The 72,089-nt window shown below is 39.1% G+C and overlaps 1 protein-coding gene across 7 annotated transcripts; it reads left to right on the top strand.

Annotated features, from left to right (window-relative positions):
• The first annotated feature begins 19,314 nt into the window (after positions 1-19,314).
• On the top strand, positions 19,315-66,398 carry EMC2 (ER membrane protein complex subunit 2). 7 transcript variants are annotated; one of them, XM_075141271.1, is made up of 12 exons: positions 20,399-20,482; positions 21,163-21,229; positions 27,152-27,265; positions 30,681-30,745; positions 35,049-35,134; positions 38,025-38,082; positions 51,823-51,908; positions 52,078-52,137; positions 54,626-54,707; positions 55,861-55,971; positions 58,337-58,441; positions 59,328-59,737. In XM_075141271.1, exons 3-12 carry the CDS (start codon positions 27,154-27,156, stop codon positions 59,520-59,522), a joined length of 960 nt encoding a protein of 319 aa, XP_074997372.1. In that variant the 5' UTR covers positions 20,399-20,482; positions 21,163-21,229; positions 27,152-27,153; the 3' UTR covers positions 59,523-59,737. The 7 variants fall into 7 exon arrangements, with proteins under 7 accessions (XP_074997374.1, XP_074997376.1, XP_074997371.1 ...); XM_075141273.1 differs by lacking the exons at positions 21,163-21,229; positions 59,328-59,737 and adding an exon at positions 65,612-66,398 and having other exon boundaries at positions 19,315-20,482; XM_075141275.1 differs by lacking the exons at positions 21,163-21,229; positions 59,328-59,737 and adding an exon at positions 61,816-61,878 and having other exon boundaries at positions 19,315-20,482.
• Positions 66,399-72,089: the final 5,691 nt, after the last annotated feature.

Below are 72,089 nucleotides of genomic sequence, written 5' to 3'. Positions count from 1 at the left end.
GGGACTTACTGGTTGCATCACTGGCTAGTTAGTTTTGGAAACTGGAACTATTAAATGCACAGAGTAATGAATTTCTGTAGTAAATTAGTGGCCTGTAGAGTTCAAAATGAAACAAAAAATCTCACAAAAAGAAAAATACTGAGTAAATCTGTTCCCTACAAGTGAAATATTGCAAAAGTGCATTGTAAACATGGAGCCACTGAAACTGAAAACCAGGCATTACCACTCCCCCCTCCACTGCAGTGTTGGTTTTGTGGTATGTGTTTGTTCCCCTGTGTTCTGCACACATTGCTCTTGCAGAATACACAGGCAGAACAGAGGCCAAGGTGATATTGTAACCACACTGCTTCTTGTGCATACCGACCTTTTAAAATGTTCATTGTGTAGTCCAGCATCTGACTAACTGCATTTAGCTCCTGCAGGATTTTCCACCCTCTCCCTCAGGATAAGGCAACAATTTGGGGGAGAAATTTGTCCTGAACACAGCACCGAGGCATTTGCAGTCTTCTTTATACAATTGCTTTTTCAGTCTCAGCTTTATCAAACTCAGCAGATAAATAATATATGCCCTTCCCATTTCCTATGTGAGATCATGAGTGAGGAGGTGCTTCTTGACAGATGTCCAGTGAGTATTTTCAGAAGGGATTTTTCAGTCAAATGTAACCGTTATAGCTGTCTAGTCAATTTAGCAGTGGCATCTCAGTTTTCAAACTTCAGCCAAGTTTTCTCATAGCCGTGACTAAAGAAGTTCAGTTAGTTAGAACTTCCTAACAGGACAAAAGAGCTCTTTTTCTCTGCTTAAAATTACTTCAACACAATTTTTTCACCTTCAGAAAAACAAAAAGTGATGTCTCTCAAGAAGGAAGGAAAACAATCAAGATGTTTTGATAGTCTGAAGAGAGGAATGTAAAATGAAAGTAAGGATGGCACAAATTCTACGGTCTTTGGTTAGAATTATTACAGACATTTAGGTACAACTTCTTTTAGCATCCATGGGACTTCAGTACTTTTTTGGTTCTGCAAAGGATTTTGGGCAGATCCTCTCCTACAGAAACAAAAGGCATTCGTGTTATTGAATAAAGATGGAAAATGAGAACAGTAAAACGGCACTGGTAGAATATCAATGCATTCTGAGTTCGACCTAGATTATAAAAGTTTCAGTTATGTTTGCTAAGAACTCATATCATTAACTGTATGTAAAAATAGAAGCAGTAAATCCACACGTTACAAACTAAGAGTTACAAACAGCTCTCATACCATCTCTAGCACCCTAAGCTGTAATTTCTAAGGAATTTAGACATTCCTTGATTTTTACAGTTATGAAAATTTTAATTTTCTTGTTTACTAGCAGGAAGTATCGATACAGTAAAACACATTCTATCTAAAAATTGCCCACTTTAATACGGGTTGGACCATTTCATGTGAACGCCCGGCAAAAGCCTACATATACCATTCCATCAGTTTATCAGTACATAAACTGTGCTTGATGCATCAGGATCACAGCAGAACAAAATGTGACCCATAGGATGATCTAAGAAACTATTTGCACTGGTAATATACCATGTTCTCTCTTCATAACAAAAATATGGAATATAAATTGTCTGAGAAGTAAAAAGAGCACACTGTATAGCTGTAGATTACTTAATATTAACACTTTGGGCAGTATTAACATATTGCCTCTTGCTTCTGATCTACTGGAAAAATATATTGCAGTATATTGCAAACTCTCGCCATTTATAGAAATTAAATTTATTGGGTAGGATCAAGTCCAGTAAATTCAGGACCAAATAAATCCCACACATTATCTGTGGATCTCTTCAATACACTGGTGAACATCGAGTATTTCATGAGATCATACTTACTAGTTTGTCATCAGATTGTAAAACATTTTACCTAAATGTCAGTAAATGTAAATCAAAATAAATACTGAGAAAGATGATACTGAAGCTAACGATAAATTCCCTTTATCAGTAGAGACTTTTTTTTTCATTCTGATTTTCAGAAGTAAAATATTTTTTGAGCAACAGCCTGAACTACTCAGCCAAGAAGTGATCCAGTTACAACACTTTATGTATGGTGTGGTTCACAGTAGCCACTTTTTTGACAACTTTTGCACATTTTTAGTTCAGAAATAGTTTGCGGTTCATGTAGTGGAATAAGTTCTTGTTGCTTTCCACTTAATGACCCTGGGGTTTCTAGCAGTGATACCTTTGAGAAGAATGTTGTGGTTGAAACTTTCTATTGCTGTACTAATGCATCTCTGGTACTCATTGTAGAACTACTGTGCAGTTGAGGGGAAGACAGTAACAACTATTATTTTTAGCAGCCATCTATTTGCAGAGCAAAGTGCTGATGACTAAATAATTTGTTACACATGTACTGGTCCATATTCTGCTTGTCTTTTGCAATCAAAGCTCTCCTTGATGCATCTAGGAGAACTGAGAGTGCAAGCATAGCCAGTTCATTCCCCTAAACATTGAAGGACATGTTTTTCTACTTTTCTACCCATTGAGTATGAACATACCCTGGAATTAATATTTGTAGGATCAGTCACAGTAAAAAAAACATTTACTGAAAGTGAAAATTTTTCCCTCAGATTTATAACATGCTTGTACAGGCAGAAAAAATATTAGAACTATGAATACTCAAAAAAAATTACAATAACACAGTGACAATCCATATTATCTTTCTAAAAGCAAGGATGTCAAAAATCCACTGTCACTCACTGGTCAGTATCTGAGCTCACGTAACTGACTGTCATCCCTTTGATCTCCACCATATCTCTCAATTTACATGTGCCAGTGGTCTCATGCACTCTTCTAAATGGTATCCAATGGCTACATCTACGTTATTAAATCAAACAGTGTTCCCAGAAGCAGGAAATCAACTGTCTCTACTATTAAATTGCCAAAATAGTCCCTGGGATGGCTGTGTCCCAGGCCAGCTACCAATCTCCCAAGTAATTCCTGGGTGCAATTCAGGAAGAGGTATAGGCCAGAGACCATTGCAGTTTGGATGCGGCCACCATGTTTTGGAGGACAAGAGAGTTTAACAGTAGAGATGCAGACCGTTCAATGCCAGTTTGCTTCAGTTCCAAAGAATAGTCCTGCGCGCATGGATTTACTTGTATGAGCGTAGCCAGTGAGGACCACATCAGAGCACAGCCTCTGAGACCTCAGCCATGGTAAATGCAGTTGTTTCACCAGGAATTTCAGGATACAGAATATGACAGTCCGAACAGCATCGCCCACAAGCATGAGCTTTTTTGTATTACCAGAGAAGTACATTACGTTTCAATAACGCACTTAATTCTCACTACAAGGGGTCTTTCACCAGAAAGCTCTCACACCCTGGCATCCTGATTTGAGTTCAGGTCCTGTGATTCATTCACTCCACTGTAGGAGTATCATGGAGATTTTTCTCTCCTAACCTCCAGATGGTCGTTATTATAGTTAGGGGTGATCTAGCCATCAGCTCTCACTTCTGTTTCTATGATGCCAGTTCTTCAAGAGATGTTATGAGTGTAAATGACAACACAGGACAGTTTCTTATGCTTGAGAAAGGCTGTTAAAATGTATACATTCACCATTTTTTTCCTCTTGCCTGTGGAACTAAGCTAAAGACATATACACAGTTTCTTTGGGTTTCCACAATAAGCAATTTCAGCACATAAGCTGTGATCCTCTCTGGTCAAAGTTTCCATCTGCAGCTTACTTTCAGAAGCTGGAATACAAGCAGTTGTTTTGCAAGGAAGGGCTGTTGACGTCAAAGCTGTGTTTGAGGCAGGTCTGGAGTGCAGCTTGAGATTATAACTTCCCTTATACTTTAGTCCTTTTGAGAAAAGTTGTAGTTAGACAAAAGGCAGTTGATCATTTTATGTGGTCATAGAAGTGTTTGGGTTCTCTGGTAAGTCTGGATGCATAGCCACTCACAATCATCTGGAGGCATTAAGATTTAAGACCTGGAGATGAGCAAAGCAAAAATTAAAAAAAGGACTATATGCAATTCACTTTGGTGTCCTTCAAAGATATTAATTTTTACAGGTCCTACACCAGTGTTCTACTTATCCATCTCTAAGGACACATCAGGCATTCTTACATTCACTGCTGCCTTTTGCAAAAATTGCAGTTCCATGGAACAGCAAATGAGTAATAAAAAAGAAATGCAGAGGAAATATTTAGTTAAAAAAAGACAATAGAATGCATCATTGGACTTAGAGGAAAAATAATGCATTTTTAACTCACAGTTCCAGCACAATCTCATTAAAACCTAGGCGGGTCTTGGGTGTGTATTTGCTCAATCTTCTCACAATGGTATTAATGTAACTAATTTTTTATTACTTACAACACAAAACAAAAGTAGCAGATGTGTGAAAATATCTGGTCAGACAGTATGCCCTTAAATTTCCAAGAAAGTTGGATGTATGTTTATAGAGTTTTGGAAAGGCATAGTATTCACTTCAATTCCATGCTACTGGCCTTTACCAAAAGGCTAGCAAGATGTGACAAAAGATACAAGAAGAGCCTGCAGATGTATTTTAGAATAAAAAGTAGCTTGTTAGGGAATTTAGGAAACACTTTCTCATGCTTATCAGTCTCTATATGGAAAATGAAAAAAAAAAACCCACATCCATTTCTACAGTAGCTTGCAAAAAAGTATATACTAAAGTGCATTATATCAGCACCTCATACAATTTGTTATTATTGCGACTGGGCTGTTACAAAGCTGGGGCCACTTAAGCGTAGTGAGAAGTGTAAAGAGGGCAGATACCCCTCTGATTTCTGGCTGTTCACACATGGTAAGCAATGTAGAGGCTGATCAGGCCACATGTGGGAAGCATATATGATCTTCTCCATAGGTGCATAGGAATTCATCAACTGCCCTCAGGAGTTAATGCTGGCAAACTCTCTGTTGGACACTTGAGTGAACCTTGAAAGATGGAAGTCCCTTCTTTGTAATGACAGGGCCTCATCATAGAACACGCAGGAAATTTGGATTATCAGTGGTCCATTTTCATCCTTAATTGGTATGGATATCACTGTTAATGTTTCTGTGGAAGGAAAAGCTCTAGAACTTTTAGATTTGCCATTGTCAAATATTTTATTTCCAAAGTGAAACATTTCTTTTCAATCAAGGAAACTTGAAACTTAATTTGCCAATACCTGGAGTCCTTTAACTAAGGACAACAGCAGGCAGACAGCAGAAAGAGGGAAAGGTTTGGGGGGGCAGGTCTGGTTTTTGTGGTTGTTGTGGCGGTTTTTTTACTGGTAAAAGTAACACAGAGAAGAGAAGACAGTAACTGCTAGAGAAGTAGAGGAGATCTGGAAAATTGCAGAGATAATGAAGATTATCTGCACACAACAGTTGTGAGTTGAATGTTATCCTTGAGCATTCAACAGCTGTATGAGCCATATCAGGTCATCTGATAGATCCCAGGGAAGAGAAGATCCAGAAATGTGTCTGGAGTCCACAGTGAAGTCGAGAGAGGGAAGTAATGGAAAACAGGAGAGGAAAAACTTATTGATGAGAAGACCTGAAAAACTGATCTGTGAGTGGTAACAGTAAGCCATTATATGACGAGGAGGACAACACAAGAGAAAAAGGAGAATTATTGCGTATTCACTTCATGTGAGAATGGAAAAGAGAGAAAGGAAATGGAAGAGAAAGGACATTCTGTATCAGAAAGAAGAGAAGAAATATGGTAGAGATAGTCAACGGTCACAGCTTATGCAGAAATCATGATGATATTTAGGAGATCATCAGAAAGAAGGCTCAGATACTCAGAAAGTTGGGAGAATAGAAAAAATGGGACTTAAGATCCACGCTGAGAAAAGGCAGGTCTGCCTTACAGAGGAGCCCTTGTTAAAGATTAATAGATGTGCAATGACAGAGAGCAGAAGGGTAGAACAGAAAGGTATGTGCAGTGTTAGTTTCAAGCCTTGGAAGAGTAGGTCAGCAGGCAAAAGGATCCTTGTGGGACCAGAAAAAGTCCACAACCCATTCTTCACTTTGGGTTAAATGCCATGGCAAGGTTTCTGTTAAAATAGATGTGAAATGATTATATCATCTTAAAGAAAATATTCACAGAAGTGCTGTAAATCAAAGGAAAAAAACCACTCATATGGTATGAAGCAACAACCACAGATCCATCAGAAGAACTTCTTAGAACGTGAACCAAATGTTTGTGAGGCAGGCAGATGGTCAGAAAGAAGCTGAATGACTTTGGCAAATTTTCCAAGATGTTCAAGGCCAGAAGATCTGGAGCACAGTGACAAAACATGACAGATTTGGAAAACACATTGTCCCAAATGATCTCCTATCCCTCAGTCAACCTACAAAGTCTACCCATCACTCTACTATCAAAGCACACAAATAAGAGGGCTCATGCGAGCAGAAGATCATGACCTGAAAGCCACTCAAGACTAGCGTCTGTTCTTGAAAAACCCTTGCTCGTATTAATACAGATTTGTGATGCTATTTTAAAAGTTGTTAAACTCTGAGCGATAAACCTTGGAGTCTGGCTTTCAGAGAATGGGGCTTACAAACTGCACTAAGGTCATAGGTGGTACAAACATACTCAGTATTTGCCTTTTCACTAAAGGAACCAGTGAATAAGTGAACCTTAAGACATTCTTTAAGAGCCCTGAGGACCATAGAGCAAGCTTATGAGCACCAGCCTGGGAGGCATTGGCAAGATACGCAACATCTGTGTTTGGAGCAGGTAAGACACACAGTCCCTTGGACAAGCTGAGATCTTTATTCTCTCCCACTAATAACATTCTCAATAGGGTGCAGGTGCCTCCTGTTATTTTGAGGAATTCCATCTAGCTTCTCCTGCCAGGACTTAAGAAGCCAAATATACACAAAGTGCCTCCACCCAGTGCATACTCTTACAGCCTGTAATCGTTGCAGAATGGTGGTGGATTATTCACTGGGAAGGCTGGAGGCAAGAAGGCATGGTTTCCAGAGTCACTTGAATACCAATATTATAAAAGCTATACATATGATGATGACCTGCTTTACCTTTTTGCAACATATGGGAAACTGGAGGTAATTTTTTTTATTATTGGAATAATATCTGGATACTGATGAACTCATTAGCTGATCTGAAAATCTGGAAAGGGCTCCCAAAGGCAAGGCAGGTCCTAGTTCAAGAGGCTAGGGAAATTAGGAAAGTCACACTGGAACTTTAGTGTATAATAATTACAAATTTTTCAGGATCACTTTATGGTCAATAGCATTTTTATAGCACCTTTTGTTATTGAAATTCTTCACATTTTTTTCCTGCTTACTTTTTCTGCCTTCACAGAAAAGCATGAGAAGGACAAAAAGTGTTTTACAAAAAAGCAACAACACCTGTTTTATTATATGAAATGTAACACATATACGTCTTTCTCCTCTGCATATATACACCAAATAAATATAGCCCATATGGCACTCTGAGTATGTATGTGTTCACATTCATGCCACACATAGTTATCCTTTCAAGAAGTCACCTGCTAACTCATGTGCTGTTCCGCAGACTGGAAGTGCTCCTACTGTTGCAATACTGCACTGAAGAAGATGCTGATCTGTAGGGCAGATGTTATCCCTGATAAATTCTAAGTCTGGTAGTGTATAAAACACTGATTTTTCTGCTGAATTAAGTATTGATTTAATTGGAGCTTTTTCTGCCTGCAATTTTGAGATCATGGAACACTATTTCTGAGGCTTGTACATATTGCTTCGTGGTTTGTAATATTTCAGTAATGTCTTGAGGCTTTCTGTTTCATCGCAATTGCATTTACAGCAATAAATTGTTCAACAAACACTGAATTTTATTAAACTGGCAAAATATGTGATAAAGAAAGCTAAACAAGTCCACAGTTAGCTGTGCCAAAAGCAAACAAGTGTTTTCTTTTAAATGCTAAAATAATGTGCAAATGAGACTTGGCAAAACTAAAATACAGAATAATTCCAAAACTGAAGTGTGTATAAAATTAAATCTCAAGAGAAGAATGGTCACACCATCCAGCTGTAGTTCCACAACAGAAGGGATTCATCGTTCCACGTGTAAGGAAATCCTTAGCCATTTTTTCCTATGCTTGGCCACAGTGTATTGCTCTTTCAGTATGGTTAACTTAACTGAGAGACTAGATCCGTGGCCCTGAGCTGGAGCAAATGATCCTCCTTTTCGAAAGCTCTTTTTGGGTTAATTTTCACCCGCCTATATTTCCTGGTTGAGAACCAGCAGACAGTTGTACCGGCACAATTAAGGACATACTGTGTTCTCAGCGATGAGACAAGACCGGCAACTCTCTACACCAGCCTTGCTGCCTAATCTTACATATGGCGTAAGTATGGTCCCCCTAGAAGTGATGCCCTCTACCATCTTTTCCCCTTGCTTTCTACTTTCCCGTCCTATCTCTCCTCCAGTGAACAAGTGTGAAAGAAGACGGGACAGCCTTGGCCTCGCAGTTGCTGAGCTTCTTCAGCACCCATGGAATGACCACGCGGATTCATCCTCCGGCCATCGGCAGCAGCAGTGCCATATTCACGTTGATCGGCAGGCAGCTCACCCCACAAAACCCCAGGTGCTGTCAGTGTGAAATAAAAATAGTTCATTAAATTAAGTACATATAGTTTCTCCTCCTCTCCTCTTATATCCTGAGTGTTACAAAGCTGCAGTTTGCATTTTATGGTTTTATCATGCCTACACATATCCAAGATAGGTAATTAAGGGGTGAACGCTAGAAGGCAAAGCAACTGCAGTCATATCAGAAGGTAAGTCGTTTTCTTCTTTATCATACAAGTAATATAGAAAGTCATAGAAACATGAAACCCATCCCCTAATACGATCATTCCTATTTTGTCTGTTCTTAATACCCTTCAGTGACAAAGACTCCACAGTCTGCCCAAGCAGTCATTTACAGCACTTACTTAATTATCTTTACCAATTTTTTCCTTGGTGTCCTATCTTGGTGGATAGCAATTTCCCTGTAAGTGGGAATGGTTATGGCTGATATAAAAGATCTCTTTCACTAGTCAGGGCTGATGATATAAAAGATTTCTTTCACTAGCCACGGCTCCATTGCTCTCTTTCAAGCTGGTCATCTTGTTAGGAACATAAATATTTCACAGGTTCCTGGCTGGAAAAGCATGGTGGCACTTCACAAGAGTGAAGAACTTTCTTCAAAGACTCTCTTTTACAAGCCTTGTGACTGCAAAATACATACATGAACAAAGGGGAATTATGATTTCCTTAACTCACCAATTAGTAGATGTATAAAAACTTGCAAATGTCACTTCTTTACAATGGTGAGAGAAAGGAAGAACATCAGTGGAGAGAAGAAAGAAGACTCTCAGGAGCTTTGTGTTGAGAACTTTAATGACTCATTCCCTAAGAGAGAGAAAATTGCTAAAAGCATTGTTTTCTCTTTCCCATTTTCAGTGGCTGTAGCAAGGCTCAAGCAAAGACAGGAGATACTCCTCCAGGGAGAATTCATCTAAACATAGACATTGTCAGTGAAGAAATCTGCAGCTGAGCTAGTCCTCTCGATTCCCTTTACAGTTAATGGAAAGAAACAGTTGCCTGTAGGTTGTGATTTAGCTTACGCCTTGGACACCTACTTTAGGATGAGATGCACCCCACAAATGCATCATTTGCTCCACTGACTACAAAGTGAACCTGAGAAAAATAGCTTGTATATAGATATCTAGACTGCATTTAAAGTGAAGTGAGATGAACCCTTCTGCTGCTGACTTTTAACATGAACAGTTTCCATGTAAGGAGTTGTATTATTTGCAGGCAAATTCACAGCCTTGTTTTGATTAATTTTTTTTTTCTGAAGCTGCAGTCCATTAACACTCACTCATGCTGATTGTAATGATGTATTGTATATTCTTTCTCAAATCTTATGTAACAGCTCTAGTGTGTAACAATGTCATGGTAATTAGAATCACAGTTTAGGTTATTATGAGGCATTTTCGGCTTGGCTTGTGCTTTTAAAATGTTATTTCTCCCATTTGGCAGCCATACTGCCAAGGATGTGGCAAGGCAAGGGAGATGTGTAAATCATCCACTAAAGTTTCTAACCCAAATCAAAGCTAATGAGACCCCAGGAAAGTAAGAATCCTCCTTAACTCTGTTTTCATTATCAATCCATGAGAAAACTTCCTCCCCTCCTTGAAATTTTTCTTCCAAAATCAAGCAAAGAGGGCAGAAATTGAGATTGCCTGGTAACTTGGGGTGCAGCTGAGGCTGCACTACCAAAACCATCTGCAGAGAACCTCCCCAGGCCATCTCATGGGGCAAGTTCAGAGCTGTTGTGGTTTAACCCGGCAGGCAGCCAAACATCACACAGCTGCTCCCTCCCTCCCTCCCCCCCTGCAGTGAGATGGGGGAGAGAATCAGAAAAAAAAGTAAAATTTGTGGGTTGAGATAAAGACAGTTTAATAGAATAGAAAAGGAAGGGAAAATAATGATAATAATAATGATGATAGAATATACAAAATGAGTGATGCACAATGCAATTGCTCACCACCCGCGACTGGTGCCCAGCCAGTCCCCGAGCAGCAATCGCTACTTCCCGGACCACGCCTCCTAGTTTATATACTGAGCATGACGTCATATGGTATGGAATACCCCATTGGCCAGTTGGGTCAGCTGTCCTAGTTATGCTCCCTCCCAGCTTCTTGTGCACCTGGCAGAGCATGGGAAGCTGAGAAGTCCTTGACGAGTGTAAGCACTACTTAGCAACAACTAAAACATCCGTGTGTTATCAACATTATTCTCATACTGAATCCAAAACACAGCACTATACCAGCTACTAGGAAGAAAATTAACTCTATCCCAGCCAAAACCAGGACAAGAGCACATTGTTCTGCCCTTGCTGAGGGATGCCTGCTATTGCAGTACCCATGTTCTACCACTGCTTTTCTACAGTCTGCTTCTGCCTCCAAAAAGAAGCCCCAGGCTGAAGAAGAACTGGATGAAACAATCAGTAGATTAGTGTTCGAAGAACCAGCAAGTATCTAATTCAGGTTTTTGTAGCACGGTATGTAGCCAAGGCATTCTTGGCCCTTTAATGAATTTCTTTTGATCCCTAATTTAGCTGTTTTATATGTTTGGTGTGCTCATGGCTCTGGTAGAGTAAAAATGCAGCTGAGGAGGCTGCTGCCAATACTGATGTGCGTTACTACTGCAATGATGGTGTTCACTATAGCTCCACCTGACATGCTCCGTCCTTTAGATACAGACTCTACTTTTCTAACCAGCGACTTGGAGTGTGAGAGCAATTGGTTGGACTGGTAAAACAGCAGCTAGTTGGCCGTGTGGAAACCAAGCAGCCTGGAACAGTTTGTAAGGAAAATGAGGGGTTAAATGACAAATAACAAGGTATATATTGCACTAAGCTTCCAAGAAGTCAAGGCAGGAGAAGGGCTGGAATACTTAGAAAAATTAATATTGAAGTTTGACACCTCACAAACCTACCTTAATTGCAGCGGCACCTGGCAGTTACCTGGTGAGCAGCGCATAAAACAAATGTGTGTGAATACTGAATAGTGATTCGGTTAAAACCAAGAATAAGGACTTTCAAACTGGACAATTAGATTGTGCATGAATGGGGGGTAAGTCCTTTGTTTTCCTTTAGGAGTTTAGGTAAGTTACGTCAGCTCCCTGTATTTTGATTTTCTCATCTCTAATACTGAGAAGAGAAACACGTACACAGACACTTCTTATTTTCCTCAGTATGAGGAGACACCTTGCTCAAGGAACAGCATGGAAGTAATTTCTGTGTCTGCTGAAGCAAGAATGGATTAGCTACCACCGACAAGCTGCCACCATCATTTTGCCTTGGCAGGTATGATAACCAGTCCCTGTTTCCACTAGTTTACCTTTCTTTTTAAGGGAGAAACACAAGCCACTGTATCCATGAATAAAACATGCTGCCCTAGAAAGAGATGATTTCTCCTCCAAGTCTAGTGATTGTCCTGACAAAATCATCTCAGAAACATCGCAAAAATAATGAGATGTAGCTGAACACAAAGAGAGAACTCGGAAAAAGGAATAAAGTTAATAAATAAGGATTGGGGAAAGCACAGGAGAATTCTTTGAGAGACAGACACGAGGCTCAGAAATAAGAAGATTTTTAAATGGTCAGGATGTCAGGAGGGCGTTAAAAAAACATTCGGAGAGCAGACTTCAGCCCGGGGAGAACGCTGTAATTCCCTTAACTTCAGTACAATTTATTTCAAGTCAGTCAAAAAAGACCCCAAATGTATATGACACAGTACTGCAGCTATGAGGAGATGAGTAACCGGGCTGGGAGCTGGAGAGGTGAGTGCAGGAGGGAACATCCGACCCCTCTCGGCTGCAGGCCTACAGGCATTCAGCTGCCTGCGGTGGCCCCCACCACCCTTGAGGCAAGTCCATGGGACCTGCTCAGCTGCAGACTCCCGGCCCCGAGCCCTCCCTCTGGCTCTTCCCCTTCCACTTCCCCTACAGCCGATGGCTCGGGAGCGCTGGCACGTCTGCTGCCCCAGGAGAGGGGCTCTCTCCGGTCCCGCCGCTTCTCGTCCTCGTTTCTTGTGCAAGAGAGAAGTACTCGCCCTGGCAGGCACCTGGGCAAGTGTTGTGGTTTAACCCGGCAGGCAGCGAAACACCACACAGCCGCTTGCTCACTCCCCCGCAGTGGGATGGGGGAGAGAACTGGAAAAAAAAAAAGGTAAAACTCATGGGTTGAGATAAAGACAATTTAATAGGACAGAAAAGAAAGGGAAAAGAATAATAACGATAAAAGAATATATCAAACAAGCGATGCACAATGCAATTGCTCACCACCTGCTGACCAAGCCCAGCCAGTTCCCAAGCAGCAGACCCCCGGCCAGCTTTTCCCGGCCAGGGGTTTATGTGCTGAGCATGACGTCATATGGTGTGGAATGCCCCTTTGGTCAGTTGGGGTCAGCTGTCCAGCCATCTCCCCTCCCAACTCCTTGTGCCCCCCCAGCCTACTCGCTGGTGGGGTGGGGTGAGGAGCAGGACAGGCCTTGACTCTGTGTCAGCACTGCTCAGCAGTAACGAAAACATCCCTGTGTTATCAACACTGTTTCCAACACAAATCCAAAAGACAGCACTATACTAGCTACTAGGAAGAAAATTAACTCTACCCCAGCCGAAACCAGGACAGCCAGACATTTATTTCTTCCGCCCTGCCCTCAGAGGGGTATTGCTGCTTGCTGCGAGCAAGCACAGGACTGCCCAGCCCTGCGGGCCTGCTTAAGGAGCGCACCGCATCCACGCTGCCCGGGGAGCCGAAGAGAAATCAGATGAAAACCGTGGCATTAGCTCAGCCGGCAATTTGCACGCATTGCTCCCCCCGCGCCAGCACCGCTGTCAAGGAGGACCGGGGCGGCAGGGCCTGACGGTGCCCACCTCCCAGCCGGGCTAGCCCCGTCCCTGGCCTCCAGCAGGAGGAAGAGCAGGCCCAGCCTGGCGCCCCCGCCCCAGCTCCCCACCTGCCCCGGCCGAGGCTACGCCTTACTGCAAATTTGCTCACTTCAGCAATAGGAAATAACAGCTTCCAACACCAAATTTAAGCTTCTGCAACATATTGCTATTAATGGATTCTTACATTTAATTAACACCCACAGGATGTACTTAAGACTTTACAAAAATTCTTAATTAAGCATGCTGTCTTTGAGACAGCAGTTTCAAGCTTGTATATACTCAGCTGGTAAATGCTAAAAATGAAGCACATATTACCTTATCATATGAACTCAGAAACTTGGATCTGTGGTGTTTTTTCACTTCGCTGCCATTTTAAAATCAATCTCGGGAGGCTCTCAGGATACAGTTTAGAGTATCAAGCTGTAGAGGAAGTGCTGTTCGACTTGCTTAAGGATTGTTAATGTTGTCAATTCATCAAGTTGATTTATATTTCTTGTTTTCCCCAGCTTTCCGAAAGTGTCTCCTCTTTGCCTTTTTTCACGGCACGCTGAATGATGTAATTCTGGCATGTTCTCCATTTGTGAGTGTCAATAGCCAGGAAGATTTATGGCTTAAGGATAAAAAGCTCCTCCAGCTATGGTCTCCTCTTGTCCTTTGGTCTGGTAGTCAGAAAGTGGGAATTGATTTTAAATTGACTGTAAATACTAATGCTGAATTACAAATTCAAAATGTTACTGCTTTGCTACATATGTTCCAATATATAATAGTTTGTGCTAGTAAAAATGTTAAGGAAAAAACCTCCAAATTTTTCAAGATGAGTTACAAAATTTTTACTTGGTGTTTCTTATTTGTGGTGATGCTGGGATAAAATTGAAAACATGTTAAGATGTTCTCCTCTCTATATTACTTCTCATAGTAATCCCCTAAAGCAAATTTATTCATTTATTTTCTTACCTATTTTTCTTTCATGTTAGGAATTTTAAACTTGATGTAAAAAAATATCTAAAGTTCCAATGTTAATAAATGAATGCCGAGTAGGATCAGGCTCAAAGGCAGCTACATTAAAGCACAGAGTCCTTAAGTCACATGATTCAAATTTCTTGAATTTCCTGTATTTTTCATCCACTAATTTATCTTCTGGGACTGATCTTTACCATTGCTACAGAAGTTAGTAGTACCTGTAAACGCTCCATACATAAAATGAAGTTTGTCCATACTCTTGCACAGTGGGAAAGTGCGTCTTAACAAGCAAATGAACCATTTGGTTCACACAGAGACAAATTAGCACTTTATTCATTCACAGCGTACACAGAACCTACACGCGTACGTCATTCCTTGTGCCACGACTGTTCTGGAGTTGTTTTCTCCTATCTCCTACCCACCTGAAGGATGCCACCATTGTTACATTACTAAACTAACCCCAACATTACTGAACTAAAATAGGTTCTAGATCCTATTAGGTGATGAGCCCAAATATCTCTACATGCCCCACATCTCATGTACAGGAGACAGACTTCCATGCTTTGCTGTGTTGGTAAGCTGTAAATAGAATCATAGAATCATAGAATCATTAAGGTTGGAAAAGACCTTTAAGATCATCGAGTCCAACTGTCAACCCAACACCACCATGTCCACTACACCATGTCCCTAAGCGCCTCATAGAATCATAGAATCATACAGGTTGGAAAAGACCTCTAAGATCATCGTGTCCAACCGTCAACCCAACACCACCATGCCCACTACACCATGTCCCTAAGGGCCTCATCTACACGTCTTTTAAATACCTCCAGGGATGGTGACTCCACCACTTCCCTGGGCAGCCTGTTCCAAGGCCTGACCACTCTTTCAGTAAAGAAATTTCTCCTAATGTTCAATCTAAACCTCCCTTGGCGCAACTTGAGGCCATTTCCTCTTGTCCTATCGCTAGTTACTTGGCAGAAGAGACCAACACCCACCTCACTACAACCTCCTTTCAGGTAGTTGTAGAGCGCGATGAGGTCTCCCCTCAGCCTCCTCTTCTCCAGGCTAAACAACCCCAGTTCCCTCAGCCGCTCCTCATAAGGCTTGTGCTCCAGGCCCTTCACCAGCTTCGTTGCCCTCCTCTGGACACACTCCAGCACCTCCATGTCCTTCTTGTAGTGAGGGGCCCAAAACTGAACACAATATTCGAGGTGCGGCCTCACCAGTGCCGAGTACAGGGGCACGATCACCTCCCTACTCCTGCTGGCCACACTATTTCTGATACAGGCCAGGATGCCGTTGGCCTTCTTGGCCACCTGAGCACACTGCCGGCTCATGTTCAGCCGGCTGTCAACCAGTGTCCCCAGGTCCTTTTCCTCTGGGCAGCTTTCCAGCCACTCTTCCCCAAGCCTGTAGCGTTGCCTGGGGTTGTTGTGGCCGAAGTGCAGGACCCGTTGTTGAACCCAAGTTCAACAACTTGGCCTTGTTGAATCTCATACAGTTGGCCTCGGCCCATCGATCCAGCCTGTCCAGGTCCCTCTGCAGAGCCTTCCTACCCTCCAGCAGATCAACACTCCCTCACAACTTGGTGTCGTCTGCAAACTTACTGAGGGAGCACTCATCCCCTCGTCCAGATCATTGATGAAGATATTGAACAGGACTGGCCCCAGTACTGAGCCCTGGGGAACACCGCTCGTGACCGGCCGCCAACTGGATTTAACTCCGTTCACCACAACTCTCTGGGCTCGGCCGTCCAGCCAGTTTTTTACCCAGCGAAGAGTGCACCTGTCTAGGCCGTGAGCCGCCAGCTTCTCTAGGAGAATGCTGTGGGAGACAGTGCTAAAGGCTTTACTGAAGTCCAAGTAGACCACATCCACTGCCTTTCCCTCATCCACTAGGCGGGTCACCTGGTCATAGAAGGAGATCAGGTTGGTCAAGCAGGACCTGCCTTCCATGAACCCGTGCTGGCTGGGCCTGATCCCCTGGTTGTCCCGGACATGGCTCGTGAGCACCCTCAAAACCTCATCTACACGTCTTTTAAATACCTCCAGGGATGGTGACTCCACCACTTCCCTGGGCAGCCCGTTCCAAGGCCTGACCACTCTTTCAGTAAAGAAATTTCTCCTAATGTCCAATCTAAACCTCCCTTGGTGCAACTTGAGGCCATTTCCTCTCATCCTATCGCTTGTTACTTGGCGGAAGAGACCAACCCCCACCTTGCTACAACCTCCTTTCAGGTAGTTGTAGAGCGCGATGAAGTCTCCCCTCAGCCTCCTCTTCTCCAGACTAAACAGTCCCAGTTCCCTCAGCCGCTCCTCATAAGACTTGTGCTCCAGGCCCTTCACCAGCTTCATTGCCCTCCTCTGGACGCGCTCCAGCACCTCCATGTCCTTCTTGTAGTGAGGGGCCCAAAGCTGAACACAGGATTCGAGGTGCGGCCTCACCAGTGCCGAGTACAGGGGCACGATCACCTCCCTACTCCTGCTGGCCACACTATTTCTGATACAGGCCAGGATGCCGTTGGCCTTCTTGGCCACCTGGGCACACTGCCGGCTCATGTTCAGCTGGCTGTCAATCAGCACCCCCAGGTCCTTTTCCTCTGGGCAGCTTTCCAGCCACTCTTCCCCAAGCCTGTAGCGTTGCCTGGGGTTGTTGTGGCCGAAGTGCAGGACCCGGCACTTGGCCTTGTTGAACCTCATACAGTTGGCCTCGGCCCATTGATCCAGCCTGTCCAGGTCCCTCTGCAGAGCCTTCCTACCCTCCAGCAGATCAACACTCCCGCCCAGCTTGGTGTCGTCTGCAAACTTACTGAGGGAGCACTCGATCCCCTCATCCAGATCATTGATAAAGATATTGAACAGGACCGGCCCCAGTACTGAGCCCTGGGGAACACCGCTCGTGACCGGCCGCCAACTGGATTTAACTCCATTCACCACAACTCTCTGGGCTCGGCCGTCCAGCCAGTTTTTTACCCAGCGAAGAGTGCACCTGTCTAAGCTGTGAGCCACCAGCTTCTCTAGGAGAATGCTGTGGGAGACAGTGTCAAAGGCTTTACTGAAGTCCAGGTAGACCACATCCACAGCCTTTCCCTCATCCACGAGGCGGGTCACCTGGTCATAGAAGGAGATCAGGTTGGTCAAGCAGGACCTGCCTTCCATGAACCCGTGCTGGCTGGGCCTCATCCCCTGGTTGTCCCGCACATGGCTCGTGAGCGCCCTCAAAACGAACCGCTCCATGATCTTCCCCGGCACTGAGGTCAGGCTGACCGGCCTGTAGTTCCCCGGATCCTCCTTCCGGCCCTTCTTGTAGATGGGCATCACATTGGCAAGCATTATTATGTTCTTCTTCCTTGGTAAGCATCACTTCTCTGAACCGTAATTCTGAATTAATTATTATTGAACTGACTGATGGGTTTCATAATAAAAGAGAAAGGTCTTTTAACAGGAAACCGAGCGAAAAAGGATATTTGTTAATTTTTTTTCTTTTTCATTTTCATTTGGTAATATGTAAAACTAGCTGTGATACCTACAAAAAGCTTATAGTGAGTTGTCTGTATTTTTAAATAGTCCTCTCAAAACAGCTTGCATTTACCATTATTATGTGAGATTTGGATCACTACCTTTCTGGCTGATTCCTGCAGAAGTGGCACAAGAGCAAAACATGACGGATCCAGAAAAGTGATATGACACTTGCCTTTTTAGAGCATTTTAAGCTTTATTAGCAAAACACTTTCAACTCTGAATTAAGTGATGGAGCTCCTTGGTATTAGAAAACAGCTTTCAAAACCACTGTTTTAGTTTCCAAGAAGAAAAAGCTTAATACCAAAACCATTTCTGTTTCCAAATATAACAGTATCTGGCATAATGGGATATTGTAACAATAATTCCCAGCTCTTGGTGAGCATGGATGGTTTTCCGTTCCACGGTAAGAGCAGAGGAATGCAGTGGAAGGGTCAGTTTCGAGCTCGGCAGAAAGCGGTGTATGTGATTTTAGGCAAGTCGCTTAAGACTACATCCAAAAAAGGCAGCAGGCAACACTTACAGTGCATAACTTCAGGATCCAATCTCCTCTTACAGTGCAGGTGGAGGGCTGCATGTCTTAGGAAGCAATCCAACACAACCGGGGAGCTGTCTAAATCTAGCTAGCAGAGAGATCAGAATTATCGCTGAGAACAGTAACTGGACCGGCCTGTGAGGTACCGTCTCCTGCCTCCTGCTGAGACAGAAAGTTGTGGGCAGGTGCAGAAGCACAGAGTTAGACCTCTGGGGAACTGAAAGCCCAAACCCCTCCCAAACACCTCAAACACACTTTTCTCAAATTTCACTTCCTTCAGCATTAAGTGGCAGCTGACAGGGCTTTTAAAAGGGTCAAAATTTTGGATTTAAAGTTCTGTCTGCGTCCCACATTGGGCATTACAGCTAGCTCAGCAATCCAGCAGCACCAAACTCTCCAAGCTAATTTCTCACTTTACCTCAGCTATTTCAGTGTTATCCTGTAATGTGCAGAGCAGGTGTGTGCTCAGTCCTTTATGGATCTGGCACGTAACCATTCTGCAATCATTCCTGTACCTGTGAGACAGGAGTAATGGTTCCCTACCCATAGGAATACTACGAGAATAAATACGTAAATGTTTTTGAAGTGTCTAAATACAGACACTGGCATTGTAAAATTAGCTGGAAGTGCTATACAAGGTCTAAACAATTCAGTGACTTGGAAGATCAAAAACCGTTTTCGAGGGAAAAAAAATTAGGCATACAGTGTCTTTCTAGACCACCATTTGAATTCCAGTTGAGGCCTTTTAGCTGTCGAAGTCATTACATGTAATTACACTGTAGATTGTATTAAGAATTAGTAGTTTATTCTAGTTCAGAGGAAGCAACACAATAAATACAGGAACAGTTTTATTGATACTAGGGTACATTTGTTGATGGAGCTAGGGTATTAATTTTGAGTATGGAGTCTGAGGCACTTCCCAGAAGAGACCTTGTCAGAGTTGAATGTCAGACAAGTAAGTTTCTGGTGATATTTTCTGGAAACCAGTTCCTTTAGCATACATGAAGTTAAAAATCCATTGCCATTTTTTGAACATCTTCAGCCAAGATACATTTATTTTTTAACAACTACACAGTATTGAAACGGGGAGCCTTCTTTACTAAGAAATCCTTCATCTCTGTGACTGGTGGTCAGCAGAAGCCAGTGTTGGAAAATAAACGCTGGAGAGGAGAGAGAGGTGGGCACGGCCCGCGGGCGGGCCCCTGGCCCCACTCCTGGCTGTATGGCCCCTCAGGGCTTCTCCGACTCATCGCCAGAAATCTGTCGCTGTGGTGGTTCGCTGCACACGGGGTGGCTGGAGCAAACGCGGAGAAACGGATGGTTCATCCTTGATGGTTCATCCTCATCTCCAGAAGGATCCGGGGGGCACGAGACACGCTGGCAGGTCACAAGCTGAAAAGAAACCAAAGCGGAGGCCTCCTCATGCAGCGTGTACTCAAGGTGTAAAACTTTGCGCCATGCAAACTGGACGTGGAAAGTTTATGCGGATTATAAAATAAGAGAAACCGATGCGCAGCCCTTAGTGCCATCTCCGGTTCAGGCTAACCCAGCAGCGACTCTGCGCTTTAATTCAGCTAAGCCAGGCCTCTGCGGCCGCGGGCAGCTCAGGGCCAGGGTGCCACGGGAGAGGCGATCACACGTCTCCCCTGGTCACCGCGCTCCCAAAGCAAACACAGGTTAAAAACCCCAAACCCACGACGGGACAAGTGCCAGCTCTTTAACTCTCCGTCCCTGCTAGCCCAGTTCTTCGGGGACTCGCGTCCAGCGGGTTTAGGCCGTCTCCTGCGGGCCTCGCCTGCCGGGGAGGGGGCGGCGGGAGCCCCCCGGCGGCCCCGGCGGCATTGCGCGGGCGGGCCGGGCGTCAGGCGGACCCGGCGTCAGGCGGACCCGCGCCGCGCCGGGCCGCTGCGTCGGGCCGGCCCCGCCGGGGGACGCCGCCCGCCCTCCCCGCCAATGACGGCCGGGACCGTCACGGCGGCGCGTCACGCGGGCGGCCCAAGATGGCGAAGGTGTCGGAGATGTACGACGTGACTTGGGAAGGTAACGCCGCGGCCAGCCGGCGGCCTCCCGGCCGGGCCCGGGCTGAGCGACCCCCGGGCGGTACCCAGGCGGGGCCGGGGGGCGGCACAGGAGGTTAGGGCGAGGGGCCGGCCGTTCTGGCAGCGGCCGGGCTCCTCGAGCTGTGGGTGGCCGACACAAGCGGGGCGGCGTTGCCCGAGAAGCAGAGTTGGCGCCCCGTGGTTACCCCCTCGGAGGGCGGCCGCGCTCCTCCAGCCCTCCCGCCGGCTTGTTACCGCCCGGAGAGCAGAGGGGACCCGCGTCAGTCCCCGGTGTGCGGCCGGGTGAGCTTCCCTGCGGGGTGCTCTCCCCAGGCCTCGGTACAGGCGGGGGCCCTCCAGCCGCCGCCTCCGCTTTGTGGGGACGGCCCCCAGTGTCCCCGGGGGACAGCGCCTGGCGTTCTTCCCCCTGCTTCCCAGCTCCCCCGGAACACCAATACAGCGCTTACGGGAAAAAATGGCCTCTTGGCTGGGTCAGCGGTTTGTGTCTCAGTTCAACTTTTGGAACCCCTGAAAATTACCTGATGTTTTCCTAAAACTTGATGAAAAGCGTTTGTGGAGGAACTCCCAGAAGCGATATAAAAGTTTTTGAAAATCCTGCTCCCCAGGTCTTTGTAGCTTTCATATCTGTCTGATCATAATGATCATTTATTTTTTTTATAGCAATAGTTTTTGAGGTTTACCTGACATTCTGAATGGTTCTTCTCTCATAAGCAGTACGTGTTCAAATGTGAGTTCATACAGTACTTGAGCCCATTACATTCTCCTGTCAAGAATAAATCAATGCTTCTGCTTAATTTTGGCTAGGTGGTCCAATGCATTGCAAACATTGTACTGTAGAGAAGATAATGTGGAGAGAAGCTGTGTGATCTCTGGTTTTTTATTTATTTACTGCTAATCTGTGAAGAGATAATTGAGCAGTAGAGTAATTGCCTGAGCATAGATTATTGGTTTGTTTGGTTTTGTAGTATCGGGATAAGAGGAGGAACATTGCAGGGGATGTATTTTAGCAGATGCTAGTAACTTGCCTATTAAAAATAGTGCCCATGCTGTCTTTTGTGCATCTTCTTCTAGAGGACTCCAAAACAAAATGGAATTTGAAATACTCCGTTTTCAGCTCAAATTGCATTAATCTCAGAAAATATTTTAGCTGGTATTGAAGAAAATAGCGCTGTAACTGAGTGACTAAGGATGAAGAAGAGGGCTTTCTTGCCAGCGTGTCTGGTGGTTGGTTTATAGGTAGTTTTGCTCTGATATTTGGTGTCGTTAGACTAATTTAGCACTTTGGGAAAAGATCAGTTGCCTGTTCTTTTGTATTTCTTGTGAGAAGGTATAGCAGTTGTGCAGCTCAGCTTGCATAGGGAGCAGGCAGGCCACTATACGGGAAAGGAAGTTGAATGGAGCATTACTAGTGTTATTGTTAGGCTTTCCCAAAAGTTGCTCTAAAAACAGCTTGTGTAACAAATTTTCTAGTTTTTATTTTGCTTGAACAGAAATTGTTACAAAACCCAGAGATTTAGGGTGTTTTTTCCTTCTGTTGTTCTCAGATGTCAGTGATTGGAAAGAGAAATGAGATTTTTCACGGGAGAGGTAACATGCACTGTGGGTATGTTTCTGTACATTTAGCCCTAGATTGTTTTGGCTGAGAGTATTGCAGCGTTGGTGTCTTTATGCTCTAATGTAAAGGTCAGGTATAGGATGCTCAAGCTTACTGCTTTTGGACTTGGCTAATTCATACTGAGGTGAGCATCCTACACTTGGAAATAACCTCCATATATCCAAGAGTTTTGGTTGACATTTGTGCTAGGTGCATGGTTTTGCATGTGGGTATGCTGAACAGGAAATTTTTGAGGAGTAGCTGAGGAGTTTTGTCATATCAACTTCTAAGCTGATATCTTCCAGTTTACGTCCAAATGAAAAACTTGGATTGTGGGGGAAAACCTTGAAGATCTGCATTGGTACAAGCATCTGTCTGCACTTTAGAAGCACACATTTGAAAAATTACATGTTTTTTCCTCTATTTTAAGAGATGCAAAGTAAAGTAGGAATGAAGAGCTTTCTGCGAAGGCTCTTCTCTCTACTCCATGTGTACTTTAACAAATCCTGTGCAATGAGGCTTTTCATGAGTGGGGTGATCCCAGCAGCGTTGTGACCTAGTCCCTAGCAAAGAACTTGAACACAGCTCGAGGAATTGAATGTAGCTCATCTTGAATTTGTTTAAAACGCTTAATTTCTATGCAACCAGGTATATGGTTGGTATTAATCTGGAAAATGTCCTTTATATACTCAGTCCTTTCTAAACAAGATGCTTTTTACTTACATATTGCTCAAAGATGAAACTGTGGTTGGAGGTTAAGGAAAAAGAATAACATGAGGAAGATGAAATACAGTTTGTACCTTGCTTCACTTTTCACTCAGGTTCTTTGGGACAAAGGTGGGAGTTCACCAATGATTAAGTTGTACGTTAGGTAAATGCATTGCACAGGTGGTTAGGAAAGATAACTGAAAATAACTCTGATTTCCATTGTTGGAGATGTTGTCTTTATTTTTTCTTTCTTTACTTCGTCTGCTGCTGTGTCTTGAGTTTTAAAGTGTATTTTTAAACTTGTGGAGCAGGAAACCTCTCATTTAACTTTAGGATCTTGATCAGTGGACTTAGATGATCCAAACGTGGCTTCAGGGTGCTATTGTATTAAAATAAATGCTTATATGTGGACATACATTATATATTTTACAGCTTACTTATTTGAGACTAAGGTGATATGTTGCTCTTCTTTTTTGCCACTGTTGCTAATTATCCTGTAGAAAATGGCATTCTGTTTCCTGCTTCCTTCATATTCACAAGAATTAGAAACTACGTGGAGTGACAGGGAACCAAGAATTGCAAGTCTGGCAAAGAGGCATGATGTAGTAGTTTAGCACATCAATTGTAATTAGTGTTGTGGAGCCTCTTACAGGAGCCTCTTAAGCCTTGTAGAACTTTATGGAGACTGTTCGTAAATGTTTAACATGGTTTCAGTGACACATTAAAGATTAATTTGTCCCTTGAGTGGAAATATTTAAGAAAATAAAAAAGAAAAATACACCTGTATAACTTCATTTTAGGAGCAGGTTTTGTAGCACACAAGTTAGCTTGCGTGTGCAGGATTAGCGTGGTTTGCAAATAAGAAGTAGTCATGATAGTCAAGAACTAATTTTTTTTGTCTTTGTCTATCTTGCACATAATAGTGTTAAAATCTCAAACGCAGCTAAAATGAAGCAGTGACTTCTGGCTAGTGATAGACAGGCTTTCTGGAGATCTTTCAATGCTGTCATGGCAATTCTTGTTCCAGTCAATAATTCTTCTTCACTGGACATCAAAACCAAAAAGAGAAAGGGATGGCATGTTCTCAAAAGTAGATTTCTTTTAATATAAATTGAAAACAAGTGAAAAGAATATTTTGGAAGATTTTGAATAGCTCATGATGACTGTTGCTTAAATTACTTAAGTTTTCAGGATCATTAAATTAGTATTGCTATTTTCTATATTAAAAATTGCGCTGCTTAAGTAGTGGCATACTATGAGTTTTTGTTACATGTTCACGTGAGACTTTTTTGAAGGAATTCTTTGTAATTTTTGAAAATATCATAAAATGCTTAATAAGATGAAATTTAAGAGTCTGTATATGTGAGGCCATTTTCTTGCAAATGTATGTATCGGGGAACAGCATATATAACAAAGAAAATCCCAAATGAATTTTAAAAGTGAGTACTTTGATCTTTAGTGTTTCTAGTCATTAGAGTCCACTTTAGATGACAAAATTGGTTCCTTTCTATGACTTAGAAACTGATTTCGCATTTACTTTGTATGGAAAGACTCCAGGAAATAGAAAACAGTTTAACGTTTTATCTCTATCACAATCTGTGTGCAATTAAATGTTGGTGTGCTCTTTTTGTTCTGTTCCGTGCTGTGTTTGCTTGTTTTTAGGTATTCCTAATTTTTAGTTGTCGTCAAGGGGACAGATCAGTTTACTCTGGATTTTATATATGAATTTATGGGATTACAGCAGGCAAAGGTGAGATGCTGGGGTTTTAGTGGAGGCCACTTTGAAAGCTGAGTTGTGACGTTAAAGGCAGCACCCACAGTGCCCAGCTGAGCTGCCTTTGCCTTTGCCTTTGCCTCTGCCTGCACCTGCAAAGTACCGGTCAGGCATCTGGGTAAGGATGGGGGTCTGGAGACCTGCAGAGAGCACTCGCCAGGCCATTACACTCCTGGTGCGTTTAGGTAAGCTTGTTGAATTGGTGGATTTGTGGGTTTTTTGATTTGATTCATATTTTGTAAGATGAGAGTGGGTGGACCTGAGGTGTGGTGGAAGATTTGGTGGCTGTAACAGAAGAACAATATAAAAATGAGCTCTAAAAATATGGTTATGGGGTCCCTGCATGACTGCCGGTGATAGCAGTTGTTATATGTCAAGGTAACATTTTGGAGTATGCAATGTATGTCTCTACTAGTAGGGATAACTTCCTTCATTTCATCAGGTGCTTTTAGATATCGAGGACTTGAAAACTATGATCCAAATAAACAATCAAAGTATAAGTAATTATAAGAGGATTACTTCATATCTGGTTGCTCAGGCCAAATTAACTGATGCCCTAACAGACACAAAAATAAAACACAGGTTATTTCTTTTGGCTTCCTGTAGACTGTTCACATGTTTTTAGGGAACAGCAAACATTGTGGCAAGTGCGTCTGCTCCTTTGAACATGTAATGTTTTGATTTGTATGTGCAAAGCTGGCTAATTTAAGAGAACCTAAGACTAAAACAAACATATCAATTGCTCTGGACCAGCCTATATACGTGACAGGAGTGATTGTAATTAAAACTAGACATTTCTTTAACAATTTTTTTTTCTAAAATCCCCAACTGCTGCTGCCCAACATTGTGTTATGTGCTGTATGTAGATTTGCCTCCAAGACTTAAATTATTATTGGCTGACTCTTTTGATAGCTTTCATAGTAAAAAGTTCATTAAATTTGACAACAAGGTTTTGCCTAAGTTTTACTGCAGTTTTTAGCATTTTCTTCTTCTACCTTTTACTTAAAATTCAGTATTTCTAAAACTAATGAGCCTTTCGATGGATTCACATGAATGAGAACATTTATTTTTACTTTGTTTTTCGGTCATCAGCTGATATATTATTCTCTGTCCTGCAGTTTTTTTCCACCACTGTAAATGCTGTACTTGGGTGATGAATGGTAGATGTGCGTTCTGTTATACATAATTCAGACACTGTTCCATTTGGAATTACACTGGAATGGAGGCATTGATAATTTCCAAGTAAATGAGTAGGTAGGAATCAGACAGCTTATTTATTTTTATGGGTTTAGCTTGTCAGCTTTTGTGAATGTTTGTGTTCTCTCACATTCTTGCTGTCTAACTTTGAATTTCCAGGGACCATCATGTGTCTAGAACCATTTAACTTTACCCATGCATATGAAATGTAACCCTGTGGTGGTTTTGGTTGAATTTCAAAATACAAAATGTAGCACAATAACAGTCTTATGAGCGATCCGAGATCACTTCAGGTAGATGGAAGAAAGTTCAGTGCTTAATTTCTACTGTCAGTTATGTTAACTATGCATTTTGAAGTGCAAGAAAAACTGACAGTGTTTAGATCTATCGTTGTGTTTGTTTTTCCAGCTGTTGTAAAGTTAAAAAAAAAATACTGGCAACAGTTGTCGTGGTACCTTCATATTAGTAAAGTCACTATCTATTAATGAAAACTATTTTCCGTAAGTTTGCTCAAAATTTGTTCTTGTATATGGAATATCTACATGGATGTAAATGTATATGTATATATAAAACCATATTCTTAGCAATTTCCTGATCCAGAGGATAAATAAAACCTAAGTTAGGTAGTGCTAGATAGCTGACTTCCTGAGTATGCCTGCTCTCTTGGAGATCTGATTCATACTAAATGTACTCTTGAAACAGAAATCCTAATGCTAAAATAAACCGTCTTTTCTATCTTACCTAGATAAACAATGATAATTTTTATACTTTTGGGCACTTTCCTGGTGTAGAAAGCCTTCACATCCGTCCATGTCTGCCTTTTTTGAGGCTCCTTTCCGTAGGAGTGTGTAGATTCTTTTTAGAGTGGAAGTTCGCAGCATTTTGCTTACACTGATAAACGTCAGCAGTGATTGAGTTCTCATAGTTTTTCTAATACTTCAAGTGAAAATTTATTCACCTGGAGCAGAAATGCAATTTTACTACTGTTTGTAAATGTGTGAAACTACTTGGGAGAAATCTCTTGTAGCTGATTTTTCCTAACCATGGGTAATGTCCATTAAGTTTATTATTTATTGGATAACTAGGTATAAGGTTTTTTTACTGCATATGTTACTAACCTGAGAGACTGCAAACTTAAAAGTTGAATCGATAGTATTAGAGCATGAGCACGGTTTATGTGGTACGGTTTCAGAGGTCTGATACACCTATCTGTTCTCTAGTAGTTTTCTAATATTAGTAGAAGTCACTTTTTTAGATCTATTGCTCTCTAAACCCATTCTTCATATGCATATTTTCCAGAAATAAAATTCAAATTCCATTACTATCTGGAAATCTCAATATTTTCTTTTTATTTTTTTTCTACCCCTTGCCCCCAGATATGCGTGATAAAATGAGGAAATGGAGGGAAGAAAACTACCGAAACAGTGAACAGATAGTGGATGTTGGAGAAGAGTTAATTAATGAATATGCATCTAAACTTGGAGATGACAGTAAGTAAACAATCGTTGTTTTTAAAACTTCCGTTATCTGATTTTGTTTTCTCTTTTCAGCCTTTATTTTGTACTTCTGTGTTGCCTTTCTGTATCTGCTGATGTTGATGAAATATATGTTACTTTCTTAGTCTAATAGGCTGCCAGAATTCCTAGATTTAATTTCTTTCCCAAATATGGGCTGCAGTGAAAACAGATGGAAAAATTACTTACTAGAACTGTTAGTTTGCTAGATTAGTAGTTAGACTATTATGTGAAAACTTAGTGAGAAACTGTTATCTAGCTGTCATTTGACTGATTTTCTGTTCTTCAACACTGCGGCAAAAAGAGAAAAGTGTCTTTTTGTAACTGAGAAAGCTATTCCTTAATCAGGTCATGCATACTGCTGGAATTAATATTAAGGCTGTTTTTATTATAACGTTACATTTGTGGTATTATAGTTGAAGGTAAGTCTAAGTTTCCACTATTCGTGAGATTATTATTTTCAGGGGATTTTAACTACCTTATACTAATTTCAGAGAACAGAAGCTTGGATATGACGTTTCATACTGAAGGAGAATTGTTCAGAAGCATATCACAATACAATAGCACTCTTTAATCAGCGTAAAATAAAACAGTATAACAAAATGCTGTCAAGATTGTATAGGTTTGCATATTAATCTCACACAGGTTTTTATTTTAATGCTCATTCTTCTTTCTTCTTTTTCCCTTTTTTATAATTCAGGTAATTTAACACAGACATTCTTTAATACATTTCTCTTGTAGTTCTTTCATTTTATTAATTGCTGTTATATAGTCAAAAGTGGATTTTAGCAGCCACATTAGTGCATTGTATTTACTAATAAAAGTTACGATATTCCATCAGATTAACTTTGTTCAGTTAGTTTAGTAAGTTAACTTTAGTTTCAAATACCTAACTTCATACAGTATTCCAGGAATTAAAATCCACATAGTCATTTCAGAAAGGCACTTTGCCTCCCTTTCTTGTCAGGTGGAGGAATCTTTCAGTATTGGGTTTGGCATTCTGTGGATAGGATTTGTTTTATATCAGTGGTTTGCTCAGGTTCTGTCTTGCACCCGCCGAGCTCTAATTCTGTTCTGGAGTTCTTTCTGTTGTAAAGAACTTGGCCACTGCAAATGTTGTACTTTTTTGGGTATAAATACATGGATAATCTACCCAAAGTATCATCTGTTGAAGACACCTCTATGCGTAGCAGTGAGTCATGAAGTGCAATTGGAGATTGAGCGACTGAAGAAGATGCTGCACTGTGAGGGGGTCTTGCGCTGTAACTGTGAGGGACATGCTTGTTTTTAGACTGCATGGGTAGGCTTAATACACCCACCTGCAAGAGAGTTGTCGTAGGTTCCCTCTGCTTTAGAAGAACTTTGAGAACTAACCTTGATTTTACTTTGTTCTTACCATGTTGCTAGTAATTTGGGAACTGTGTTTTAGTAAGAAATTGTTGAGGAGCTTGATACTCCTCTCAGATCTTACCAATGCCTTTCTGAAACATTGTTCTCAGTAATGCAGGCTGAGTCGTTCCATTCTTGTCAGTGTTGAGTTTGTCCTTCTTTCCAAATATATGTATTTTATTCTTTCATAAACTTGGCATTCAGGATTCATTAGATAAATTAGCTGCAATATTCCTGAGGTTCTTAGCAAATTCACAGAAGAATCTGGAATTTATTTACGTATTTGCATTATGTTAAATTTTTTTTTTTAAAGTAGTATCAGAATGGCAACTGTATACAGTTTTTAAAACAAACAAACGAAAAACAACAACCAAAAAAAACCCCAAACACCTATAGTAGACCTAGAATTCTTTCTTGGGTAGCCACGGAAGGTGAATGAGTTGTATATGGTGGATGTTAGTCTTGTTGCTTCATCCGTTTTCAGAAAATACATAGATATTACAATGGCTAATTTCAGAATGCCTATAGAAGGGAAAATAGTGAATGCAATGGGGTAGATTATTTGGGTGTGTCTGTAACTTGCCTTGTCAGGCAGAAGACATCCAGTGTAACTGGGGAAAAAAAAAGATTTTTATCATTATTAGTGTTTTTAAAATAAAAATAACTTATTGAATATTCAGTCTAAGGGGCAGGGATACTGTTATCCACATCATAATTTTAATGAAAAGGTGGGATTTTCTTATGGACAATCAGTAGTTCAAAGCTGTAGAGCTGGACTTCAAAGTAGAGGAATAAGACCTTTGGCCTTTTTTTTTTCTTTTTTTTTTTAAAAAAAAAAAAAAAAAACAAAACCTTGAAGAAGAAAGCCCTAGTACAGATTAGAAAAACACATCCCTCTGGACTGGATACTTGATTCTCTTACAAGTGTTCTCTTACCTAATATCTGACACTAACCTGTGCTAGAGTTACAGTATCAAATTTTGATTGAATGGGGAGAGCAATTTCATAAACTATAAAAGTATCTTAATCTTGTGTTTAGAATTTTTTTAAAAAACGTAATATATAATTTATATCATGGATATATGTCATCTGTATTTTGTCTGTATCTATGTATTTTTAAATTCATGGAAAAAATGTATACATTATATAATAAGAATAGAATAGATGTCTTACAAATAGTTCCAGTGGGGAAGAGGAGTTACAGGCAAATTAATGTCTGTTTCTCTTCTTTTGTATACTTAGCAAGAAATAGCAATTTCTTTAAAAAGTATTGGAAACTCATATCATAGAAACTATTTTTAAAAATGAGAGGGCCTTTGTTATTTTTATTTCATATTTTATTTTTATTTAATATTTTTATTTTGGAAGATACTTGCTTCTGTTTCAATTCTATGAAATATTGGGTGCACCTGATTGGATTTACATACGTTCAAAACACTTAGTACTTCTAATAATCACAGTACATGTTTCCCTCTACTATAACCTCTCTTTTCTGCAACTTGTGTAGCTATACTGTTAAGTTCTTTACGTTCAAGACCTCGGTAGGCCTAGAACAGAAATAACGTAATCTGTTACTGATTTAGAGAAATTGTTCAAATCCAGGAAGAAGACAACATTTGTAGGACTTTCAGCAGTTAAGGGAAATTTGTTTTCTTTCTAGCCCAAATGGCTGTTCTCCAGGTCTGATCAGAGAGCAAGTCCTAATGGGGATCTGTTTAGAAGACTGCAGCTATAATGTTAGGAAGAGCAGAGAATTAGAGCTTTTTTGCCTTTCAAGATGTCAAAAGGTACTTTGTTACTAAAAGCAATAAAATTGCTTAAATGCATTTTTAATTAATTCCAGCAGTTTCTTAAAATGTCCCCGTTTCAGTAGTGATCCACGGGAATAGAAGGGCAAAAATACACAGGCAGAATTCATTAATCTTATCTACATTGTAGGTGTTTTCCATTATCTTAAAAAAAAAATTCTATTATTTGCATTTAATGTCTCTTTTGTATCTAGTTTGGATAATATATGAACAGGTGATGATTGCTGCCCTGGACTGCAGTCGAGATGATTTGGCATTGGTAAGTTTTCAAGTTGACTTTTCCCTCAAATCTTAAGTTTTCTTACTGGGTATCTCTTCCAGATAGTTCTCCATAGCTTGGACTTGTAGAATATCTATCGAGAAATACACTGCTGGGAAGAAATCGCCTCCACCCACCTTCTCTAATGTGTAACTTCTGTTTAGACAGATCATGTCTCTTCCAATAGTCATGAAAATATTTACAGCTACTCTGGTATGGGCTAAACGTCAAGAATAATATTGAAGTTGCCAAATTGTACAGAGAGCGTTTGTTTATTGAAAAATTCTCAAATTATATTGTTTTTTTGAATGTTTTGAGGTAAAATGTCCTGTCATGCGTATCACATTATATGTCATGTTGGCTATCATCAAAGAAAGTCATTGACATATTGGAGCAAGTCTTCAAGATGAATAAGGAGCTGGACCGCATAATGTATAAGGAAAGGCTGAGAGATCTGGGTTTGTTAAGTCTTGAGAAAGCTAAGAAGGGATTTGATCTTTGAATATGTACTAATGGGAAAATATAAACAAGGTGGAGATGGATTTGTAGATACGCAGCAGAAGACAAGTGCGAGAGACATAAGCTGCAACAAAGGAAATTCCAATTGGATACTAGGAAAAAGTTTTTAACAATGGGGTTAGTGAACACTTTGGGACAAGTGGCACAGAGAAGCTGTAGAATCTCCTTTGGAGATGCTCAGAAATGGATTGGGATATGGCCCTGCCCTCACTTGGAAGCTGCTCTGTTTTGAGTGGGGATTTGGAGTAGGTGACTTCCAAAGGTCCCTTGCAATCCAAATTTTTCAGTGATTCTTGATAAAAATATTGGTAATGGATATTTGGGTTTAGTCAATTTGTATGGAAATTTATTTGAATTATACAAATAACAATTTAGATAAAATGAGTTTATTTAGAACTGTAACACCTGTTCACTAGATTAAAAATGAAAAAACACTGAAACAAACAAAAAACCCAACCAAGCCTAGCTAATCCTTTAGCTAGGCAGCAACTAAAAAAGGCAGAAGTATGTTTTGCAGGCAAATTTTAATAATCTTTTTGTCCCTCCTTCACAAAACACTGGGGAAAAAAACCATGAGCTTGTCTTGTGCCCTGAAAGCCAGCAAGCTTGAGCTTATTCTAAATAAAAAGAAAGGTATTTTCAGGAGTCCAGGTCTTTCATGGGGATTACTCTTCCAGTGCCTTGTTCTCTGTCAGATGGCAAAATACCCTATGAAGTCTTGGCGCTTCATGTGATGTCATTTGGGTGAAATTTAATGGTCTGTGATATACAAGGGGTCAGACTAGAGGATGTAGTTGGGAGAAGGGCAATTTGAAAGTAGGTAGAACTAGACAAGTTCATCTTGTGTCCCACATGTATATGGTAAAACAGAGTACATTGGAAATCACAGCACAACACGTTGAACTTGTTGTGAACCCGCTGAACTTCCCTTTCTTTGGTTCCTCAGAAGGAAATACTGTTGTAGCATAGCTGTCTGCTTAAACAAAAACAAATAGACTTACTGTTTAAATAAATATATTTCTGTTTTCTGATGTATATCTAAAACAGTTTTTGTCTTTATTTTCAGGGTCTTTTTAGGAAGACTTTCACAAAATTGTTGAGGGAGCCAGTGTTGAAAGATCAGTTGTGAAACACTATTTATTTTTACTAACCCTGGCAGGGATTTCAAATTTCAGTTTCTGTGCCCTCTAAGGAATATTGCTTGAGATGAGGGAATGCAACATTTTATATGCAGCTCAGATAGGAGGTTAAAAGCTTAGAGGGGAACTTAGTTGTTTTTTTATTTTTTTAAATTTGATTGATTTATAATAAAGAAGTAGTTAATTCAAACACATCAACATCACATGTGGCTTTTTGCTACAGCTGTAGCTCCAAAGTAGACAAACAGCTTTGGAACTTCTGTTTTTTAGCAGTGAGCTTTTGACAGCTGTGATGCATTTTGCTTAGGGGGATAGGTCTCATCTGCTCCAAATGAGGAGGCTGAGATGGTTTTCAGAGTCATTGATCTGACTTCTGTTTTTTCGTTTTCTTTCCTCTTTTTATTACTGTTATGCTCTCTGTCCCGCACAAAATGACTATGCGTAATGCATGCCCCTGCTGCAATCAGCCAGTTCTTTCACGCGCATGTTTTAGTGAAATCACCTACTGTTGGCAGGCGCTTGCACTACCAGTGTTTTACATGCTGAAGTCCAGGTTTGTATTTCTTTGCCTTTGTCAGACCTTTAAAATCAAAAACCTACATAATTAAAAAAATCAGAAAGCAAATTAACTGCAAATTAAAGTTTCACATCCAAATGAAATTTGCCATTGTAACTTGCTGAGAGAATCTTGAAAGTAGATTATTGACTTAGTGCAGAACCAGTCCTCAATAACATAAATTATTATGGGGATTACAGGTTAAATTTAAAAAGAGGACATTCAGTGCTGCTGTGTCCAGAACATTTTGAAGATATAGCTAGTTTATTCATGTGCTTTTGTTTTCAAAAGTGTTGCAGTGAATTGTTCGTGACTGTTTCACAACTTTTCATGCACTTTATTGTGTCTGATGTCGTAATCTACAGGAGTTTATTTTGGACTTGTGGCTGCTATATTTGGTTGAATAATGATCATGTAGTCAGATCTAATGTGAACAATTCTGGTCTTGTAGTACTCCTGCACTTGAGTGCTTTTTTTTAATCAGCTTTTTTTATATAACCAATTGCATTTTTCTAGATGTAAAAGTCCATCTGCAGATTGTGGAGTTTAGTATTATTGCAAATGTTACAATTTTCGACATTTAAAAATTTTATTGAAGAAAAGCAGTGCATGTTTTTATACTGAAAATCACTGTCCTTCGGGATTCCCAAATCACTGGGCCACAGGGTGAATTTGTTGTCAGGAAGGTCTTTTTAAAAATCTAAAAGGTTGTTTGTACAAAAGCTGGAGTGAAACTACTTTTCTGGATTTTTCTGTAAGTTTTCCTGTCTCTGAAGAATGTTCACAGATTAGTTCAGACCTCATGTAACGTGCTGCTAAGTACGTGTAGTTTTTTATGACAATTTGTTGTGCAGAGCAGCAACAGTTCACCTAGACATCACTCAAAGTGCCATTAAACTGTTTCTGTGCTAAACCGGAGTCTTGCTGTCTGAAATTGCATTGTTGAGATCTTGGTTCATTGGAAACTAAAATGATCATAATAAAATATTCTGTGCCTACTTGAGGCTAAGCATTACTTCTTTGATTAGTGTTTCCTTTCTCTCTTCCTTCTCTATTTTTTCGCATCTGGGAGAGATGGGAATATATTTCTTCGCTGTGCTCCAGCAACCTGTTTATCTACAGAAACAGAGAGGGAGCCTACTAATTTTTACTGATTTGCTTCTGTATTTTTCCTTTGTCCAGTGGATGTGGTGAGATGGAACAGATTATGTAGATAGGCCTCTGCTAGAACCTTAGGCCTGAAGAACAGGTTTATAAGCTTAGTTGTATAAATAAATGCCTGGAGAAGGAGGGTTCTGTATAAAGCTTTTAATGTGATTCAAACCACTGGCCTGCGGACTGTCCTGCCTCCCACCGTAATGAGTCAGCTACAAACTTTGCAATGCTATCTAGCCACATTCATGATATGGCTAGAGTTAGTGTGCTCTGGGGAAGTTGTGACTCAATCCCTCTACCAAACATCGTTTTTTGCTAATCCAGAGAAATCTGCCTGTGATGAATTCCTTTTATCCAGCCCAGGTGTCTCATTGATTTCAGGAGTTAGAAGCTATGCCTCTTCTGCCAGCAGGCTCAACCCAAGCCAGTGACAAACATTTTCTTTGGATTTCAAAGTTTTATTTTAAAAATAAACACAGAGCACAGTATTAGCATAGTTTGTTCCATTGTGAGATATCCATTTATTAAAGAAGTATCACATAAGTTCTTACCATCTTTATTTTGTTTTTTACTGTCTTGTGTTATTATGAGTCAACTAAGTAGACTTCAAGTTTTGATAGTATCAGAACTGTTTTAGTAGGTGAGTTTAATTTTCTAGACAAATAACTATTTCCAAGAAGGCCTGACAATCTAATGGCCTGTATGGAAGATATTTCTTAGAATTAGTCTTCTAACAGGCAAAGTTTCAGTTTCTGAGCTTCTCTTTATCAATATATTTATATTTTGCTTGTTTCAAAAATTGGTATTTGCTTTTACTTAGAAGTGCCATTTCAGGTTGTTGAATTATCAGCCAATGACTTTTATTTTTTTTTTTCTTCCAGCTTCTGTGTAGATAATTATATTCACAATAGTGTTTTTGGATTTATTTGTATAGTTTTGTCTTCAGGAACTAAGGCGGCAGTTTCCTGGGAGCCACAGAGTTAAACGATTAACTGGAATGCGATTTGAAGCTATGGAAAGGTAAAACTTGAATTTAAAAAAATGTACTTTCTGTCTGGAAAGGTGCTTGCTATTTTTTAAAAAGGCATTCAGGCACTATAAAAACATGGCAAAGCAATGCTGGGCAGTTTCTTTATAGAAAATAATGGTGTGCATGATCATATTATAATGTTTAGACATTTTTATTGCATTTTTGCATGCACTGTGCAGTGTTACATTTTTGCAATCTTCCCATCAGACTTCATAGATTAAAAAGATCTCTTACTTGACAGCATAAGTCATTATACAGTAAAACATTAGGCGCTTTTTTGGCGAAGTCTGTGAGGTATACTTTTCATCTCGAAGAGCTAGAGCAGCATATGAAAATCAGTGCCAGTGTGTTTTTGCTTTCATTGTTCTCCTGTGCTACTAATTGCTGCAGGATGTAGCTCTTTTCCCTTGTTTTCTGAGTGTGGATAAATCCAGTAGAACTTAATAAGGATTAAATCTATGGAGTTTGTTACAGAAACCACTCAAAAACCCTATGGAATAGAATGGCTGAACCTAAAAATCAGACTGACCTTTTTGAAATATGCTACAGAAGTGTTATAACATGCTAAGTTTAACAGGAATTATTAAAATAATGAACAGCTTGAAACTACGGCTTTCTAAGATGAATGACCTCAGGGTTTGAGGTTGACCTTTATTGTAAGCCTTTCTCCTTGGATACATCTTTGATACAAACATTCTGTTCTAAAGTACTTGTCTTGGGCGTTGAGAAGGACTTCCAGCTTCCAGTGCCTTTGAATGCTAGCAAATCTGTTCCATGCCACATTTTGCATATAGAGTTGGTGAGATTTGGAGCCTTTGGGCCATCTTGACACGGAAGAATTAGAACTTAGAAGTACACCCTAAATGCTTTTTTTTTCCATTTATTTATTTAGCAGATATTCTTAATCCATTACATTCCTGCAAAATTAACTTTGAAAATGTTACTTGATATGAGCCACCAATGAATGTCCATTGCTTGGATCGAAAAGAATGGTTAACTGGACTCCACAACCACAGGAGCAGTCTCGAAGCAACTAGATGTTCCACATTTCACACTCACTTTATATCGAATACACATTTGTGAAGAATTTCCATTAAACTTAGCTATCTTTCTGTCTTCATTTCGTATAGGGTAGGAAGACAGTGAGAGAATGACAGCAGATTTCCCCCCTTCCTGAAACCTATTCGGCAGTGCAAAAGATCGTAATTCTGTTCAGGCTTGTGACTACATTGAAGATGTTATTGCATGGGAACAGATCTTTGTGGGAGAGGACTGCTGCACAAACATTATGTGTTGTTTCAGCAATGAAGTGCTATTGAGCCACAGTTTTCCAAAAGTGCTCATAAAAAGTCTTGACAAAATGTCTCTGTCAGGTTAGATCCTTGAGATTGGAGTATCAGGGGAGCAGAGGCATTAATGAAAGCTGAGGTTTCATCTTCATAGATTTTCTCCAGAAGTCAGAGAAGAAAGAGGCTTCAGCTCTGGGTTCTCTTGAACAGGAATCCATCTGCAGGTGCTCTAAGCCATGCCCTGGAGAAGCCTGTCTCTCTCCACTGACTATAAATGAAGCCTAGGGAGACTTAGGCTGGAGGGATCACATTTTCAATTGAAGAAGTGAGCTTCTTGTTAAATTCTAACTGACTTCCAGGATCTAGGAAGGATCCTGCCTTCCCCAGCAGGAGGAGGAAACAGTGAAGAACATCCCTGTAGACTGAGACATCCCTGTAGACTGAGACACCCCTGTAGACACTTGCTAATCAAAAGAATAGTATTCTGGAACTTCGCCCTGTAAAGCTGGGATTATGGCCATCACGTTCAGTCTTGTAAAATACATTTGATAAAGTAGCAACTAACAGAGAACATGAATACAGCATTTTACACCATGTCTGCTCAAGTCTGTAGCAGTCACCTTCTACTTGCTTCTGCTTTTGTGCTTTCTTTCACATTTGTTCTTACACATTATGGTAACTGGACTGGACAGCTGAGCTATGCTAATGTCAGCAGTGCTTAGGGAGCAGTGAGAGTACGTAAATGTGTGTCCAAGGTGAGAAGGGGATCTCTAGCATCAAAATCAATCAGCAGTACCTCTGAAAAACTACTTGTCAAACTATACATGATGACCCAAAGTATGCCCTAGTTATGTGGTGATAGCACATCAGCTGTGTAGTCAAATGTGTCTTGAATTGAATTATTTAATTTGTCCAGTTTGGGTCATGTACACAGCTGGCTGAACACACAGATGTGTTTCCCAGAGGTTTAAAGCACTTATAGCAGCCGGAGTAACCTGTTTGGAAGCATACTTCAAATAGCAGAATTAATTAATAAAACCTATGTAGTGATGGTGGAAAACATTTTCTTTCAAGATTTATGGTATGGTCTAGGGGTACTCTCTTGTGTGAATCCCCCCACTTTACTGTATGCAGCTGCTTATACTTTATAAAATCGTAACAGAAGAAACTTACATGAAGTTTTAAATTACAACAATGAAGTGAAAAGTCATTATTTTGGATGGCCTTTCAAATTTGGGGATTTCTGTTTCTTGGGAGAGGTGAAAGAGAGAGTTGGGATGTGATGATTGGACCTATTGGGTACAGAAAAAGAGAGGACAGACAGGAGAGTAAGAAATTGGGTGTGAAATATATAAATTGCTGCTGAAACAGTATTCCATGAAGCAATTACCATGTATTTTTTTTTAACTTGGTGACATAAAATACGGCTGTTCATATTTAGCACTCACTCAACAGAATGTTGTATGAGTATAGTTTGCTTAAATATATTCAGTATAAAAAGTGCAGGAGGGTTATTAAGTATTGCAAGGACATTCAAAAAGTCAGGAGTTCTGTCTTAGCAGAAATAAATGCGAATGATTTCTTTGAACAGGTATGATGATGCTATCCAGTTATATGATAGAATTTTACAAGAAGATTCAACTAACACAGTAAGTTTAAAAGATTTTTCTGAACTGCAGTGGTTTGTTGTTTGAAGTTGCGATTACATTTTGTGGCTTTCACTGTGGAAGAACATGTGTCTGTATTACTGTATTTGTTTCCTTTAGTTTCCTAGTATGATAACCTATGTTACCTTCATTAGAACAGATGAGATTCGTTTCATTATGAGAAGGCATGATGTAATACCTGCTTAAACACTGAATTTAGAAGACAGGATTATAACTAGCAACCTTTCCAGCAATTTTAGTAGGGTTTAGATTGGGCCCTTCAGCTTTGAATATTCAGTATTTAAAGGACCAATATAGTCTACCACGTGTCTTCTGTCTTCCTAATGCTTAATCTTACTTAAAGATTAAGTGTGAATACACTCAGGTAGTACTTGAATAGCAGTTATTTTGATTTATTGTCTGGGACACTTTACTAGCTTTTGAATCAAAATGCTTAAAGCTTGCCAGTCATATAAAACAAAATCTGAGACAGACTGTACTTTTCTTTTAAGCATTTTTGAATTCTGGTTATGTAAGCCACCTTGAGCTATTAGATGCCAAAATGAAAGTCTAGGGAAACTTGTAGCAATATATTTTCATGCATTCTTTTCCACAAAGATAAAACTAGAAATAAGCAGAAACTATAGAGTTTCAATTTTTTTATATCACATGTTGCAAAGTCGGTTAATTATTATTAATCATTATGAGGGTATATGTTTGTCTGTGTTACTTGGTTTCGAGGAACTGGTTCTCTTTATTGGGTAAACTTCTATGTAAATGTAATACTTGGGCTATTGCAGATGTTTTGGCAGTTTCATGTAAACCTTCCTAGATGCGTTTTGAACCTCTACCTTTCTTCAGTCAGTTTATTTGATGTGGTCTGCTATTCAGGAGGGGAAAACCCACAGAAACACAGATAACTGGGGTTAACTAGGGTATGGAGAGCTGGATATAGATGAAGTGCCATCACTTAAACTCAGTAAATCATTAACCCCCCCCACAAAACAAATTATAAAAAAACCAAACCAACAAGAACCAAAAAACACCCAAAATCACCAAACGAGAAAACTATTTTCAAGGCAACACATCTGAAAACATTAATACCAAGTTAAGCACTCAGATTGACAGTGGTAAAGTCTGTGTCTTTTAGCAGTGATAGAACTCATATTTTTTGTGCAAGAATAAAAAGAACTATTTCAATTCTTCACTCTTATTTTTCGCTCTTCCTGGAGCAGTACTGCTTGAACTGGGTTCTGCGAGACAAATGTAAGTGATCTGGTGTCCTTTGAAAGTCTATAGTGTTTTTGAGTAGAAGTTTGAGCACAAGGTGCACAGCTGTCTGCAGCAAATGTTGGTGGATTTTATCAGTGTATGGCCTGAAGAATTTCAGAGACACTGTCTTCAGAGTCACGTTAAAACAAGATGGAACCCATCTACAGTGAAGCCACAAGAATAGGTCACTTAGGTGCACATTTTATGCCTTTTGCTGAAGCCAGTGGAAAATGGAGCACCATATTACAATGACTTCTGTGGATCACAGATCTTTGAAGTGTGCATTTTTGGCAGTTCTACTCTTCAGCTGTCTCAACATGGCTAACGTCATCTGAGTCGTTTGTTGGATAGTTTTATAAAACAAAATGATATATTTAAGTAAGTAATATGCATGACTAGTACCTAATTTGGATTTCCTCCTTAACAAAATCATAAAGATCCATAAAATGGTAATATTTAGAAGCATAAGATGTAAATATTAGAACAGCTGCATGATCTATTGGATTTCTTAAGATCTGAGAACAGAAGTGGAGTGTTCAATGCAAAGCAAAGGTTCCTTGCTATATAGCTATAGAATAGGTTGGCTAAGCCTTGCCTGTGAAGAGTGAAAGTTAAATAGAAAGTTTTGATAAATTGTCACATTCAGATTTCTTTGTGTCTTTTACCTGTTAATTATTTCCATGCTCACATGTGGCTGCTGTAGGAAAATAAATATTTCAAGATTTTAAAAAAGAAACTGTTGCTGAGTTTGTCTTGGCACTCACCTTACCTTATAGCAATTTCTTCTGGTTTGCTGACACATGGAGTTGCTTATGTACACTAAACATTTTGGCAAGTGCTGTAAGAGAAACACAGACATTTGTTCACACGAATCATGTAAAAATCATACTTTGCATTTTCTGATAGTTTCAAATAGAAGCACAGGAAAGGTTTTTTCAAAAAATGACTTATTTTAGACACCTAGCAGACTTTTCCGTTATGAAAAGTGAACTTTGAACTCAAATTGTGTAATGGACATTTACACTTTTGGATGAGGTTTTGTTGCATGCAAAACTCTGAAATCAAGATAACTGATTATTTTATTTCGTTTCTTAGGATAGAATTCGAAGTACTCTTTGTTTTTAAAAGGTGATCATCTCTCATGTTTTATCTCACTATGAGCTTACTTGCTGAAAAAGATGACTCATTTGACAATGGAGCAATGTTAATGTCACTTCAGAGATCATGTTTCATTTTTCAAAGCATGTAGGCATTGAGTAAGAGTCTGTCCCTTCTCTAAAGAGTTTAACATTAATGAATGAAATATGACTCTTGTGAAAAGTACAACTTCTGTGCATTTTAATAGGATAAGAGTGGGAACCTTTTCCATTCTTGTCCATTTTGGTTGAAATGAAGGCTTATTAGAGCTGTAGCTGGCAGATTGCTCTGTTATTAAGGCTGCACAACATTTTCCATTTTAGGGACTTTTTTATTAATTGAAATTTAATGTAGTATCCAATTGAAAATCTTTATACTGGTGCTGAACAGTGGCTGAGTTGTTTGTAGATCTTCAGACAAAATGCTTAGTCTATTTCTCAGAACAAAATAAGGGGGACATTGTTTTTTTTGCAGGGTTGGTAGAAAGGACTTTTTTGTTTGTTTTTTCGGTTACTGTATTTCATTGAGAAATCCTCATCCTGCTCTGCTTTGGAGGAAAGCCTTGGATACCAACAGGAAAGGAGCTCTTGGTAGAATGCAGCTTTTGTTATACTATGAGAAAAACGTCCAAACTGGCTAAGTTACAGGCATTTGAAAATCTTCACTTCATGTTCTTCAGTTGAGACTGCTGGAATTTTTATTAAATACATCTTCTTAAAATCCCAGTTGTATTGAGCATGATCTATTCCAGGCTACAGAGACTAAGCAGGACTTCCTTGCAGTTGCTTCTCATGGCTGTGGGGCTGTGGGAAAGGGACAGAAAGTAGGGAGACTCCTTTCTTTTCTGAGTTGCACCCAAGCAATGAGTAGGAGAAGGAAAAAACCATCCAGAAGAAACTGAGTAAAAAAAGAAGGGAGCAGAATTGTGAGGACCAAAAGAGAGAGGAACAGGTAATGGAAGATTAGGTGGTTAGTAAACAGGAGAGGTCAGGTCAGATGTAGCCATGCAACAGATGGCTTGAAGGGTGGGTAGGAGATCAGAACAGAGGGATTTGTATTAACATTAAAGTCTTGGGCTCCCCCCCCAAAAAAAAAACCCAAAACCACATTTTGCCTTGAGGCACTGTATTTTCTGCTCTCAGAATAGCTTTGAGACCTACTGGTGAAATGTTTCTTATTCCCTGTAGTACCTGGCATGTATTAGTTCTTTCAGTAACTGTTCTAGCTCTAATGGTTAAGGCATTTGAATGCTGCAAGTAACCAAACTTCTAGTTTTACAAGATGGAATTTCTGTTCTTTCATTAAAGAAAACCCAGGTACACTTCATACCTTCTGGAGATAAGGCTGAATGCTCAACTATGCTACTTAAAAAATGCCAGAATCTGCATGCCCTTAATGACTGGTAGTCTTTTGAAGTAGTTACTGTTTAGCGATATCCTTTGTAAATTTGGATAATATAACAGCTAAACTTCGATATAATTTTGTAGTATGAGGTATCATGCCACATTCAAACTCAAGACATTTTTGAACTGTAAGTTGATCTTCATAGTGTTCAGTATCTTTATTAGTGTTCTGGATACTACACTAGGAATTACGTTTTGGATGGATTGCTTGTGTAAAATTCAGTAGGAAATTTGCGTGGAATTGATATATCCGTATTTTCTATTTGATACATAAGTCCTCATTTCTGGGAATGGGGCTCTTACGTAAGAACCTTACAAATGGAAGTAGTATCTTGAATGTTTTTTTTCTCTCATTTGTCCCACAGCAACCATGTGAGATGAAACAGTAGTGAGATTTTACATATGGAGAGCAGATGAAAGCCCAGCTCTGCAAAATTATTTGGAACTCGGTTCCTAAGCAGGCAGTTAGCTCTCTGATTTTGCTATTGATTTCAATTCTGTAATGAATATTAAATAAGGATTTTTAAAACTATGTGTACATGTGTGTGTCGGATTAAATTTAATGCCTTTTTGCCTTACTTTACCCTGGCAAAGATTGTGCTTTTGGGGAGCAATTTGGATGTTGACGCATCTATTTTAATTAGATAGCTGAATATTTTTGTCAGTTGGGCCTTTCTTGAGGTGACCTGTCCGGGAGTGCAAAGAAGATTCATGATGAGAAAGGAAATTTTGTTCACGTGTTCAAGACTTAGGTTGGTGTCTAACCCACTCCACTGTCATCCTAGCACATCTGCAGTTTCTCCTGATTCTTCAACTCAACCATCAAGAAGATAGCAGAGCACTTGATCAACACCAGGGGAAAGTGAGATAAGGCACAAAGTTCTGCCTTAATTCTAATCCACAGAAAATCTGATGTCTTTATTGGGATAATTCTTCTGCTGTTTTTCTTACTGCTTTTTCAACTAAGCTTTTAATACAACAAGACACTGTATATGCTTGCTTAGCTTAGGGCATGTGGATAATCTCATTAACTTCATGGGTTCTAGTAATATAATTGTGTGAACGAAGAATTAAAAATAGAATTTTCAGAACAAGATAGTGTTCTGGGTGAAGCTGTTGTCTTTCAGGGTTTGTAAAAATACTTCACTAACAACTCTATTGTTTATGGGAATGGGCAGGAACAAGTGTATGATCAACAACATGGTCATAGGAAGTTACACTTGCCTGTACTATTTTGAGATTCTTTTCCTAGCTAAGCTGGACATTTTTCAGAAGAGGCACAGGAGGTGGTTGAAGACATGTGGGAATCCAGGTACTAGAAAGGTTCAGAGCAAAATCTTAGTACTTAGTATAATGTAAATAGGCAGCAATTATATTATGAATATCTGAGTTCATTCTTCCTAACATGGCTTTCTATCATTGTGCATTTCTATCATGTGCTACCATCTTGACTGTATAGATAACTTTTTTTTCCCAGTTTCTTATCTCTGTCAAGTAAGATGAGAATAATGAGCACTAAGTCTGATCATTGGATATCTATTTATCAGCTGAACAGTGATAATTCTTTAAAACTCCTGCAGTAGCTGTGCATTCATTTTGAACAGACAAGAGACCTCCCATTAACTTCTTGCAGATTTGTACATTTATCTACAGGAGGCTTTAAGTTTCAAAAATGAAAATTGCTCACCAAACGAAGTGTCTACTAACAGAGGGAATTTTCTGAGATGGCGTGTCTATGTTTCATTAAATATGTTGCTAGCACTGCCAGGAAAGACACAACTAGTCCTAAACTTGAGTTTGTACGGCGGTACTTTTAAAGGGCATTGAAAAAGATAGCTTGGCACTGTGTCTGATACACGATGGAGTTGGTGAGAGGCGTGAAGAGCTGCAGCTGCTGCTTCAGATAGTCCCCAAGGAGGATGGATGATTAAGCTGGGGATGCACTACATGGATCCTAAAAAAATGTTTTCTTCTTTTGACAGTTAGAGCATCATTTACCTTTGCTAGGTTGTTTTTTCTTCTTGTTCAATAATGATCGGTGAAGGGAGAGAGCAGAGTGCATTCCAGCACTTTTCCCATGTTTTACTTTTGTGAGTATAGCACTTTTAAATGTTGGTGGAGAATTTGTCCCTTGAAATTAAGTATTTGAGAACATAAGAACAGCTATACTGGAGTTGTGCCAAAAGTTCATTTTGCTTGTCCAGTTTCTGACAGTGACCAATTGCAGATACCGGGAGAAGTGTATAAGAACAGGGCAGTCATACAGTATGCTGTGGTCTCTTCTGCCAGTTTCTATTCATCTTCATGTTACGGTTTTCCTGTGTCAGAAGTGGTAACTGTTTTTAATAGCTCAATAAAATTTCTGCATTGAATTTTTTTAAACTGCTTTTTGAACTTGTATAAATTTGGTTGTGTGTGTCTGCAACGTCTTTCAGAAATGAAATTTCATCATTTATTCATGGATTGGGCAAATCTCCTCCCCTCCTCCCCCCCAGCTCTTGAATCTAACAATTTTATTTGATACGCCTAATTAGTCTGTTACAGTCAGCAGTTTTCTGTTCATTTTGTATATGGTCATGATTTTAGAGGAGTTCCGCATTTTTCTTCCCTCTAAGCTGAGAAGTCCTAATCTGTCCAGCAGTTCTTGTTGCCATTCTGTGCCCTGAAACCCTGCTGCTGTTCTGAGTGTCCTTTCTGGTTGTTTTTTCTGTATTTGGATGAGGAAGGACAGGACAGAACTGCAGTCAGTATTAAAAATGCCAGAGCATTACGGAATTATACAGTGGCAAAGTGATGCCACTGATGTATTCTGTTCTGTATTCTTTTCTGATAATTCCAGCATTACAGTGTTGTGGGTTTTGGTTTGTTTAAGACCTCTTCTGAACATTAAACTGACATTTTATAGAACTTTTAGAACTTTATAGACATTTTATTGCAGCACCAGCCTCTCCTTCCTCAGTGGGCAAATTCAAGAGCACTTTGCTGTGTATATTAAATTAGTATTGTTTTACCCTATATGCAGCCCTTTATCTAGATTAAATTTCAGAGGCTGTTTTATCATGCTGACATTCACTGTTGTGAATGCTATTGTTTGCAGTTGACTTTCGTTCTTCATACTTAAATAACTCATTATCATCAATTAACTTTAGCATGTCACTGTTAATTCCCTTGTTAGACCACTTATGAAGACACTGAATAGTAGTTTTTAGCACAGATGAGTCTGGGATTCTCAGTGCAGAGCAGCAGATAAGAACCCTTTTCTCTTCTATTTTATATCTTTTGGCTAATTTATTTATCCATGTGAAGACCTTCTCCTCTTACCCTGTAGTAGCATAGTTTCCTTCAAAGCTTTTGGCTTCAGAGTGAGAGATCTTCTTGAAATTATTTTTGAAATCGAAGTTGACTTTTAAATGGGTCTTTATTCATCCACACTCTTAGTGAGTCCTTTGAAGAACTCTGGTAGATCTGGGAAGCCTTACTTGCCTCTGCATAAACTGTTTTTACTCTTCTTTGGTATATAGCATTTTTCATGTTTTCTGATTCCAGGCTTTAACTTTTTAGCCTTTATAAGCTTCTACCAATTTGCTCTGTGCTGGTGTTAGACTTCATGGGCTGTTTTTATTGGATTCCCCCTAGAACATTGTAAAAAGTTGTGTTCATCATTGCTGCTTATGCTTTGACATTATCCCTAAAGGAGCTGCTTCAACTCAGCAGCTCTGTGCCTGTATAGATTAATTTGCAAGATTTGGCTTGATTTAACTGTCTTCCGTGGTTAATTATGAAAAAACTAAGTCTGGTAAGAGTACATTCGTTATTGTGGTTATATTCAGATTGTGTGGTATTTTTTGACATCTCTGTAATTCCTTCCCTTTATCTTTGTTGTAGTTGCTTACACTTCTGTTTTGATTTGCGTATTGCAATTGGAAGGAAATTATTTTAATGTGTCAAACTCTTAGATCAAATGCACATTTTCAAAAATGTTAAGTCCTGGATAAAAACAAATTTTAAAAAATTGAAGAATTTCTTTTTAAGATGCAAAATATAATTTGTTTAATGCTGCAGCAATTATACAGATATGAGATTGCTCCTTTCTTAGAGGTGTCAGTCCCTGAAAATTCTCCTACTAATACTTTCTTTGCAATCATGAAATTTAGAACAATCTTAGACTCCCTCGTGGAATGTTTTACTAATCAAATGCAGAAGTTGATAAATGTTCAAATCCTCACTTCTGTTTGAGTCTACTTAATGCTAATTAAAAAGAATCATGACAAATGGAGGATTAGTTCTTGTGCCAGATTGGGGATTATTAGTCTTTAAAAGAAATAGCTTGGAAAGGTTCATTGTTTAATAAATATGTGACATGCTGAAGTACCTTAGTCCATATGATACTGATTACGGTGTAAGTGTTTCTTTAAGATGGCATATATCTTTCCATTAAGAATGCTGGATTTACAGAATCTGCCAATAACCATTCTAGCGTTTTATTTTAAACTCTGGAAAACTGATAGGGGGAATTCCATGTCATGGATTCTGCATGGTCAAACATGCAGATCTTGTTGCAGCACTGAGATTTTTGTCTTTTCCTTTTGATTTAAGGTGGAAGGAGAAAGGAGATTGAGTTCACTTTTGTATCGGGCTTGTTCTTAAAAATCTTACTGTTATGATGCAAAGAACCAAAATGTAACTCTTGGACGTTATTTTTCTGTCTTTGTTAACAAAATTATTACAACTATTTTAGTATGCTTCATAGATTTCAAAATCATCTCAAATCTTGTAGTTAAAAATAGTCTCTCACAACTATTCTTAGTGGACTTAAAATGAATGATTGAACAGATTTGTACTCTTCATTCTGCAGTTTTTTAGTATATTGCAATAGGTCCCTTAAAAATAGATTATATTTTTGAAATGTGAGATTTTTACTAAGCAGAGCCTTGAAACATAATAAAACATATGAAGTGGCCTGGTTTTCTCATATCAGCTGATACTAAGACAGGCAATAAATTGCACGTATGAAATAAATGCTAGGTAAAGCTTCTGTAGAATTGGTGGGAGTCTGCCTTTCCTTATAAAATAACTAGTTTTTGTCTGGTAAAGTGGTTGTTAGCTTTGGCAGTGGTTCTGTGCAGTCAAACATTTTGCTTAATTTGATGGAAATAAAGAAAAATTGATGCTATGTGTGTAGATTGTCATTAGTTATGCCGCTTTCCTCAGGACGCTCAGTAATGGTACCGAGTGTGAGCCCCAGCTCACAGCGGAGGAAGCTGATACGCACAGGGAGCTAGATAAGGGCTCAGGGACAATATAAATCAGAGTAAGAATTAGAAGTTTACAGCACACAAAATGGTCCGTGTCCTAGTTTTAGTGCTGGCTTTTTCATACATGTTTTTCTTAAAGCATTGACTACTGGAGTCATACTGACTTTCAGTTTTTATTTAAAAAAAAAAAAAAAACTAACTGATAGTCTTCACAATTCAAAGAAAAGCTAGAAAGTCAGATGGGAGAGTAGTCTGTGAATACAGATAAAAGCAGTAGTGATTTGTTTTAATTTCTTTATTTTTTAGTCTGTCTTACCACTCCTAGGAATCACAGATCTGAATACTTCAGATCTATTGAACACCTATGTGTATGTCTCTTGGCAATGCATTCAGAATATGTGTGTTATAATTTTATTTATGTGGTTGAAAAATGTTAGTAATTACTTAAAAAAACCCCTTACATCCTCATTGGCTTCTTCCCAGCAATTTTAAAGAGACTTTCAAAAATTCTATGCTACTATACAACATTTTGTTCATCCTTTAAATGTCAGCATTGTTTTGAGTGTCTGAGCCTCTTTTTTGTAAACTAAGAGTTCTCTGTAAATAAACTGACTTATCCTGGCATTTTTGAAGGTTTATTTGAGGGTGAAGAGTGCAGATTTCAAGCCCTAGATGCTGCTTTATTTTTGGTGATAAGGAAGGTGGATAAAAAAGGAAGTTTTAAATTCTGCTTTTCTTAAATAAGAAACAAAAAATGTAATTTTGAAGAACTATTGTGGGATTGGGTGCAGTTTAGAAGCAAATAAATCTTGTCAAATATATATGCAATTAATTTTACTCCTAAGTGCTACCATCAGAACATGTTAATTATGTCTAATCCTTTTATCCTCATTATTTGATTGCATTAGATGATGTGCTTGTTATAGGTAAACATCAGTTTATATTTGTGACTAGAAATGGTTGTAGCTTTTCATAAATCCATGTCTTGTGGTTACAGTGATTTACATTATTTGGGAGTGTTGTGGTTAAGAAATAAAGCAACCATGAAGAAAATGTGTTTCCAGACTCTTTTGGAGGACTTACTTGCATGCGATTGAAGGAGTTCCATTAGAAACGAAAAAGGAGGGTGACTTATGTAGACTGTTCCTGTTTGCCATTGCAAATTAAGTTGTCAGATGCGTTGCTTGATTTTATATATTAAACAGATGATTTCAGTTCTCAAGCACTTTAGTTTTGATCAGTTCAGTCTCTTGATTGTTTTTTCCTTAAATTTTGAAAATAACAGTTGAATTTTTCAATCTAAAAGTTACATTTTAAAGTAGATAATCTGTCACCTACAAAACAACTTCTGTCTTCCGAAGCCGTAATTGCATGATACGCCTGGCTGTGCACGCTGTTATCCCCACTTTCCCTTCTTTCATGTTTCGGGCTCAGTGAGCAGGTCACTGGGCTGTGTGTAAGATCAGCCTTGGGTAGTGAGTTTAACACTGCCCTGATGTTCCCACCATAGCAAGGGTAGTGACCTGCTTTACGAAATGCTTTGAGACGTCTTCATAAAATGTGATAGAGAGCAATGGTTTTGTTTTGGTTTGGTTTTTTGTTTAGTAATAGTAGCAATACGATAACCATGTGGGATTATTCTTTTTATATTTAAAAAAAAAAAGTTTAATTACACTGTTATCTTTATTTTAAAAACTCAAAATAAACAGTGTGTATTATTGTTATAGTGATAAATGTGGTCAGCAGTTAAAATTTCCAGAGTCAGTTATGGCTTTTAGCCAAATGTCTCCCAGTAAAAGTAGAATGATGAATGTAACTTCACACGTTGCAGTTTGACAAAGCAGCAGTGGAAAACAAAATGACTGTGGGTAAACCCACCGCGCTGCCTCTGTCCTGATCTGTCTCTTGACCATTTTGATGAATTTTCTCTCTGCCTGTGCCTTGCGCTTAAGCAGAAGAATGAAATATTTTTTCCTCACTTGAGTCATTTTCACTGACTGTTCATCGATTCTATGTTTGTGTGGGAGGTGAAGGGGATGAACTCAAAGGAAAGACTAAACCTACAGTTAGTGTTAAAAGCCTTTCTAGCTATGCTGTTTAGTAGCTTGAACTAGTTTGCTTAAATGCTACACTATCCTCTTCTTCTGGAAGGAATAAATTTCTTCAAATGATGATGAAAGGATAAGAAATTATTTAAGAGAATAGTTATGTTTCAAATACTGTAAAAATACAAAAGCGCTTTTGGTGTATAGAATCATAGAATAGAATCATAGAATAGTTTGGGTTGGAAGGGATCTTTAAAGGTCATCTAGTCCAACCCCTCTGCTATGTGCAGGGACATTTTCAACTAGATCAGGTTGCTTAGAGCCCTGTCCAACCTGACCTTGAATGTTTCCAGGGATGGGGCATCTCTGGATGCACCTCCCTGGGCAATCTGTTCCAGTGTTTCACCACCTTCATTGGAAAAAATTTCTTTCTTATATCTAGTCTAAATCTACCTTCTTTTAGTTTAAAACCATTCCCCCTTGTCCTGTTGCAACACGCCCTGCTAAAAAGTTTGCTGCTATCTTTCTTTTAAGTCCCCTTTAAGTACTGAAAGGCTGCAATAAGATGTCCCCAGAGCCTTCTCTTCTCCAGGCTGAATAACCCCAGCTCTCTCAGCCTTTCTTCATAGGAGAGGCGTTCCATCCCCCTGATCATTTTTGTGGCCCTCCTCTGGACCCGCTCCAACAGGTCCATGTCTTTCTTGTGCTGAGGGCTCCAGAGCTGGATGCAGTACTGCAGGTGGGGTCTCACCAGAGCAGAGTAGAGGGGCAGAATCACCTCCCTTGACCTGCTGGCCACGTTTCTTTTGATGCAGCCCAGGATACGGTTGGCTTTCTGGGTTGCAAGCGCACATTGTTGGCTCATGTCCAGCTTTTCATCCACCAGTACCCCCAAGTCCTTCTCAGCAGGGCTGCTCTCAATCCCTTCATCCCCCAGGCTGTGTTGATACTGGGGGTTGCCCTGACCCAGGTGCAGGACCTTGCACTTGGCCTTGTTGAACCTCATGAGGTTCACATGGGCCCACTTCTTGAGCTTGTCCACATCCCTCTGGATGGTATCCCATCCGTCAGGCGTGTCGACCGCACCGCTCAGCTTGGTCTCATCTGCAAACTTGCTGAGGGTGCACTCGATCCCACTATGTCATTGATGAAGATATTAAACAGTACTGTTCCCAGTATGGACCCCTGCGGGATACTACTTGTCACTGATCTCCATCTGGACATTGAGCCGTTGACCACTACCCTCTGGATCCAACCAATTCCTCACCCACCAAATCCATACCTCAACCAACCTCCACCCATCAAATCCATACCTCTCAGTGTATATATAATCCATACCTCAGTATATGTGACTGTGATCTTAGGAAGGTACATCATGAAGAAACTTAATTTCAGAGCTAATCTTAAATTCAAAGATTAAAATTGTTTAAGGTATTGTTGAAGAGTTGTCTGTTCTCATGCTGTCAAGGTTTCCGTAAGGTGATACCCAACTGTATAACCTCTTTATAAGATACGAAATGGGATGAGAGCTATGAAGGGAATAAGCAGTGAGATTTCATTACTGGAAAAGTATGGGTTTTTTTTTCCTCCCACTAATATTATCTCATGGACAAGTGGTATGTAAGCGTATGTGTACACGCAGACACAGCATGCACACCAGACCGTCTGTCTTCTTGTGTCTGACTACGGTGGTTGTGATCACCCAGGAGAACAGGAGTTATAGGCAAAGCAGGAGACTGATGGCGTTTGTTCTTTGAGGCATGTTATGCTGGAATTTGGTTTTACTTTCACTCTGTCAGATTCCCGATCTGATGATTTTCAGGCTGGCTGAGGTGTAGTGCTGTTTGCTTCACATTCTGTCAGACTGCTGGGAAGATGTCCATTGTTTTGAGTTACAGCTCAAGTGTGTCTTGATTCACAACTCCTAGAGGTCTGAAAACTGCTTTTAGAGAACTGTAACCAACATACTTCAGCGACTGGAGTATTAGATTGAAGTACAGAATAATCAACTATTAAAATTCTGTGCATCTTTTCTCCTGGTGGTCTGTAACAACTTTTATGGAGTTCAAAATGTAAATACATTATAATTCTTATAAGAGGAGCCTACTTTGTGCTCCAAGAATGATGAGAAACTTGTTTATGAAATTGGTGTGTATTCAACATTAATTAAAGATGGCATTCAGCACTCCAACAAGAATCTTTAAAAATGGCTGAAAGCCATATTTATACAGTGGCAACCAAGATGCATCTCTGCGATTTTCTAAGACTCAATCACCGTCTCGTCTGTAGTCATGGATCTTGTGAATGACAAGGTGGGGGTCTTTGTAATGGCTGAAGATTAACATCCCCTGCTGTTTTGTAATTATCAGAATCTGGACAGTCATTTATTTGAATGAAATAATGCATACAGTTTGTGCCTCCAAAGAAAAGCATACATAATGTGATTGTAAGAAGAGGTTTTCAGTCTCTCAGTGGGATGTCATAGGGTATGTTTATAAACTTCAACCTGGCAGTTGCTCTGCAGTGGAATTCCACTGGTATCAAGATAATAATTTGCACAGTCAAATTGCTTTCTTTACAAAAACCCAGGGAATTATGAGACCCTAATCCTTTATTAATGTCAACCCATAGGCAGCAAGAAAGCGTAAGATTGCCATTCGAAAAGCCCAGGGGAAAAATCTTGAGGCCATCCGAGAGCTGAATGAGTATCTGGAACAGTGAGTGTCTCACAAGAATACGGATTGTGTTTTGCTATACTGATAAGTCTTTTTAATTAAAATGGAATTTGCATTTGATTTACGCTTTTGCTTCCATGCTAGTCATTTACAGAATCCCTTCGCATTCTTTCTTTTTTTCCTTTTTTCCTCTCTTGTCTTCTCTATACAGATTTGTTGGAGACCAAGAAGCTTGGCATGAGCTTGCAGAACTTTACATCAATGAACATGAGTAAGTTGTTTGCTAAGTCCACATAAAAACTGTTAAATTGAAACCTACTCTAAGTAGTTTCTAAGTAAGTCAAAGACCTCAGTGATTTTTTTGAAGGACTAGTGTTAGAAAGTATGCTGTTTCATTTCCAATATAACAAGCATCAACAGGAAATAATTACCAACCTTATTTGACGACCAAATGCTTTAAGAAGGCATTTGATTTTAAAACAGAAACAGTTTAGTTATTTACATGTATGTTTCAGTAATTTTTTCAAATCTGGTGTTTTAAAAGAGGTGATTTGAGTGTAGCAGGGAACAGCACTTATTTCCTATAATTTTTCGTTCAAGTGATGTTTTTTACTAGTCATGGATTTTAAATTCTTTACTTCTAAAATCAGTTGTTCACGGCAACTGATACTCTGATTTTCTTTTAGCCTACCTCTGCAAGAACTTTTAGTAACCTTTAAAAAAAAACCAAACCAAACCAAACCATGGATCCAGAGTTAGAGGCATCTGGTCGCCTGGGTACAAAACCCAATGCAATCAAGAATGCTGAATGTTGTAGTAACTTGCTTATTGGATATTTAATGTTTTTGTTAGCTTTTTTTATTGCTGTAGTGACAGGAGGAAATCCCAGTGTGAGAGGATTAGCTCAAAGCCTTAGTGCAAGTTTTCTAATATCACAGCATTAATTCTAACCTCCACCCAAAGGCGTATCTTTTTTTCCCCTTCTTTAGTTCTTCAGCCCAGCCTGAATTATATCACATTGTTTCCTTCCTTCCTTTCTAGAGAGTAGTAAAAGAATCAAATTCTCAAGGAAGAAATAGCCATTCTCACTGTGATGAAAAAATTGTTCCCCCATCACCTCTCCTTCCACCCCATTCTCAAAGAAAATAATTATTAAACTCTTTAAAATGCTGACTTAAGGAATAATCTAGAATTCTGATACCCAGATTTCCATTTGTTTTGGGAAATTCACCAGCCACTTTTCCAAGAAAACAGCTATTTTTTTTAAAAATGGCTAGAAAGGTATTTAAGCTTGTCAAATCTGTCGGTACAAAAGTGAATGATACAGTGGTGCAAACATACGTAGTCCACTACTGGGTTGGGGTTTTTTTTTTGCTATAATCTTTCTTACAAAATTGTGTGATAAAATCTGAGAAAGAAATTGCTTTTGCTTGTATTTGTCTTGGTCTGTAATTCCAATAAAAATAATATGTAGAATTTTCTCCAGTTCATTGAAAAAATTTACTGTGCTCACTGTACTTTTATAAGCATCATTATTACTATTTTGATGATTAAATTGGGGAAAAAATTGGAATCGGCTAAAAAGCAACTAAAAGTTAATTTTAAAAAAAGGAAACATTTCATCAGCTTACTTGTTTTATCAGTGTCACAAATTTAGTCTTGCTTGTGAAATCACCGTGCTGTTACCATTGTTCATAAACACACTTAGATGTACAAGGTTTATATAGTCCTCAGTTCTATGCTCTGTTCCGTTACGAGGACTGCGGCTTCTGCTTATGGAGAATGAGGTGGCTATCCTTTTATCTCCAAATTAATATTTGAAATACATACACGACTATCATAATGGGCACAGGAGAAAACCACAATATGTTCATTTTAAAAAAATAAGATTTTACAGATAATATGGTTTAATGTTGTTGCATAATTGCTAAATTGCTTTTATTCTGATATTAAATACCTACCCACACTGTCATTATAAACATTGCATCTCTGAATTTTGGAATCCTATCATGTAAACTGTGCAACAGTGCTATCACATGTCTGTAGAGATGCAAATTCTGCAGGAAACTCTATTAGTTGAAAGATTATGAAGCTAAGGTTTTTATAATGAAATAAACATACATTTTGAGATTGACATCTAATTCTTTCTGAAAGCTTTCATTTAAAGAAAAGTACTAGCCTTTTCTTTTGCAATGATAAGTTGTTGCCCATTTGGACTGGTATGATGCTATTTTCTTATATAGATTTGAACTGTTTGATTTTTAGAACTGTTCTTAGTATGGTTTTTTGATCTCACTTCTGTGGTTGACTGTGAGCAGGTGAAGTTAACTGACAGTGTAAGTGCTCTGGTCTGTAGCTTGGTTTGTGAATCCTCAGGTAGCTGAATTTTCTTGTAGAAAAAAATGAACTATTTTGTAGTCTGAGTTCAAATGTCTTATAGTAACTAATGCCTGTTTCTACTCATAACTTGTTGATCAGAAATGGCACTTATTAATAAGAAATGAGTATATTAAATGCTTTCCATTAGCTGTTCCATATATACCTAGACTATTAAATTTTGTGTATTTTTCACTACCGATGATGTAAAAATAGTAACTTGAAGTTTCAAACACCATTTAAAAATAAAACATTTTTCTCAATTGTGAATCATGTGAAGTTATAGGGGGAAAAGTAAGACTTCGTTTATTGTGGTGTAAAGAAACTGAGGCAAAGAACTATATACTCTGCTTCATGTTGTCACTGTTTTTTGTATTCCTCAGCTATGCAAAGGCAGCCTTCTGCTTAGAGGAGCTTATGATGACTAATCCACACAACCACTTATACTGTCAGCAATATGCTGAAGTAAGTATTTTCAGAAAAATCAATTATGTTTGAATACATATTCTGTTTTTATGTTACTGAAGTGGTGAAAATGGGATAAAAATGGTTTCTTTAATTTTTCCCTAGGAGATTTAAGAGAGTACACAGAGAATGTTAACATCTCATCGAACTTTACATGTTAAGAAAACTGTGTTTTCTTACTCAGTGTGACTAAGCTAAATATAAGAGTAAGGGCAAGAATTATTGAAGATAAAAATTTGTTTTAAATGAGCTATTCTTGTTGAAGTGTTTATGCACTTTTCAAATTAAGTGCATGAGAAGTTAAACTTTTCCACAACAACACTTCCTAGGAGGTTATGATATATTGCCTGTTATTGTGGAGCCAAATCTTGGAATCCACATGGGAAATTTTGCCTGAAAGAGCACTGGGGGGAGAGACGGCCCTTAGAAGTTTTAGCTCAAGGTTTTTAGCCATTTGCACTCTTTTTTCAGATGGTTTTTTTTTTTCCTAAATTATACTGTTAATTGCTTAGAATGGATTTAATTTATTTTGTTAATGTGGATAAAATTGGGTTAACATTAAAACTTGGAAGTCTAAATAGCTTTCTGGTAGAAAGATTGTGAAGCATGTCTTCTAGTATTTATCCCTCTTTTTGTTGATGAATAGAAAAACAATGGAGTAATCTTCTAAACTATGTGCGCTATTTTGCAGTTGAATAGATAATGAAAGGCATTGTCTTGTTTTGTGTACTGGTGTAATGCTCTGCTGAAGGAATATAGAGTTAGTATGGATTTGTAGCAGTCAGAATTTAGCTTTAGATTTAAAGTTTGTGTTACTTTTCGTAAGAGATTGTCTCAAGGTTGTAAGTATGTATAGGTGCAAAATAATCACTTTTTATTCTTGTAGCAATAAATTAATTAAATTAATGCTGGCTTTTTTCCTCCTATAGTTTATATTTTAATATATAGTTTATATTTTAAAATATTTTAAAATTTGTATATTGAAAAGAGCTCAGATTTCTCCCAAGCCAGTATTTGGCCTTTGGTAGGACTCACCTGATTTGAAATATCATGTGAAACAAACCTGAAGTGAAGTTTCATAATATCTTTGCTTCAAGAGTGAATGCCTGAGAGAATGATATGTGCAAGTTTCAGGAGCTTATCATTTTTACAGGTTAAATACACTCAAGGGGGGCTTGAAAACCTTGAGCTATCAAGAAAGTATTTTGCACAAGCACTGAAGCTTAACAACAGAAACATGAGAGCTTTGTTTGGGCTTTACATGGTAAGCATGATTATATATTTTCCATGTTATCATTTTGAATATGTTTTTATGCATGTATATTATCCTTTACCATTTGCTGTTTTTTTCTTTTCTTTTGGTTTAACTTAATAGCTCAGATTATTAACACTGTTTTTAAATACTAAGTATGGTAAGTACCCCTTACTTGAAGTGCTCTTAACTGTTAAGTCTTGCCCATGTTTTCCAAAGCAGCATAATTATTGGCACGTGAAGGTAACTTCTTGAAAAAGGATTTAAAGTCATACTCCTCTCTACAGGATGGTGAACTGCCGAAGAGTATCAGCACAGTATGATGGCTGCTTTTTTTTTTTTTCCTAAAACCAGCCTGGGTTTTTGTCGTTGTTTTTTCTCACTCCAATTTCTAAATACAACTTTCTACTTTCAATTTCAAAATGAGTCTTTAGCTTGCACAGCATTGTTGGCTTGAGCGTGGCCATGACTACAGTAACTATGGGTAGCAGGTACTGACAACAGTTCTTCAGTTTCTCCAAAGATACTGAGGCCTCTATTGAAGATCTTCCTTTAGATCCTAGATCTTTTAAAAGATCTTTTTGGGGACAAAACCAGAAAGGTTCCATATATTGTTTTTTTAAAAATTCTAGGCCACCCTTTTGTCTCTGGGGAGGGGGCAGTTTACAGAGACGCATCAGGCAGGTAACTTTGAGGCTTCCTATAAATACCAGGCAATAGGAGCTTCCTTTCAAGGACTTATTAGGCATCACCTTTAAGACTCAAAGAGACTTGGACCTAATCTTCTTAGCCCATCTGCAGAGATTCTTGGGTTGGTGAAGGAGAAAAGACTGGTTCCTTGCTGCTCCTTAGGTCATTTAGCTTTTTAGAAGTAAGTTTTGTAGCAAATCTGTTTATTGGCCTAAACTGATTTTTAAGGTATGTATACATATAGACCTCTGCATTGATTCTGGAATAGGCCTGGAGGTTTATTATGGCCATTCTTGGCTTGTCCTCTGTCAGATCTTACATCCTGCTTGTTTTTTTCAGTCTGTAAAGTAGATTTAGAGCCTGTTACCTATGATGACCTGGTTGGCAAACTTCAGCTAATATGACCCAAGCATTTGAGAAACCTTTTGTTTTGGCAGTGCCTGAAAGTCATATGCATAAACCCTGATTTGCATAATGCAAGTTCATTACTGCAAAAAATGCGTGTATGCTCTGTTTCAGTTCTTCAGTTTTGCTCGGCTGGCTGCTGTCACATTTCACTAGGTGGTTTTTGCAAGCCCAGCTTGCCATCGCTGCTTCTGTATCTACCCTTTGGCTCCTATTTCTTTGTAATGCTGTTTCCAGGCTTTAGGATCTGGTTTTGCTGTGGCTGCTGTCTGGTTTTGTACCTGACAGATGTGCCCAGCGTTTGTAGTCCCCAAAGAATGTCCATAATCCTGGTAAATTCTGCACAAAGGCTTTCACCGTATCTGCTGAGGAAACTGGTCAGTGTTTCATCGAATTCAGGAAACCAGAAAGAACGATGCCTCATCTTAGGACCCTGACCCTGTACTAATCACAAATTTAATTCCTGCGGGCATGGCTTCAGCGAACGCGTTGCTGAGTCTGTGGAGGCTGCTTCTTTGACAGTCCCGCTCCTCTGCCATTTCTGGAGGTAGTTTCAGGGAAATAGCTGTAAGGGAACGTTCTTTGAGTTTGAAATGTAGTACTCATGTAGACATTTGCTTCCATGCTCCCTTTTAAAATCTTCTCTGGCGGTTCCTCATTGATGGATGAGAGTAGGGTTCTGTTGTTCTTTGCATTCAAGTACTTATGCACTCAGAAAGATGTTCTGGGAGGGAGTAGCAATGATTCCTTGTGAAGTAGATTTATTTATATAAGTGAAAAAGTCTTTGAGATGAGTTTGGTTCTTAAGTAATCTTTTTTATTTTTTCAGGTGAAGATGGGCATAGTTTATGTATAGATTCTTACCTGCTTTTAAAATGTGTTTTCTGATGCCACAGGGAAAAATGTCATGTTTTTAATGACAGTTTGGACACACAAGTGTGTATTTTACATTGTCTCTGGTAACAAATTGAATAGGGAAAACTAATTCATAACTCTCACTTTAGAAAAAGCAAATTGGATTAATTGATCATGTCCAGGTTTGGTTTGTAATTCGGTACACAACTGAACTGAACTCTAGTTTAGCTTTAATTAGAAAAAACAATTGTTTAAAAAGTTTAGCTAATTCTTAATTGGATGCTGTTTACCAGTAACTGTTTTTATTTTTTCTCTTTCTCCGCTATCAGTCTGCATGGGGCTCTGAATGCAGAGGTGCTGAATGCTCTCAGTTTATTTCATACGGATATATTTTATAGTTACACTGTTTTTATTTTTGTATTCCTAGTCTGCCAGCCATATTGCTTCCAATCCAAAAGCAAGTGCAAAAATGAAAAAAGATAATATGAAATATGCCAGCTGGGCAGCTAACCAAATAAACAGAGCATACCAGGTTAGTACATAATTGTTTCACGATACTCTTAACATGCTCTGTAGCTCTTTTCTGCGCTTTTATCAACTGCTGTTCAAGAGGTTAGATACGACATGTAAATCAGCATAATTTGCTTAGATTTTTTGCATTCTACTTCTGTTTGATTTTCTGGAAGCCTTAATTAATATAAGGTTGATATTTTACAGTTATTAATTACTATTATTTATTTATTAGCTTTAAACAGATTTTTTTCTACTAACATTAACTGAATGTACACTAGTGTAGTGTTGACCTCCAAGACTCAGTTCTACAGCTAAGTATTTTAATAAAAATTGGTATGTCTTAATTCTTAGAGTGACTTGGTCATCTACTTCTATTTTACTAGAAAACAAATGAAAACTCTAGAATTTTATTTTCCTTCCGTTTATCCTGACCTTTCAATATCATATTTAATGGTGTTCCTAATAATTACCGTAGTAATTGTGACTGAAGTTGGTTTTGCGTAGTTTTATAGGAAAATGCCTGTTGAATTGTGAAAATGTAGACTTCGTAGGCCACAATCAAAGCTTACAGAAGTCATTAGGAGTCTTTTCAGCTATTTGAAAAGTTATGCATAAACATCTATATTTGCTTTTGTATTATAAGCCTCTATATTTTTTCTATAACTATGAATGAAAACAGGTTTTAGCTCATAGGTTCTGCAGTTCATGCATCCCAAACATAGTATGTCTATTTGACTCCCTTATAGCTATTCCTAATGATGTACCAAAGTTTATGTATAAGTAATCCTGAACATCAACATCATACTGTCCAGTTCTCCCCAGAACTTTTTCTGAGCAAAAATGTTGGTATTAAATGCAAAGACTTTATATACATGTAACACTTCTTTCTCTCTGTAATATTTCAGTGTCAGAACCCAATATTTAATTTTTCTCTTGCTGCTGCTGTTTCACAGTTAATACTACCAAATGGCCTTTTGACCAGCTCCATCTATTATGGAATTAAATTGGGATTTTCTTTTATGGCCAATGCAGTTTTCTTAATACACTGTATGTCAATTCATTGCCAAGAGTGCAGCTTTTTGAGGCTGATGTGTTTTTGATGTATTACAACTTTGAAGTATTTTCCATTTCCCCTGAATGGCCCTGTAGCTTCTGACTGTACTTTACAGTGAAGAATATTGTATCCCTGAGGACATAATTAAGCATTTTATGCTTCTGTGCCTAAAGTTTCTTTGTCTGTTTTGCTGTTTAAATGACTCCCTGCTTTTCATTAATAAACCATTTATGTGCTCATGACAGTAAGGTGTGTATGAATTGCCACCTTTGTGGGTTTTCCCATAAATAAGCAGGATTTCTTTTGACTTCGATATGTCTGACATTCCTGTAAGCACAATATTGGTGTAAAACCCAAGTATTGCAGGATTTAAAAACAAACAAACAAACACAAAACCAAAAAAACCCCCTTGAAGAACAGAATACACAGTGGATTCACAATTGATAGAACAAAACAGGTTTTAAAAGATGTGTGAATTTTGAGTGAAAACAATTATTCCATGTTTTACATCTTAATAAAATGAACTGTTTAGATTAGGGGGGGTTTGAACACATTTTAAGTGAATATTATGACTGAAGTTTCCAGTTCAAAGCACCAGTGGAGACCTGTTAGCACTTCTGGGAAACAGCCCCTTTCAAGGTGCATCAGGATGGAAATGTAAAACCAGTGTTGGCTGTGCAATGGTAGCATACCAAGATTAAGACGTAGAAATAGGCATCTCCTGGTTCTAAATATAATGAAAGTTTAATTATGACAGTTTGTAGTTACTTGACTCACAGCCAGATAAGCTTGCCTTTTTTTTTCTTTTTTTTTTTCTCTCCACATGGCTTTCTGTTAAGATCACAATATCTCTAACAAAGTATGACTTGTATTGGGAGTGGTGGTGGTGTTGCGGGGGTTTCTGGGGGGGGTGGGGGGTGGGGTTTTGGTTGGTTTGGTTTTTTTTTTTTTTTAAACTGTGTGGTGGGTTGACCCTGGGTGGACGCCAGGAGCCCACCAAAGCCGCTCTGTCTCTCCCCTCCTCAGCTGGACAGGGGAGAGAAAATATAATGAAAGGCTCATGGGTGGAGATAAGGACAGGGAGATCACTCAGCAATTACCGTCACGGGCAAAACAGACTTGACTTGGGGAAATTAATTTAGTTTATTACCAATCAAATCAGAGTACGGTAATGAGAAATAAAATCAAATCTTAAAACACCTTCTCCCCCCACACCCCACCCGACATCACATGTTGTCTCTGCCAATCCTTCCTCCTCGGGGGGAGGACTCCTCACACTCTTCCCCTGCTCCAGTGTGGGGTCCCTCCCACGGGAGACAGTCATCCACAAACTTCTCCAACGTGAGTCCTTCCCACGGGCTACAGTTCTTCACGAACTGCTCCAGCGTGGGTCCTTTCCATGAGGTGCGGTCCTTCAGGAACAGACTGCTCCAGCGTGGGTCCCCCACGGGGTCACAAGTTCTGCCAGCAAACCTGCTCCAGCGCAGGCTCATCTGTCCACGAGTCCACAGGTCCTGCCAGGAGCCTGCTCCAGCACGGGCTTCCCATGGGCTCACAGCCTCCTTTGGGCATCCACCTGCTCCGGCGTGGGGTCCTCGACGGGCTGCAGGTGGATATCTGCTCCACCGCTAACCTCCATGGGCTGCAGGGGCACAGCCTGCCTCACCACAGTCTTCACCATGGGCTGCAGGGGAATCTCTGCTCCAGCGCCCGGAGCACCTCCACCCCTCCTTCTTCACTGACCTTGGTGTCTGCAGAGTTGTTTCTCTCACATGTTCTCACTCCTCACTTCTGACTGCTGCTGGTGTTGCGCACTTCCCCCTCCTCCCCCCCTTAACTATGTTATGCCAGAGGTGCTACCACCATCGCTGATGGGCTCGGCCTTGGCCAGCCATGGGTCCGACTTGGAGCCGGCTGGCATTGGCTCTATTGGACGTAGGGGAAGCTTCTAGCAGCTTCTCACAGAAGCCATCCCTGTAGCCCCCCCGCTCCCAAAATCTTGCCACACAAACCCAATACATACTGGAAAGTGCACTTCCACTGTTTCTGTGAAGCTCTTTTGGATCCTAGGTTAAGCATTTTTTGGTTGATGCTTACCAGAACAGATCATGTTAACACAACTAACATATATTTAAAACACATGTCATAACTTCTTTGTGACTTCATACTTTTGTGATACGTTGCATACTTCAGCTGCTCTTTTGAGCGGCTTGGGACATAAAGTGATGAACACCATATCTGACTGGAATCATAGGGGGAATTTAGCTATACAGAAAATGTAAGTGCTTAAGCTAGGATTTGGCGAGCAAATGGTGTGAACACCCCCTTCCTCTTCACAGAAGTACTACAAGAAGCTCTAGTGACTACAGCTGGGCAGGACTGCCCAACCCTACTGAGCTTGTTACATGACTGCAGAAGGGTTTGGCCACTCCAGGGTATGTGTCAGAGACTTACAACATCCAGCTGCTACAAGAAATGGTGTTTGATGATGTAGTAGGTGGCAGTTTCCCCTATGAGTCAGTATTGATTTGTTGCTCCCTTAGTGTGTTGAGCGGTTGGAAATTGTCATCTTTTGGACCTAAGGATGAAACCTTCGTCGCTTGTGCCAGTGGAAGCCCTTACAGCATTCCTCCATTAGTGGAGGGTTGTCTAGCCAAGTTTTAAGCTAGATACTTACATTATCTCTATAAATCCTCCCCACTTTCCTTGCATTATCCAAAGCGCTTTGTAAAGTATAATAAAAGCCTTAAGAGCTTGTTGAGTTTGGCATTGACTTTTTTTATTATAATTGGACCTTCTTATACTGTTAAATGCAATTTTTCCTATAGTCATGTTCTAGAGAATAAGATGCATTTAGAGTCCTGACTTGGGTGCCTAGACAAATTATATGAATTTGTGACTTTAATATATGAAGTTATTAATTCAAAAAGTTACTTTTGAGCAATTGTCTTGCAGTGAGATCTTTCCCCATTTTCAGTCTGGATTTGAACTTGAATTACTAGCAGTTTGCTCAGTAATTTTGGAAAACTGCCTTTATTTTTTCAAATTCAGCAGTGGCTATGGTTGCATTTTTTTATTTTATACGCAATTTACTTGAAATATTTTTACTGGTCTCCTTCTTTCGATTTATTCTCCCATTCAGGCAGTTTGCTTTGGCACTTGAGTTTTGCTTTTCCTGTGCATTCCTGTAAGAAATCAGAGGAACTTTTTAGTTTATTGTCGTTTAAAAAAAACAATCTTTGGGTGTGAAAAGAAAACCTTGCTTTCACCAACGTTGGTTAGACTGTACAGCAGTTTCTTTACAGGAAAATAAGGTGATAAAGAATAGTTGAATTAAATAATTTTCTGAAAAGCACAGATATTTCATGCTCCATCTGGTTAATATACTTAGTTTGATGTTAAATATGTAACCCTCTGTGCTGATTAGTACTTCTCATCTGTGCCTAATCTAGGAGAAATGTAAACTTTCAAAGGAAGACAGAAAGGTTTTGTAGCTAGGGCTGCTGCATGGAGCTGGAATTCCTGGCTGCTAACACATGCTCTGAAAAAAAAGGTCATTATTCTCTAGGCCACTTAAATTTAATTGACCGGGTGAAAAAAAAAAACCAAATAAAATTTAATTTTAATCTTTTATTTCAAATTTAGAAAAGTACTTGTTAATCAAAGAATTATTACAAGTTTATTATTACAAGCTTAGTTTTGCCTTATCACTGGGGATCTGGATTATTCTCTCTGTGCAGACTCTGTGAAGAACGTGTATCTGTTCTGACTAAGGACATGAGTCACAGTTACTTTAACATCGAAACAAAATATGGCTACCTAGTGCTCTTCAATTAGGTAATTGGTTTAGCATGTCCTCTGGTAGAAGCATTTCAGCAGAGGCAGGCAAGTTTGATTAATGCTCACAAAAATCTTTAATGTGATCCTATTCGTAGTAATTCTCCAGATATATGTTTCTTGGGTACATTGCTAAATTCTGTGTTAGCAATCCACATGTTATTTATGGTTGGAGAGGTGATTTTGTTACAAACCATTTGGGAAACAGAAAATTAAATCATGATTTTAAGAAATGGATTCCGGCTCAATCAGTCAAATTGCAGTGTAATGGCAGAATAGACAAAATAATTGTTCGTCAGGGCAAATTTAAAGTGATTACATTTCCAAGTATACTTCTGTTTGTTATGACGCAGAGTTTGGTTTTATTTGTTCAGCTTAAAGTACACGTCAGAATCATGAAGGCAACCACTCTTGAAATTAGCAAGTAACATTTTTTAAACTAATGTCTTATGTCAGTTTTGCTTTCAGTGTCCCTGAAGAGAAGTAAAATAAGTAAAATTCTTCTTATTTTGAAGCTTTCCTCTGTGTGCTTTCTGTGTCTTGCCAAGCGTGCTTTTTGACCACAATATATTCAAGCTTCTGTGCTTTTTATTGAAATCTCTGAATGCTTTGAATTGAAACAATTTTTCAGTCAAGGATTTTGAGTTCTGCTTTTTTCATTTGCTTGTTTTTATGAAAGGATTTGGACTCCCCAAGTATCTACTTGGGACTATTCTTGTTTAGTGTGAACAAAAAGAGGATATTGTATTAAGTCAGATCCAAGCAAAAGTTACTTCTCTCACCTGGGAGAGTGTTAAGAAATCTTTGATTTTCCTCTGAAGTTGACTATTGCAGGTCACTATGGAAACTGCATAACCTGAAGAATGGGTTTATACATACTACTAGAGTCAAAACGTGGCACATCAGTTCATCATCTGGAAATATGAAATATGAAAATACGGTGTTTTCAGTATGTCTCATAACGATAAAGTGTTGTCACAATAACAACATTTCATTCTCCTAACTATTTAATTTGAAATAGTGTTTCATTTACTGTGCCAAAACTATTTTTTTTAAGAACTAAGTACTGATTGGGAATCCCGATGTTAAATTGTAGCCTGGGGGTCAAAAGCAGGTTAACAGGTCCTGCAGCTTGTTGCTGGTGTGATATTACCTGGGTTTGATGACTTAATCTTTCTTAACAGGTCATGAAGAGTTTGCTAAATTAAGTTAATTACAAGAGAGAAGGGACACATTATAAATCAAGGACTAACTATGCAAGACACCGGTGGTATTTGAAATAAAAAGCATTAAATTGAAAATTTATTGAGTGTTTAGATGTTAACATTTAGGTAGAGAATAGGCTATTTTACTAGCAGCAAGTTATAGTAACTGCTTCTGTAATTTCTTTACCACCCCTCCCAACCCCAAATGTAAAACTTTTTAATGCAGGTGTATTAAAAATGGTTGAGAGTTTCATTTGACTGAAGACCAACCTAGTCAGTAAATCCACTGTGTTAGATATGGCTGATGAGTGATGGGAATCGTCAGTACAGTTAGAAAAACCCTTTTAAGGTCAGCGTGGCGTGATGAACATCTCCTACCCTTCTACCCCTTCCTTTCCCAAACTTGGCTGCGTGTGTCTTAGGGAATCTGAAACCATAAGTAGTATTTATTAAGCTGTATCTTTCTTTGTTATCAAGACAGACTTTATTTCAAATGCTCTCTGAAATTGCTGTTGTAATAGTAGGTTACAATCAAATACAAGGTTATTACTCACAGTTACTTTGAACCATAAAATATAATTATATGATGACTGGATTATTTTGTGGTAGATTTTCTCTGTCTCACTGTAACAAAAATAGAAAATAGATTAGCTTAAATAACAGGTCCAAGTCTTGCTAGTATTTAAATTATGAATATAATCTAATTTGGATCACATAAAAAATTCAAGTCTGAAATAACAATTATGTTAAACTTTACAGAGCAAACAAAACAACAGGAAGATCTTTTTTCAGATAAATGTTAAATTTCAAAGTGGAATATTTGTTAGTGCTGAATATTCAAATTCAGAGCAAATCAGTGAAATTAAAGAGTTCTGTTGTATTTTCCATTACTTTATTAGGGGAAGGGTGACATAGCTTGTCTTCTAGTAAAAACGCTGAGTTTTGGTGAAACAATAAAGAGGCTTTGCTTTTAGTTTTCTAGTAATTAGAGTAAATTTTTGGTACTTAATGTTTAGGACTGTTATTTGTACAGGACCTATGCACAGAATTTCTGAGATATGACAAATAACAATCCTTTTTTGTTGTTGTTTAGTTTGCAGGTCGCAGTAAGAAAGAAACTAAATACTCTTTGAAGGCAGTGGAAGACATGTTGGAGACCCTGCAAATCACTCAATCTTAGGTTGACACAGAGATCCAATATTAAATTTTCCAATTCCATGATCAACCTGTAATGACCTATGGGTTATATTACTCCAGTGCTGTTAAAAGTTAATTTTGTATTGATTAACGTGCTATCTAAAATAATGTTTTACGAAAAGTAAAATGCCTATTTATTGCTGCTATGAGAAATGTGATGAATACCCACTGAAATGAATCACTTCTTCATGAAGACAACATAAAGAATTGACGTGCTGCACATCAGTCTCTTTAGATTTTTTGTATCTACAGTAACTGCTTTTAAGCCATAATTTCTAGAAATAAACTTGTTAAATGATTTAAAAAAATAACAGTGATTTATTCAACTTGCAAATGGAAATTACGAATTTATATATGTAGATGAATAACGTATGTTAGAAATTTTTATCTTATTTGCATATTTAAGAGTGAAAGCATGCTACAGATGTACACTTTCTGGTAAATATTTACCATACAGCAAGGAGTGATTATGAATACACTTTATTAGAGAAAAAAGTTGATGTTGTTTTATTAATGAGTTGATATCTGGTACTGTAGGAATGGAGAAAACTTACTCCGTGTACTTTGCTTCAGAGGGGCTCTTGTATTGGCTTAAGGCCAAAGACATTCTTCTCTGTGGCTTTGTGGGCAAATGCTTCCATGTCCATGTAGTTCTCCAATCAGTAAATGCACTTTTTTTATTCCTTCTGTGTGTCCTTTGTTGTACATATGTTCCACATCATGAATTTCAAAACCATCTGAATGCAGGGCTGCATGTTGGTCTGTATTAATTTTGTACCTACGGTATGGGTACCCCTTCACTGTGGTGTAAGCTATGGTATATTAGCTTCTCCACAGTAAGCAAGTATTATGGCACTGTAAGGATGAGATAGCTAGTTCAACTGCCGTGTACTTACTGGAGGATAAAAGTGTTTTTACACCATTAGCATGCAGCATCTAGCACACTGTAAATCTATATTGTATTTGTCTTTAGGCGCTTTTTTATTTACTCAGATAATTAGTCAAACACCCTAATTCATGAATTTTGCAGTTCTGATCATTCTGCATGTTGTTCAGATGCGTACTGTGGCAATTCAGTTGCACAGCTATCATTTCATTTATTACGGCTTCGGTAAGATTGCATAACAGCAGCAACATACCCTTGACAAATTCTAATAAAAATATTGCCATGTCATTTTCATGACTGTTACCACCATCCAAGCTGGTTTGACTTTCAGATTTTATACTGCCTACTCTATATAGATGGGTAGGTTAAAGGCTGTGTATGAAACTGTCCTTTTTATGACCCTGGAGTTGATGTAATAAAACAAAGCTGAGCTCCTGCTTGAAAACAAAGCAGCAACAAAAACTTCCCGTGTGAGTTCAAAGCTTGAAAATGTGAATAACTGAACTGGTCATTGCATGAGACTGTGCCTTTAAGAAACATGTAAGATCTCATTCCTATTATCCATGAAGTAGGTTGGAGTACGATAGCATGACAGGATGGGTGTTATGCCATGAGAATTAATTGTATGTGGAATCTTAAATTAACTTAATCCAGTACTGTTGAAATACGAAACTGCAAATACCGCATAGTATTATATTAAATCGCCCAATTCTAACTTGGGGAAATAGTGCAGATCCTTTTATAACAGGAATTCACAAACTGGCCTCAGAACAGTATTTGCAGATAGATTATGTATGTTTCAGGTGGAAAACCAAGAAAATATCATAGGTGAACATATGTATTTCTGTTCAGATTTATAGTCTTTTACTGTATGAGTGTGCCATCTAGAGTTTTAAACCCTCATTAGTCTTTTTTTATTTTACCTGCATCTCAAATAACTTGGTTGCATTCTAAAATTAAAAATGGTGGGAAGCTGTACTGTAGACTAAAATTGCTTAGTGGTGCATAACATTTTACCTCCAAGGCATTAAAAAACAGTAGTGCAGTATTCTTGTGCAGCAGGCCTCTATATCTATGCTGCTGGAAAGTGTCATATATAATGTTTTATTCAGAGGCAAATTTTAACATAACAATGTCAGACTTGGGCATGTAGTATATCATTTTCTCTGTAAGGAAGTTTGTTCTGTTTCTTGTTTTCAATGATTTGATGACAAATTTCAACTCATTTGGCTGCTTAGAACCTTCTAGTTTTTACTACTGCTTAGCATCTTTTTTGAAATTACCATTTAGCACTTTGATTTGTGCTTGTATTTTGGCATAATTCCCTCATAGTAGAGCTTACAAATTGACCTAGCAAAAATTTCTGACAAATTTGTATTTATTTCAAAGATAAAATAAATTACTCCTATGAAAATGCATGGGCAGTCTTTGATACAACTATTGAATTAAAGCAATGGAAATTCAGGGGTTTTTTCCATATACAAATGAAAAAAAAAATTTTAAAATCCTGTGTCTGCAGGGGACATAAGTGTATGAAATGCCCTGCAATCTGAGCAAGCAAAGGTTACAGAAGAGAAGCTGTGATATAATGTGATCTTTATAAAAGTAATTTTCCAGTTCTAGTAAATGATTTTGTAATATGTCACTGACGCTGTCTTGCATTAAAGAATAGGTTTTCAAAGAATGGGTTACTTAGTTAACAAATGAACTTGATTATGTTCTGTATTGTGCTCTGACAGTGACAAATGCTACACAAAAATATTATCATCAAGCATGCAGTCTCCTCTTTCCAAAATAAAAGGCTGTGTTTTCATATTGTTTCAGTGGACAGCAAAACTTGAGACCTTTGCAATGCCAAATTGCGTAGCGATGACTTGTGTCTTTATTTTTTGCAGCCGTACTTTGATAATAGGCTTGATAGGGAGAGCTTAGTGTTATCTGTTGAAGTAAAGGTCATTGAAGAGCCAGCAAAACCTCCGATTCTGCCTTTGTAATACAAGTTACTGGTGACTTCTTAAAAACCTTTTGTCCAAATGTTATACAATTCCTATTCTGTAGTTGCAAAAAGCACATCTTGTTTAGAATATATCCCTAAATCTCTTCAGTTCAGTGCCCAGAATATCTTGCAGTTGCTATTGGAAACTCTGTTATTAGTCAACGGAGGACTTCCTCTTGGCAGCGCTGTATTTGTGATGGCATCCATGTTTGCTAGTCGCTGCATTTACAGTGGAACTTGTATTTCAGCCAGCTTTAGAAGGGAGGGGAAAAGGAAAGCAAATTAAACTTGACTTACTGGCATGAATTTGTTAGCTTCTTGTTACTTGCATCCTCATCTTCCAAGAACACCAACTGTAGCTGTAGTCAGGTTTGCAATAATAATTATTCTTCTTTTAACTCAAGAGCTTCCATATATTCAGCTCTAAAACCAACACTCCATTAAAATTGAAACCATACGGATTCCAGTGAAACAGTGCTATGCAATGTGCACGTACCCCGGTATGCAGGGAAAGGACAGTTCTCCCACCCTCCCTCAAGTTGGTGTCAGAGTGGAGGAGTGTTAGAACAATTCTTGAATGTGGTTTTGTCTAGAAAACTAATACTGCTTAATATGTCTCAGAATGATAGAATGATTTGGGTTGGAAGGGACCTTTAAAGGTCATCTAGTCCAGCGCCCCTGCCGTGGGCAGGGACATTTTCAACTAGATCAGGTTGCTCAGAGCCCCGTCCAACCTGACCTTGAATGTTTCCAGGATCGGGCATCTACCACCTCTCTGGGCAACCTGTTCCAGTGTTTCACCACCCTCATTGGAAAAAATTTCTTCCTTGTATCTAGACTAAATCTACCCTCTTTTAGTTTAAAACCATTTCCCCTTGTCCTGTCGCAACACGCCCTGCTAAAAAGTTTGTCTCCATCTTTCTTGTAAGCCCCCTTTAAGTACTGAAAGGCTGCAATAAGGTGTCCCTGGAGCCTTCTCTTCTCCAGGCTGAACAACCCCAATTCTCTCAGCCTTTCTTCATAGGAGAGGCGTTCCACCCCCCTGATCATTTTCGTGGCCCTCTGGACCTGCTCCAACAGGTCCATGTCTTTCCTGGGCTGAGGGTTCCACAGCTGGACGCAGTACTCCAGGTAAATACTCCAGATAAAATACTGCTTGTTACTTGCACTGCTCAGTGCATGAATAGAACTTTAGGACTGACTATTGCTCTACTACAGATACTTGAGTTTACATGGAGAATAAAGTACTTGAAATCAGTCATTAGTCTTATCTTAGACTCTGCACCCTGACAGATCTGTATCCTCTTGGTAGGCACCAGCTGGAAGTTGGATTCAACCCAGAGCCTAGTTTTCAGAAATAAATGGTCATTAATCTACCTATCTCTTACAATAAAACAACAAAAAAACCACCCCAAAAAAACCCAAGCACCACCTCCCAAAAAAAAAAAACCCAAAGCAAAACAAAACAAAACCCTAACCCCCCAAAAACCACCTCTGGTAGAGAAAGTTGTTTTTCAGCTGCTGGATGTGAAATAGAAAACCTCACTTCATAGGTGAACTTATTGTGTTCTGTGGTGAGGAAATCCCCTGTATAAAGCAGTGCAATCCTTTTAATGCTTGTATAGAAAGAAGAAAGGCTGGAGAGCAGCACTCGGGCCTGTTCAACCCATATGCCATAGCAGGACTTCCTGTGGCAAGTTGCAAAGAAAATGCCATTCATCTGCACTTAGGATCCCAGAGGTGAGCGTTCCTGGTGCGCAGGCACCATTGCAACTGAGAAGGGCTAAATAAGACTGGACCAGCACAGCCCAGAGCCTATAGAGTAGGTGTTCAGATAGATGTGCTTAGAGACCCACCACGGTGCATGAGTCTCCACCAGCAGTTGGTAGGGCTGCACATCGACATGAATCTGCCTGCAGGTTTTCGCCCCCACTAAGGACTGTCCGCTGTATTTTGCTTTTCTCCCCTTGGCCTCTGCACAGCAGGAATCTTGCAAAAGATCCGTGCCGATGCGGTACCCTACCAGTTTCACTGGGGCTAGGTGCGGAGGTGAGGGTACGGGTGGATCAGTTTGCTGCATTGATCCTAGATCTGTGAAGGTTTTGCACATTCTTAGCTTCAGTGCACTCAATTACCAGTGCACACCTAAAGGTCAGCGTATAAGCCTTTGCCTTGGACTGAAAGGACATCAGACAACAGACCTGTCCTCTTAAACATCTGCAGTCTGCTTAGCTCGTTTGTGGGTGCTTGACACAGAACGTAAGAGGGTAGACATGCAAATGTATAGAAAGATCTATTACTCATGGTGTCATGGTGACTGCAGTTTTGTTCTCGCAGTCACTGGGCCTTTTTGCGTGTGTGTGTGAAAGAGCACGGAGTGAGTAACTCGGGGAAAACACTTCCAGATGGGAGGTCCTTTATCCAAGGTTAAAGGGATGGCTGAAGGGAGGAAGAGCCACCTTTTCAGCTTGCCTGAGTCAGCGTAGGTCCAGTAGTTCTCTTTGCTGTAGAGGATGATAAAATATGCTGCATTTTGCATTGAGTAAATAATGAGAGGTGTAAGGCTGTGTTTAAAAGAAAATCTGAAATTGCAGTGCAAAAGTATTTTTCTCATCCCTGTGTATTTCAACCATTTTCAGTGTGACCTTGTTGATATTAGGGTTCCTCATGCCGTTTGACTAGCATTGCCTCAGGGCTCCCAGTGGAGAAAGACACAGTTAGAGTGACTGCTCACGCGGGAGGAGTTCCTGATGGGCTTCCGTCATGGCACGTCATGACCTATTTGCATTGGCAGTAGAAGCACTACTTGTCCCACAGGCGGTGCTTGCTTAAATAAGATTCCTCTTAGGATCGAGGCTAATTTTCACTAAAGAGTGAAGGATCTTTTCCCAAATTTATACCGTTTTTCTGTAGCAAGCTTTTAGGTTTTAGATATGGTGTTTGGAAGTGAAACTTTAAACCAAGCAGATGTAATTCTCCTGGGAAGAGACTGCAAAAATCAACACTGAGGCAGTTTCAGAAAAGTGAGCAGCAAGTAAAATTAACCATTACTTCTGTTTATTTAGGTAATTGAGCTTGACACAGTGGTGTGTCTGACAAGTTGGTTTGTGTTTTTTATTCCATTAAATACAGATATGACACTCAAAGCTGTCACTGGCCGTCGGAGAATATTTGTTTCGGTTTGGACTTCGGAAATCGTGTAAATGTGGATAGATCACGGTGTGGGCAGCAGCGTAAGAAAACTACCCAGTAAGCCAGTATCTCTTTCCCTGGACAGCTGTTGCAGTTTGTTCTGTTGAAGTTAGAATCAAGAATGAAAACCATGAAAAATTATTAATAGGTCTATTAAAAGTCAATAGCTGCTGTGTCCTTTTAATTCTGTAATCAACGTTGTTATGCCTTTAGGGTTTTTTTATTGAATGATTGTTGTATGGACTGCTTGGGCATTAGTAGCAGGCTTTACTGTAATCTGGAAATATGTTTGAAAGATTC

The sequence above is a fragment of the Calonectris borealis genome, chromosome 2 (assembly GCF_964195595.1).
Source record: "Calonectris borealis chromosome 2, bCalBor7.hap1.2, whole genome shotgun sequence".
Lineage (NCBI taxonomy): Eukaryota > Metazoa > Chordata > Aves > Procellariiformes > Procellariidae > Calonectris > Calonectris borealis.
Note: the sequence above shows the minus strand (reverse complement) of the source record. Positions and strands in the feature narration are given on the sequence as shown.

Excerpts from the sequence above, each read along its gene's own strand:
- EMC2 (XM_075141270.1), top strand. The coding sequence starts at position 20,443 with ATGGCGAAGGTGTCGGAGATGTACGACGTGACTTGGGAAG. Across the intron at positions 38,083-51,822 it reads AAGAAGATTCAACTAACACA|GCAGCAAGAAAGCGTAAGAT; the intron begins GTAAGTTTAAAA and ends GTCAACCCATAG. Across the intron at positions 52,138-54,625 it reads CTTTACATCAATGAACATGA|CTATGCAAAGGCAGCCTTCT; the intron begins GTAAGTTGTTTG and ends TGTATTCCTCAG.